General features: G+C 35.3%; 3 protein-coding genes across 9 annotated transcripts; 2 read left to right on the top strand and 1 right to left on the bottom strand.

Annotated features, from left to right (window-relative positions):
- Positions 1–3,917: 3,917 nt before the first annotated feature.
- On the bottom strand, positions 3,918–6,208 carry LOC140987643 (probable serine/threonine-protein kinase PBL21). The gene is made up of 4 exons (XM_073456236.1): positions 6,199–6,208; positions 5,962–6,098; positions 5,751–5,877; positions 3,918–4,153 (listed from the first exon to the last, which is right to left on the bottom strand). The coding sequence occupies exons 1-4, from the start codon at positions 6,206–6,208 to the stop codon at positions 3,918–3,920; spliced, it is 510 nt and encodes a 169-aa protein (XP_073312337.1).
- Positions 6,209–25,482: 19,274 nt separating this feature from the next.
- LOC140987440 (probable serine/threonine-protein kinase PBL11) lies at positions 25,483–29,225 on the top strand. 3 transcript variants are annotated; one of them, XM_073455941.1, is made up of 6 exons: positions 25,483–25,611; positions 26,024–26,231; positions 26,304–26,448; positions 26,724–26,860; positions 26,945–27,071; positions 28,678–29,225. In XM_073455941.1, the coding sequence occupies exons 2-6, from the start codon at positions 26,046–26,048 to the stop codon at positions 29,070–29,072; spliced, it is 990 nt and encodes a 329-aa protein (XP_073312042.1). In that variant the 5' UTR covers positions 25,483–25,611; positions 26,024–26,045; the 3' UTR covers positions 29,073–29,225. The 3 variants fall into 3 exon arrangements, with proteins under 3 accessions (XP_073312042.1, XP_073312043.1, XP_073312044.1); XM_073455942.1 differs by having other exon boundaries at positions 25,512–25,573; XM_073455943.1 differs by lacking the exon at positions 26,024–26,231 and having other exon boundaries at positions 25,519–25,611.
- Positions 29,226–42,948: 13,723 nt separating this feature from the next.
- Positions 42,949–49,061, top strand: LOC140988282 (probable serine/threonine-protein kinase PBL17). 5 transcript variants are annotated; one of them, XM_073457309.1, is made up of 6 exons: positions 42,949–43,093; positions 44,073–44,326; positions 44,402–44,546; positions 47,796–47,932; positions 48,008–48,134; positions 48,575–49,061. In XM_073457309.1, exons 2-6 carry the CDS (start codon positions 44,111–44,113, stop codon positions 48,931–48,933), a joined length of 984 nt encoding a protein of 327 aa, XP_073313410.1. In that variant the 5' UTR covers positions 42,949–43,093; positions 44,073–44,110; the 3' UTR covers positions 48,934–49,061. The 5 variants fall into 5 exon arrangements, with proteins under 5 accessions (XP_073313410.1, XP_073313411.1, XP_073313407.1 ...); XM_073457310.1 differs by having other exon boundaries at positions 42,958–43,093; positions 44,080–44,326; XM_073457306.1 differs by having other exon boundaries at positions 42,960–43,225.
- The last annotated feature ends 23,028 nt before the right edge of the window (positions 49,062–72,089 follow it).

The raw sequence follows: 72,089 nt of genomic DNA, 5'->3' as shown, positions 1-72,089 counted from the left end.
AAAGTTGAGACACGAATCTCAAGGAACGAATTCAAGCCGCAACATATACAATTATTGAGTCTCACTGTATAATCAGTTTCCCGCCAATAAATAGAAGATCAGTGAAGACGAACAAAAATAAGAGAGTGTGTGAAGATACAAAAAGGGCACGCCTATTGCTTATCAGCTTTCAAGAAGCAATCAGCCCAGAGGGAATACAAAAGATATATCAGCTTACTTTAGAAGCTCTTTTTCCCTCAGTGTGTGAGAACACCTTCTCGGTGTATTCATTGTTCAAGTTCTCACACACAAGCACACACACCACCACTCAATACAGTCTTACACAAAGACAATAAACTTGTGTATGTAGTCTTTGACACACAGACGTTAAAAAAGTGTTGGCTGAAAGGTACTACCTTCAGTCTAGGCTAGGAGTTCAGTCTATGCAGTAGTGTAAGTACTAAGCTAACTGGGTTTGTACAAGTAGTTGTATAAATTAAAGTCTTCTAGTGAATCCTACCCGAGGTGGAAGAAGGGGTGACGTAGGAGCAGTTGAAGTCTCCGAACATCCATAAACATATCTTGTGTATCTTACTGTTAAACTATCGTTTTCAAATTGATTTGATCAGTTAGAGCATCCGTCAGTTAAGTTTTCACCATAACTGAACTGATATATGCCAGAACTGATCCTCTGTTTTTCAGTTATTCAGTTTACACAAGTTAAAAGGCTTTCTAATATAGCAGCTTTCTTCACGAAGATTACTTCGAGTATTTTCCGCTTGGTACTTTAACCAAGATCGATTTAATTTATTGGTGTTAACATTCTTAGAACACGAGTTATTGTAGCTCATTGGAGAATATTGTTTTTGAAGTACCTCAAGGTATGAACACACGATCCTTCACTTGCCCTTATCACTAACAGCCACATGAGATACATATTCTTCAACAATCATGTTGCCCTTAACCAATCAATTAAATTCTGACTTCCTAGATTAATAGGATGATGGAAAGTATTCATGGGTGAATTTGGCACGAAAAACCTCCCAAGTGATTTCCTTACCTGCTTCCAGCAATACTTTGGTAGTAATATCCCACCAATGCTACGTATGATCACGTAACTAAAAAACTGTCAACTTCAATTGTCTATCAGATTCATAATTTACCATGTTAAAGAGATAGTCCATATGCCTCAACCATCCCTATCATCACTCACTTTATTCATTACCAAAAAAATTTCGATTGATTCATATCTTGAAATCTAGCCACTACTAACTCCATCTCATCAATTCAATGGGTTAATTGTTGTACCTCAACTTTGACATTTTGGGAAGCTCCTCCAGCAGGACGCCCATGTCTTCCTCTCATCACTCCTTCATTTCATGTCATATAGCTAAGATACTAACATTAAATCACACCACGCAAGTAGTTTCAAATAGAGAACACAAGCGCATAGTTTATGTTCGTAGACTCAAGTGTGATGACTCTAGTTTGAGCATATCTCAGTTTACGTTTTGATGCCAAATGTGAGGGCTCATTAATCTAATCATATTTTATTAACACGCAAAACATGATTAATTATTAAACAGTAGAAACAGGTTAAAAATTTACTTTTGAGCCTATAAAAATTTCTTCATAATCCCTCGTAAATAAGACGTGTCAGAAAATCAAATACTCAAATATATGCTCAAAAATCTCAAATATCATAAAAATATGTCGGTCAGACACAACAATAGTAAAAACTATCCAAAAATATCATAGAGCTAACAAGATTTTATAATACACAATAAAATCACAAAATAACACAGAACACAAAAAAATACACAATAAAACAAGTAGGGGAATCCCTCGGTAAATGTCTAACCCAAAAACACTATGGATAAATAAACATCAACGGGGTGTTTAAAAATTAATACCTCCAAACAAATCATGTTTGAAATTGGTTCCAACTATTCTGAATGTTAAACGAATATAACTCTTCTTTTAAAGGAATATTTCAGCCAACACTAGGGTTTGAGAGAAGAAGATTTCGAAAATCTTTTGCTGAATGTTATGTCCAATGATAGGCTCACATAGCCTATTTATAAATTTGTCACCAATCTCATGTTGGTCTCCAACTAATTAAGTTGAAATAGGACTTGCACACTTCAAGTACATCAAAATCTCCATATGTTTTAAAACCAACTTTTGATTCATTTCATAATCCTGGTCGACGATTCAGTATCACTGATGTGATGATTATAAATAACTCATTATTATGATATGTAGTTTTTTTTACCCACTGGATTCATTCAAAGCGACTGTCAATTTCGGAATACTTTCATACAAATTTTTAGGTTGTAATGTTTTTAGCAGTCTCTCTCTCTAATTTTAAAAAATGAATATGCATATAAACTCTTTTGTAAGCTAAACGATGAGTAAAAATTATTACTGTCATGCCCCGTGTCCGGGATGTTCGACACCAGCATTTTTTAATAATTTAACATTGAAAACAATAAGTCTTGTAATACATCAAATGATCATAACCAACCTATTTCATGGACGATAACTATCTTTACAATAATAAAAGAATTCAAATGCGGAACTCAGAAGTATGCAACTTTGATATGATCAAACTTCAACAAAATCTTAAGTGCAGGAAATAACGTAAATAAGTCTTCATAACCAGCCCCAAACATCTTCTGCTCGTCATCATGTGACAAGTCTTCGTAATCAGTCTATTTCAAGAAGTGGATCGTCCATCTACAACAAATAACAAATAAAAAAAATTAATGAATATTTTGAAAAGAACATAGCATGGCAAAAACCATAACTTATGATGAATATAACATAGACTAATGCATAAATATTTTATCTTATCATCTATGTTTTGGTGATCAATCCTCTATATTACTTTGCTAATGGGTGATGGCATATAACGATTATCATGAACTATCAAATCATGGCATATCACAGTTACTATAACCTATCGCGTAAGGGCTATATCTTTTAACAGTGGCGGAGCCAGAAATATGGCTCTGCCTGGGCTAGAATTCTAAACTCTAGAATCTTTTAATATTTTAAATTGATCGACCCGGGCTAGTATCATATTATTCCAAAATTATATAAAATTTTTTTAAAAAAAATTAGGCCACCTGGGCTTTAGCCCAGGTATTAAGCCATGTGGCTCCGTCCGTGCCTTTTAATATTTTAGAATACTGATATCATATGAAATTTGAATCATAACAGTGCATTTGAACATGAAACAATGAATCATAGCGAATCAAAAATAGAATAAAACGAACAAAAATCGTATAGAACAAAAACATATCATAATCCATCGATTTAAAACATATGAAATCCTTTTTTTTTAAAGCCCACTTGTTTTAATCGGTAGAACAACGCATCGGGCGTATCCAATAAAGAATACTTCTTCGGATTAATTTAGAAAAAATAGATTACATAATAGCTTTGTTACTTACTCTATAAAAATTTTAGTTGTGTTTTTTTATCTTATAAATTGACAAAAATGCATTTGAGATTTCTTTTTAAATATTCCAGATAAAGAGTATACTTTTTTTTACTTTCTATATATATATATAATCTCATCCAATGCTCTAGTTTTGCTCGTCAGTTTATAATTTATTAACCATTTTCCTTTCTTATTTTTTTGAACTTCCAACAAAATAAAACTTTCGAGGGTTGAAAATTCCGTCTGCAATTAAGTAAAGAAATAAAAGTCATTTTACGTGGTGGAGATTAATAAAAATATATTTTCATCAACGTGGTTTGTACTAATAAGATATGCTATATAAACTAGAATAGATGTTAAATAAAACAGGGGCATTTAAATTTATAACAATGGCTCCCAAGAAATGGTCCATCATATTTAACGAATGGATTTTTTTTTTTTTTTTTTTTTTTTTTTTTTTTTTTTTTTTNATTGTATCAGGTGTTTTTAGTCAAAGACGGTCATTAAATAGATGCAGAGGATTGCTTGTAAAACTTTCATGGACAAGTGAACGTTGGACGGTTTTCTTGTCACTATCTGATTCACTAGCCTTATATTCTCTATGTGCCCATTCATGATCAAAAGGTAATCGGGCTTGCCGATCTTCTTCCGTGTAAACTTTCTTGGTTATTAAACATAGCAGTATAATCCCATATGCAAAGACGTCTTGTTTATCCGAACAATTCCCTAAAAGCAAATCCAATACAAAACCTTCTAAATAATCTTGGTTATAAAATCCGCACTTGCTTCAGTAAAACCAAGATGATGTAAAATTAAATTGCAGAACAAAGTGGAGAGTGCAGCCATGTAGGCCAATCTGGAAGCTGAATACTTCATACTTCTACAATCTGGAAGCTGAATACTTCATACTTCTACAGTAAAGATAGTGTTCTAAATAGTGGTCGCCTAGGCGTAGGCGGCCCTCGACCGCCCCGCCTTTGTCTAAGGCGGTCTCTATAGGTGGTCTGAGGCTATCCGCCTTTGTCAAACCGCCTCCAGTCACCGCCTTAATCATCTTGTTAGTTTGAATTTATATATGTATCTGCACTTTGTCTAAATTGTATTATATTTTATGAAGTTTTTTTATGCATAAACATTATTTAATTACATATATTACATAAAAAGTGATGATTAGTTGTAATCACATTGCATGATTATATATTCTTATTTATTACCTATAAAAAATTGCTAAAAAAATTCAACCGCTTAGTCACTTCCTAGGCGGTAGACGGTCACTGACCCTCCTGCCACCGCCTCCCGCCAATTACAACATTGAGCATAGAATGATCATTAGTTTGCATTTCAAGAGTAAACGAAGTCTATACACCCAATTTCAGTTATGGTGTTTGCCCTTTAACCAGCTTAAAAGTCTGCTATTGAATCCATTACAATGCTGTAGACTCAAGAGGACTCTAGCTACAAAAATAACTCCTCACAGCTTGCTCATAATAATCACAATGGACAGAAATAAATGAAACAAATAGCAATATATCGAATATCGAAATTCATATTTCTTCGGAGTTCACAATTCTTTTTGCTAGTTCAAACTATTTAAGTTAATTTAATGACATTAATAGTTCTATTTTATATGCACTCGGCCTCCAATAAACTACATATCGAGACATCTGTTCATGGTTATACATAAATCATCGTACCAAAAAGCTGTAACTATCAGTTAAATATTTCTTAGCGCCGCACACACACCCCCAAAAAAAAAGGAAACGGAAATAACTCTAACTCTTCCTTACAAATAGTGACAACTTTGTTTTGTTCAAAGCAACCTTATCTCTATATCCTTTCATTCAACCGTGCATATCGTGTATCAATAGCTTTTATGTGTTCTACACACATGACACACCTTCTGGACCTTTTCCATTATTCTTTACGACACAAATACATCATTCTCCCAATTCCTAGTTCACCAATCTCTATGTATCAGCAATGTAAACAGATTACTATTATCCCTCCAGGCCACCACGACATCCATTAGCAAGGAAATATATTATTACATGTAGAAAATTAGCTAAATAGATTCAAAACAAATCATTGTAGCAACATAATCATCTAAACAAGCCAAACTATATGTTCCGTTCTGTTTTGTTCCTCAAAGAAAAAATATCAAGACATTTCAAGCTAAAAAACATTTAAACAAAACCATAAATCAATCAACAATTTCAAACTCAATTCTGTTTAGAGGTAATGAATAAAATGTGAGGGGCAGAGCTGCAAATTAGAATAAATTCTTAAGGCTTATTCATGAGGATACTATATGAAAATGAAATACCTTTCTTCCCAGAGTAAGGGTCCATGTGACCATAACATCCATGGACATTATCGTTTTTATCAAGTGTTCTATCAGGAAGAATTCCACCAGTTATCATGCTAAAATCACATAACCTTGGATAACCGTTCTGCATGACAAGTGAAATAATTATTACTTGTATGTTTCGTACTAGCATAAATATTTTGATGAGTGTAGGGCATCCAAAATGCACCTCATCAAGCAATATATGAGCAGCATCAAGATTGCGAACTACGAAAGGTGGGTACTGTGGATATCCAGTATGCAAAAATTTGAGGAGGCTAGCAATCCCAAGGGCAACCTTGATTCTTTGCAGCCACGTAAAAGAATCTATATATTAAAAAGAGTAAGGTTAACTATGGAGATGATATATTCGAGTTTACAACATGCAGAGCTTGACTAGTATAATGTCAGCAAACTGAACAACAACCACAGCTCATGCAAGAGACAGGAATTTGATAATAACAGAACAACAAATATGGGAATGTACTTGAAGAACAAGTTTGTTGATATTTCGTTCAGTTAAAACTAAAAGATAGCACGAGAAGGAGCTTTAGATGGTCGATAGCCAATTGTTCATAAAAACTAGTGCACTTGTATAATATTTTTTTATAATTCATTTGATTTATATTTAAATGATGATCAAAATATAATTATAAGAAATAGTGAGGGACTACACTGTAATTTTGATATATAAATTTAAAAATAAATTCAAAAATAAAAGAATAAAAAAATGAACTCATTAAGAATTGAACATATAACCTAAACCCCCAAAAAACAATGACTCTATTCGCTGAACTACATATAACTTGCATTAAAAATTTAACATTTTATTAATATATATAATTATTAAAACAGACCATGACACCAAAATTAGTTACTCTAAATGTCTCAAACTTATTAAAATAGTATAGATGTGAAAACCGTTTTTATTTTTTTATATTTATAATAAAGACACTTTTAAAGACTGGACTTGTTTAAGTTTTTTTTTTTAGTTCACAACTTCTGTATCCGAAGTTACACTCAATCTTTAATTAATTACTTATTGGGATATTTTATTAAAGTAGGTTTTTCATAAGACGATCTCACAGATCTTTATTCGTGAGATGGATCAATCATGTCCATATTTACAATAAAAATTAATATATTTGACATAAAAAATAATATTTTTTCGTGAGTGACCCATATAGAATATCTGTTTCACGAAATTGACCCGTGAGACCGTATTACAGAAGTTTTTGTGATTTTATTAAGAGTCATAAATTGCACTCATGTTTTTTTAAAACTAGTAAAAGATGCGTACACATTACATGCGTTATTATTATTTTTAATTTGATCAAATAATACTAAACAATTAACACAAAATTATTTTCAATTTAGAAGAATTGTTCAATTTAAAAGGAAAATTTTGTTTAGATTTTTTTATGTAAAATATGGAGTGACTTGATGTCATTTTTAGTAGGATAAGAAAGATAATTATGAAATTAAATATTTTAATATCCTCTAATTTAGTTACTATAATGGTCTCACACTTAATAATATATAATATAGATAGTAAACAAACTCTAATGCAATTATATTAAATTCTTAATTAAATGATATTTGAATAAATTTATCAATTATTGGAGAAATTCTTTTTTCGATAATAGACAACTTAAAATAAATCAAGTGAAATAAAATTTTTGACAGTTAGGAATAAAAAAAATAAAAAAATTTGTTTCTTCGAAGAGTAAATGACTCCCAGCGAAACAATTAAAACCTGCAAACAATAGCGAAACGGAATGTAAAAAAAAAACGCAAGTCTTCTAACTGCACCGATAGAGTCCAAGAACCAACTTTATTCTTCTACATCAACACAGGAAAAGAGAGAAAAATACACATTTGAAGAACTCACAAATTCCGTTTCAAGAAGACAACACATTACAATTACGTCCAAGAACCAACTTTATTTCTTCTACATCAACACAGCAAAAGAGAGAAAAATACACATTTGAAGAACTCACAAATTCTGTTTCAAGAAGACAACACAGTACAATTACGTCCAAGAACCAACTTTATTTCTTCTGCATCAAAACAGGAAAAGAGAGAAAAGTACACATTTGAAGAACTCACAAATTCTGTTTCAAGAAGAGAACACAGTACAATTACAGGGGTGTATCATCGCAGAGATTTACTGCTTTTTTAAAATAACAAACTGTGGAGTTCTAGATTTTTAATTACTTTTGCACTTTTGCAGAGAACACGGTACATTGTTTCTTCAGTCTTTCAATTTGAAGGCATCGGGGAGGAGTTCACATCGTCATTTAAGCGCCAGAGGGAGGAGTTTCGCGCACGTATCTGGTAAAAGTTGACCTGCATGAGATATTGTTTAGAAAAACACATGCAACATGATTGTGGAAAGGAAACGAGAGCTCACACAAACCAAAAAAACTATTTAAAGAAACATAGGCTGCCAAGATCTGAAGCAAGCTAAGTAGGCAAAGAGAAAAATAAAATAAAATCAAATCAAAAAAGAATCCAAGCGATCACATTAATCATAAATATACCCTCATATGCATTTGAATACTATCTCAACTTATTATTGTAAAAGAGAGTATAATGGTCTAACGTGAGAGAATGAATCTAGTGATTTAATGAGCAACAAATACAACCCTACCCCAATCTATTGATTAACATACATAAAAGCGATGACTTTAAAAATCCAATTATTAATTAATATTCTAGAGATGTGGCCTAAAAACCTATTAGCTAAGTGAGAGTCTCAGGTTTTAAGTACTAGAACAAATTTACAAATGACAACTATCTCTTAGCTAGAGAGAAAACTGATAAAGTTGTAACCAAAAAATACACAGATACAATAATCAAGTAAGCTCAAAAGGAGTTCTACAGCCCACCTGTTGAACAAAATACAAAACATTCCTCACTGGACGAGCATCCAGTAAATATTAATTGAACCGTGCTAAAAAATATCAAGCTGTTCATTGTTAATATCAATCAATCATACAATTACAATATAATAATTCGGATACAGTATTTTTCAAATAAAAAAATTTCCTCTTTTTCATTTCACATGACAATTCATGTAACCAAAATGCAACATGTTAAATATATATAAAACAAGAACCACCTTTGCATCAAAGCAGCAGACTACCTCCTTTTGTTAATTTCTGTTTGTTTAAAAATGCAGTCCCCCTTCACGTGTATTGACTGAAGAAATAGAGATTGAGCAAAAAACTCAAGTCGCAGTACTGTAAATTGAATAAATAATACAAAGAATTATATTTATATAGTTAGGGTAAACACAAAAAGAGTAAAATGACTAATCAACCCTTGATAACTAAAAATAATATATTCTAACATCCCCCTCAAACTCACGATGCTACAGCTAAAAGCATTGAGAGTTTGTCAGATAAAAAACGGAAGCACGAAGTGAAATGTGCCTTGGTAAACATATCAGCTATCTGCAGAGAAGAAGTAACGAAAGGTAACGTGATGGTGCCAAGTTGGAGATGATAACGAGTGACGTGACAATCGATCTCAATGTGCTTTGTCCTCTCATGAAAAACTGAATTGCGTGCAATCTGAATTGCACTTTGATTATCACAATATAACGGAGTTGGATGACGAAGAAAGATACCGAAATCCGCAAGCAACCAACGTAACCAAACAATCTCGCAAGTGGTTGAAGCCATGGCACGATACTCTGATTCGGTGGAAGATCTAGAGATAAAAACTTGTTTCTTACTTTTCCAAGAGATAAGAGAATCTCCAAGAAAAATACAGAAGCCAATGGTTTACTTACGATCTGTGGTATCGCCAGCCCAATCGGCATCAGAGTATGCACGCATCTCTAAGGAGGAAGTAAAAGGAAACAAAAGACTCTGAAACTGAGTGCCCCAAAGATACCTGAGAATGCAAAAAACAGCAGCCCAATGAACTGTAGTTGGTGCAGTGACAAACTGACTTATTACATGAACAACATGCGCAATATCTGGACGAGTCACAATGAGATAAACCAAGCTGCCAACAATAGTACGGTATAAGGTAGGATCTGGCAAAGAAGGTCCAATCGACAGAGAGTACCGAGCATTGGTCTCAAGAGGAGTATCAACTGTCCTGTTATCAAATAGACGTGCACGCTCAAACAAATCCGGTATGTACTTTGACTGAGATAAAAGATAACCCTTTGGAGAATAGGCAACCTCAATTCCTAGAAAGTAACGTAGCAAACATAAGTCATTCATAGCAAAGCAGCGAGCTAACTCAGACTTCAAAGCCTCAATACCATCAATATCATCACTAGTTATTATCATGTCATCAACATATAAAGACAGAAGTATACGACCTGCACGAGTACACTTGAAAAATAATGCTGAATCATGATGACTAGGAATAAACCCAAGCAAAGTAACCACAATAGAAAATTTCTCAAACCAAGCACGAGGAGCATGTTTCAGACCATAAAGAGCCTTACGAAGTCTACAAACTTCACCATGTTGGTGAGCAACACTAGGAGGAGGAGCCATAAAAACTTCTTCATGAAGATCACCATTCAAGAAGGCATTCTTGACATCCATCTGGCTACGTCTCCATCGACGAATAGAAGCAACAACAATTAGAGTACGAACTGTCGTGATTTTAGCAACGGGGACAAATGTTTGCTCATAATCCATGCCATGCTTCTGAGAGTAACCTTTAGCAACAAGACGAGCTTTGTATCGTTCAATTGATCCATCAGATTTGGTTTTGATCTTGTAGACCCAACGAGAGCCAATGGTGTGCTTTTCTGGTGGCAACAGAACGAAATCCCATGTATGAGTTTGATGAAGAGCCGTCAGTTCCTCAGCCATAGCCTTCTGCCAAAGTGGATTACCAACAGCTTCGCTATAGGATAATGGCTCAAAGAGACGATGAACAGAGGCAACAAATGAAGCAAAAGAGCTAGAATAACACGAGTAAGCAAAATCAGGTAGTTGAGTAGAATTACGAACACGAGTGGACCGACGGGGTGGAGGATTGTCCGCAATGCCAGGAGATGATTGGGTTGTCGTAAGGGGATTTGGAGGAGCCGGAGTCTCGGGTGTGGTCGTGGGCAAGGTCTCGTCGGAGGTGAAAGGGTCAATATGAATAAGATCTGCATGTGTCATATTATGCAAACTAACAGGTATAGAAAAGAATGGAACATGTTCAAAGAACACAACATGACAAGAGACATACAGTTTTTGACTAATTGGATCAAAAGAACGATATCTTTTTTGACCAATACCATAACCCAGGAAAACACACAGAGCAGAATTCTATTGATCACGTGAACAGCAGTAAGCCAAAAACACGTAATGAAGAAAAATCAGGAGCATGACCATACATTTTTTTAAAGGGTGACAAACCTGAACTGTGTGAAGTTGGAATTCTATTGATCACGTGAACAGCAGTAAGAATTGCTTCGCCCCAAAATGCAGTAGGAACATTAGAAGACAGTAAGAAAGAGCGAGCTGTTTCAACAATATGTTTATGTTTTCTTTCTACAACACCATTTTGTTCAGGGGTTTTCTACACGAGGTTTGAAGTATTGTACTATCAGAAGCAAGCAAACACGAGAAATCATTAGAAGTGTTTTCACCCCCCAAATTACAACGAAAGCACTTGATGAATAATCTACTCTTGAGAGCTAAAAATAATATATTCTAACACTGACAATATTAAAAGAAAAATAACCTACATGAACAAAATGCCAATTGTCACACTAGTTATTATTTAGATGAAAATCATAGTCCTGTGGTCCACATAATATACATAAAATGATATATAACTTAGTTGTGAATTGAGGCCATCAACTTCTCAATATGTCAAACCATTTCTTAAGGACGCATATAGTATTTTTTATTCACTAATCAAAGATTTGTTACACACATGTGAATGCCTATAAGCCTTAAATGTAAACCAAGAAATTCAGTGGCAAAGACAAAAAGTCCGAGTTGAGCTCAAATATAAATTATATTGAATATTATTCGACACAATTTGATTTATTTGTACCTTAGGCAATACTAAAACAATTTGGAAACTATAGTATATTCGAGTAAATATTTGAGTTCATTTCATTTAATCAATGAATATGTCTTCTACTCAATTTGATTTATTTGCACTCAGGCTATACTAAATCAATTTGAAAACTAGAGTATATTCAAGTAAATCTTTGAGTTCATTTCATTTAATCAATGAATATGTCTTTAATCAACAGTTGCATATTCTTGAACATATTTCATGTCGACGCATATACGACACTCATACAAATTTGTTAAGAAACCTACATCAATTGACCTCAAATATTGTTGAGAAAAACATGTGCAACATTCTTGTGGACAGGAAACGAAAGTTCACACACACCAAAAAGACTATGAAGTAAAGAAACGTAAGCTGCCAAAATCTGAAGTAAGTTAAGTAGGCAAGGACAGAAGTAAAATAAAATAAAAAGAGAATCCATCGATCACAAGAATATTATGCATTGGAATGCTAATCTACTTATTTTGATCAGCAACAAATACAATCCAACCCTACCATAAAAGCAATGACTTTTTCTAATACGTAGCAATGTAATAAAACTCTATTTTTCGATGATTTTTGGCGTACACAACTAAAACTTCCATTCATAATTATTCTACCCAAAATGAAACTTGAATATTAAAAAACTTTCCATTGTCATATCGTCATGCCTATGCTTGAAGAAAGTTCCAGTGGCTTAATTTAAGGACATTACATTTGAATTTCGTTACAGCGTTGAAATTATCACTCTAATATCCATTGATACCCCATGGATGGGCCCACTTGGGTTAGGCTCAAATCAAATTTGGGACCCTTGGCCCATCCCCAGCCAAGGTGGAAAGCCCATCACGTGCCCATGTATTCTCCTATAAATACCAGGTTTGTGCGTTCAATTCAGGCATTCACTATATATTATTTTCAGCAGCACCCTTAGTTGCTCTCCACTTATATCCTCAGTCTCTGACTTGAGCGTCGGAGGGGCTACGTCAGGACACCCTCTCGGCCCCCTTCTAACGGTCTTCTTCGTGATTTCAGGCACAAGACAAATTCGAAGCCTGCGTCTGGACTAGTGTCACTTGCTGGAATCGAACCCTAAATTTTCAGTGAGTATCACTTGACGTCGTCTGTGAGAAGTTCGAGCTGAGATGTAGAGATGGTAGGCCAGAGAGAAAGCTAAAGAACTAATTCAGTGTCGTCGCGTACTCAGTTGATATCCGAACAGCCTCTTCTTGAGGATATGGGATGTGAACAACCTCGTTCTGAGACGAGGGACGAACAACCTCGTCCCGATGAGAATGTGGGGAACTTGACCCTGGAACAATTGGTTCAATTCATTAATAAGACATTAGACGAGACCATGAAAAGTAACCGAGAGTCTATGATTGTCGAAGAATAGGCCACTCGCCAGGAACGAGAGGAGAATGCGGAGGGCCGTCAGAGAAGGGTTGAAGAGACGCGGCCTCTCCCAAGTGGGGAGAATCTGGAGATGGAGGAGATGTGGAGGGAGATAAGAATGTTGAGGCAGCAATTGGGAAACAGAGCTCCAACGCCCAAGAAAGAGAGTTTTTTCCCCCCGTCATTTTGGAGGAAAGGCTTCTCCCAATTTTTCGACAGTAAGGCGTGGGAGAGTATGATGGGCGTACTGACCCAGCAAAACACTTGTGAAGATTTGAGAATGCAGCTTTGTTACATCATTATTTAGATTGTGTTAGGTGCAGGGTGTTCCTGGACACGTTGGTGAGATCAGCCCTGTTGTGGTTTAATACGCTGCAGCCCGACTCCATACGGTCTTTCGAGGAGTTTTTCAATGCTTTCTTGAATCGATTTGCTAGCAGCAAGAGATATCAGAAAAAATACATAAGCCTGTTCGTGATGAAGCAGCAAAAAACTAGAACCTTGCGAGAATTTATCCAGTGTTTCAACAATGCAGCGCTGGAGATACCAGCGACTACCCCCGACATCATGATAAGTGACTTTACCCAAGGACTGAGAGGAGGTGAATTCTTCAAATCACTAGTCAAGAAAACTCTATTGAGCTATGATGATCTTTTAGCTCGGGCAGAAAAGTATGTGAATCTAGAAGATGCCCAATGACACAAGAGGATTGAGCAGCGACTAGGAGAAAGTAGGGTTGAGGGGGCAGAGAGAGGGGTAGGAAGAGACGTGTGGGTGAGAGAGAAGAGGATAAAGCTAGAGGTAGAAGACGATTCTCATCACATGTTCCTCTGAATAGGAATCAAGACAAGGTGATGGAGATGAGGGAATCAGGAGGGAAGTGGGAGAAATCGCAGAGGGTTGAGAGTGATGCTAGATTGCCTCCGCTTGATAGACAAGAGAAAAGAAGAGCAGAGAGAAAAGTTGGAGAATGCGCAGGGCAATGCTTTAATGAGTCCCTGAAATGCTTACCACCTTAGAAAATATTACTCTTGAGTTTATTGTTAATGTATTTTGTTTTTGAATTTGTCCTCTGTAATCGGTTGAAGTTTAATAAAGCCAAGTTCTTATATTAAGTTCGTGGATGTTGTTGTATTATGAGGGTAATATGAGTTAAATTTTACCTACTTAGGCTGTGCCTAGTAGAGAAGCAGATTTGGGGAGGAGAAAAATTAAATTTTACCTACTTAGTCTACGCCTAATAGAGAAGAAGAGTTAGGAGGAGGTGCAATTTATTATTTTCCTGCTAAGGCATCGCCTAGCAGAGAAGTTAGAGGATGAGGATGTGGAAATTTTTATTTTCCTGCTAAGACATCGCCTAGCAGAGGAGCCAGAGGGTGAGGAGGTGGAAGTTTTATTTTCCTGCTAAGATATCACCGAGCAGAGGAGTCAGGGGGTGAGGAAGTGGAAGTTCTACGTTCCGGCTGAGGCATCGCCTAGTAAGGAGTTAGATGATGAGGAGGTGGAAGTTTTATTTTTCTACGAGGCATTGCCTAGCACAGGAGTCAGGGGGTGAGGATGTGGAAGTTCTACGTTCTTGCTGAGACATCGCCTAACAGAATAGTCAGAGGGTGAGGAGGTGGAAATTTTATTTTCCTGCTGAGGCATCGCTTAGCAGAGGAGTTAGGGGGTGAGGATGTAGAAGTTCTACGTTCCAGCTGAGGCATCGCCTAGCAAAAGAGTTAAAGGGTGGGGGTGGATAATTTTTATTTTTCTGCTAAGACATCACCTTGCAGAGGAGTGAGAGGGTGAGGGGCGAGAATTTTTATTTTCTTACTGAGGTATTGCCTAGCAGAGGAGTCAGAGGGTGAGGATGTTGAAGTTCTACGTTCCTTCTGAGGCATCGCCTAGGAGAGGAGTTAGAGGGTGAGGGTGGAGAATTTTTATTTTCCTGCTAAGACATCGCCTAGCAGAGGAGTTAGATGGTGAGATGGGAGAATTTTTATTTTCCTGCTAAAGCATCGCCTAGCAGAGGAGTTAGAGGGTGAGGGTAGAGAATTAAAATTTTCCTGTTACGGTATCGCCTAGCAGAGGAGTGAGAGGGTGAGGATGGAGAATTTTTATTTTCCTGCTAAGGCATCGCCCAACAGAGGAGTCAGAGGGCTAGGGTGGAAAATTTTTATTTTCCTGCTAAGGCATCGCCTAGCAGAGGAGTCAGAGTGTGAGGGACGAGAAATTTTATTTTCCTGCTAAGACATCACCTAGCAGAGGAGTTAGAGGCTGAGGGCGGGGAATTTTTATTTTCCTGCTAAGGCATCGCCTAGAAAAGGAGTTAGAGGGTGAGGGTGGAGAACTTTTATTTTTCTGCTAAAGCATCGCCTAGAAGAGGAGTCATGAGGTAAAGAGGTGGAAATTTTATTATTTGGGCTGCGCCTAGTAAAGGAGAAGAGTTGAGTAGAAGAAAAAATTGAATTTTACCTATTTAGGCTGAGCCTAGTAGAGGAGCAGAGGTGATGAGATTGAGATTAAATTTTACCTACTTGGGCTGAGCCGAGTAGAGATGCAGAGGTGAGGAGATTGAGATTAAATTTTACCTACTTGAACTGAGCCTAGTAGAGGAGTAGAAATGAGGAGATTGAAATTAAATTTTACATACTTGGACTGAGCCCCGTAGAGGAGCAGAGGGGAGGAGATTGAGATTAAATTTTACCTACTTAGGCTACGCCTAGTAGAGGAGAATAGTTGATAAGACTTAAAATTAAATTTTGCCTACTTGGGCTGGGCCTAGTAGAGGAGTAGATGTAAGGAGATTGAAATTAATTTTTACCTACTTCGGTTGCGTTTAGTAGAGGTGAAGTCTAAGACTAGTAGGGGAGAAATTGAAATTTTCACCTACTGCACGAGGGAATACTGAAAATTGAATTTTCACCTACTGCACAAGGGTATAATGTGTTAGAACAATTTTCATAATTTTTTAGTTTGTCGATAACGAACAATGTTTACCGCTATGAAAATTACGGGCAACTCCCCCAAAAGCTCTTCAGAATCCTCACAATTATTCGCAACGGGCGTGTGGGCGAGCACTAGGGCGTGCTGGGCGAGCGTGGCGTGCTGGGCTAGTGCTTGAGGGGCGAGCGTGATGGCAGGGGGCCACAGGCGCGGGCAGGCGAGTTGATGGAGGGCGAGAGTGTGCAGCGAGAGCTAAGACACAAGGCGAAGGGAAGGGGTAGCGCGCGCTGTGAAGTCTAGGCGCACGACGCTGGAGAGGATGAAGGAGGTGAAGAGGAAGCGAGGGTTTGCGCGAGCGAGGCGCGCGGTGTAGGCGAGGCGGCTCATGCAAGATGGGTGAGGGGAGAAGAGGGCGTGCGGGTGAGAGGCGTGCTAGGGTAAGGCGTGTGGGCAAGAGGCGTGCGGGTGCGGGTGCGGGTGCGGGTGCGGGTGCGGGAGGAGGGCTAGAATAAGGCGTGTGGGCCAGACGGCGCAGGTGAGATGGGCGAGGGGAGAAGAAGGCGTGCGGGCGAGAGGCGTGTTGGGCAAAGGCAAGGTGGCGAGGGCTTGCTGTGCAGGAGAGCATTTGGCGAGCGGACCGGCGAGGGCGAGACGGCGTTGAGGGGTGTGTAGGCAATGGGTGGGGCTGTTGGTGAGGTGATTGGGCAAGGGGAGGTTGGTGAGGGCGAGGGCGAGGGCGAGGGCGAAGCTGCGTTAGGGCTAGCGCATGGGTGAGGCGTAGGAAGGGGAGAGCTAGTGAATGAAGTGCAAAGGAAATACTGTGTTGGGGAAATGAGAATAAACTGGGGAATGGATGACTATTTTTAGGGGAGCCCCGTACAGATCTGCCCCATCAGAGTGGGAAAGTGATTTAATTTGTTTACAAATTTTTGGAGACTAACGAGTAACAGGGGAAGAATACATAAATTACATGTTGTAAACTGAGGATAACGCACTTAATCGAACTTCAAACCTGCGATTCAGTTCGACTCGAGAGGGGGAGACTGGTGATACCCCATGGATGGGTCCACTAGGGTTAGGCCCAAACCAAATTTGGGACCACTGGCCCATCCCCAGCCAAGATGGAAGACTCATCACGTGCTCATGTATTCTCCTATAAATACCATATTTGAGCGTTCAATTCAGGCATTCACTATATATTATTTTTCTGCAGCACCCTTAGCTACTCTCCACTTATATCCCCAGTCTCTGATTTGAGCGTCGGAGGGGATACGCTGGGACATCCTCCCGGCCCTCTTCTAACGGTCTTCTTCGTGATTTCAGGCTCAGGGCAAATTCGAAGCCTGCGTCTGGACTAGTGTCTATTGCTGGAATCAGACCCTAAATTTTCAGTGAGTACCATCCATAATTCATAGCATGCATGTTACGGCATCTAAGCAAGTGATTGTACATGTCTTTGAAGACCTTTTAATATCGAGCTCAATTCATATTATGTTCTAATATGCTAGATGTGCTTTGTTTTATATAATTAGGAAGCAAACTTATCAATCATGGCTCTGAAATCAAAGAAGCCAGAAAAATTAAAATTGGGTTCAACTTCAAGCTCAGGATTTTCACCGAAATCATCGAAAAAAGAACACCGTGTTGATTTTCAATATTTTGATGTTGTTCATATTTGATTTCCAGCCCTTTTTATTACTTATTTTAATATTTTTTCAATACTCTAACTGCATTTTATTTTTCAATCAGAGAAAACAGCCTCAAGTTTTTAGATATAAGGAACTTGAGGAATTGACAGACCAATTTGCTACACTAGTTGGCGAGGGAAAATATGCCAAGGTTTATAAAAGCAAATTCAACTACAAAGATATTGTCGTAAAAGTGTATGATGAAGCTAAAAAAGCTTATTGGGAGGTAGGTACCTGTAAAGCCCATGGGCTGTTCCCGATACAACTGGCGGGAGTCGGTTATCCCATGGCAGCATTACTCACTGACTCCTCCAGCCCAGGCACTGGAGTTTGTGCCTCCCCAGACTCGAACCTAAGATCTCCTGGACATATAGATACTTAGCACAAGTTTGATACCAATTGAGCTATGTTACCAATAATCTCGAAGTTGTTCTTCAAGGTCGGAAACTTTGTATCATGTTTGTGTATTCAAATTATACATAATGTTTTGTGATCCATTTTTCTAACTATCGATGTTCAATGTGGTTAACAGGAATGAAACTTGCATGGCCTGACATGCACAAGATACTCCTGCATCTTGCCATGGCGATTCAAGAAATTTCGCATAAAGGTTTTGTTGTTGGTGACATCAAACTTGACAACATATTGTTGGATAAGGTATAAATCAATTAGGCAGTGTTTGGTAGGGGTGATAAAGTGGGTTTATAAATTTTTAACCCACCTTATCCCTTGTTTGGTACGAGTAATTATTTAACCAAGTCAATCCCTCCTCTGAGGCTATGTTTGGTTTGAATGATAGGATAACAGAATAATTAACACATAAATGATAAAAAGAATGATTGAAGTAGAAAATGATAAAATAATATTATGTTTGGTATGATTATTAAGAATGAAATAAATAATAATATTTTAATGAATTGACGAAATTGCCCCTCCACTTTTGTGACGGTGGTGGTCGGCCAGCGGTGTGATTGCCGGTCGGAGGTGGCGGCGGCGACAGCGGCGACGGCAGGAGGAGGGGGTGCTCAGACACGACGGCGTCGGGGATGGCCGGCGGCGGCGTTGGGGGACGGCCGACGGCGGCGGTGTCGACGGCGACCGACGGTCGGCCGGCAGGAGGAGGGGGTGGTCGGCAGCGGCGGCGTCGGGGGACGGCCGGCGGCAGCCGACGGGGGTCGGAGGGGGTGATCGGTGTCGAGATGTGGGGGTGTTCGGCGGCGTGTGGTGACGTCCGGTTAATATAACCTAATCATTCAGGCAGTGTTTGGTAGGAGTGATAAGGTGGGTTTATGAATTTTTAACCCACCTTATCCCTTGTTTGGTACGAGTGATTATTTAACCAAGTCAATCCCTTCTATGAATGATTAGGTTATATTAACTGGGATAAAATAATCACTTCTCACCCCATATGATTATTTATCCTACTCTTAATCCATCCTATTTTTCCAATTTTACTCTTCTCCTAAATCCAAACTCACTACCACTTCCCTCCACCGACCGCCGACCGACCACTCCCGCCGACCACCGCCGTCCGTCGCCGCCGACCATCACCAGACGCCACCGCACGCAGCCGACCCCCGCCGCCTCTCGACGTCGATCACCCTCTCCAACCCCTGTCGACCGCCGCCGAGCACCGCCGACCGTCCCCCGACGCCGCCCGTTTATTTTCGAAGTGATCTGTACACTCAATTCCTAATTTCAAAAGTGTAACTGCATTTTCCTCGCTGCATCCCGAATTTACAGTTGATCTGCCTACATCTCACTATCACTGAGATGTGATCTTTGTCTTCGTTTCTCTTTGAGCTACTTCTCCCCTTCTTTTTGCTCGATCTCTCGGCCCTTGCTACCAAACTTTTGGTGGGCACTGCACCAAACTCATTTATCTTCATGATCATTTGGAGAAGAATTACACCAAAACTATATGTGTCTGCTGCAGATGTTCCACTCCCTGTACGCATTAAAATTAATTATAAACACGACACGGTGAGGACATTTTAGAGAAATTTTCAGATTGAGTTATTTAGACCATTTGTATTGAAAACTATATTTTTAAACATAAGAATATCATGTTTGTTTTGTGTACATGTAAATTTTCTCGAGCCTAAAGTAATTTTATTATTATATAGTAAAAAAGAGACAAAATATAAGCAACAAACACAATCTCGTAGCTGTTGTGTAACTGATTAATATTTTGTAAATAGAGAACTGAAAGATCATTTATGTGTTGAAATCATGGAGCTAGTTATTATTTGCAAGTATCATTACCATGGATGATCAGTTCACTGGCCGTGTAATATCGATTCACTGTTGGAATATTTTTCCATCTTTTTCTTGTCGATCCAAAATCGCATAGATATACGTTATATTCCTGTAATTGTGTAACTTGGTAATATTAATCAAATTATAAGTTACTAAACATTTTTATGGTTTTTATTACATTAATTGATTTATACCTTATCCAACAATATGTTGTCAGGTTTGATGTCACCAACAACAAAACCTTTATGCAAAGTTTCTTGAATCGCCATGGCAAGATGCAGGAGCATCTTTTGCATGTCAGGCCATGTAAGTTTCATTCCTGTTAATCACATTGAACATCGACCATTAGAAAAATGGATCACAGAACGTTATGTATAATTTGAATACACAAACATGATACAAAGTTTCCCACCTTGAAGAACAACTTCGAGATTATTGGGAACGTAGTTCATGACTAAACTAAAGTTTTCTCCATTGTCATATTGTATCCCAATTATTGATACGATGTGGGGGCTGTCCAAGCTGATGAGGGCCTCTTTTTCATTCTTGCAATTTGAATAATTAAAAATCACAATTTTAATTATATAATTGATGTTAGTGCTTAATAAAAAATAATGGATGGGTACCTCCCAATAAGCTTTTTCAGCTTCATCATACACTTTTACGGCAATATCTTTGTAGTTGAATTTGCCTTTATAAACCTTGGCATATTTTCCCTCACCAACTAGTGTAGCAAATTGGTCTATCAGTTCCTCAAGTTCCTTATATCTAAAAACTTGAGGCTGTTTTCTCTGATTGAAAAAAAAATGCTGTTAGAGTATTGAAAAATGATTAAAATAAGTAATAAAAAGGGCTGAAATCAAATATGAATAACATCAAAATATTGAAAATCAACCCGGTGTTCCTTTTTCGATGATTTCGGTGAAACTCCTGAGCATGAAGTTGGACCCAATTTTAATTTTTCTGGCTTCTTTGATTTCGGGGCCATGATTGATAAGTTTGCTTCCTAATTATATAAAACAAAGCACATCTAGCATATTAGAACATAATATGAATTGAGCTCGATATTAAAAGGTCTTCAAAGACATGTACAATCACTTGCTTAGACGCCGTAACATGCATGCTATGAATTATGGATATTAGAGTGATAATTTCAAAGCTGAAGCGAAATTCAAATGCAATGTCCTGGAACTTTCTTCAAGCATAGGCATGACGATATTACAATGGAAAGTTTTTTAATATTCTAGTTTCACTTTGGGTAGAATAATTATGAATGGAAGTTTTAGTTGTGTATGCCAGAAATCATCGAAAAATAGAGTTTTATTACATTGCTACGTATTAGAAAAAGTCATTGCTTTTATGGTAGGGTTGGATTGTATTTGTTGCTGATTAAAATGAGTAGATTACCATTCCAATGCATGATATTCTTGTGATCGATTGGATTCTTTTTTTTCTTTTTTTTTTTTTTTAAATTTTACTTCTGTCCTTGCCTGCTTATAACTTACTTCATATTTTGGCAGCGTACGTTTCTTTACTTCATAGTCTTTTTGGGGGGTGTGAATTTTCGTTTCCTGTCAACAAGCATGTTGCACATGTTTTTCTCAACAATATTTGAGGTCAATTCGTGTAGGTTTCATATGTATGAGTGTCGTACTTGCAGCGACATGAACTATGTTCAAGAATATGCAACTGTTGATTTAAGACATATTCATTGATTAATGAAATGAACTCAAAGATTTACTGGAATATACTCTAGTTTTCAAATTGATTTAGTATAGCCTGGGTGCAAATAAATCAAATTGAGTAGAAGACATATTCATTGATTAAATGAAATGAACTCAAAGATTTACTCGAATATACTCTAGTTTTCAAATTGATTTAGTATAGCCTAGGGTACAAATAATCGAATTGAGTCGAATAATATTCAATATAATTTATATTTGAGCTCAAACTCGGACTTTTTGTCTTTGCCCCTGAATTTCTTGGTTTACATTTAGGGCATATAGGCATTCACATGCGTGTAACAAATCTTTGATTAGTGAATAAAAAATACTATATGCGTCCTTAAAGAAATTGTTTGACATATTGAGAAGTTGATGGCCTCAATTCACAACTAAGTGATATATCATTTTATGTATCACCCTTGATGGCAGTTAAATGCTATCGCCCCTCGGAAAAACAGCTGTTTTCTTTCCCCTTTCACCCCTCCTCAAATCAAGAGGATTTTTATCTTAACTTGTCTCCAGTACGGGGAGGTTCTGTTAGTGAGCAATAGCTAGGTGAAAGCGGTCTACTCGTGTACTAGCACTAGCGCGTACTTTGCTCTGTGTTAGGTCAGGAAAGATAATTGCATTATGGACCACAAGACTAGGATTTTCATCTAAAGAATAACTAGTGAGACAATTGGCATTTTGTTCATGTAGGTTATTTTTCTTTTAATATTGTCAGTACACGTGAAGGAGAACTGCATTTTTAAACAAACAGAAATTAACAAAAGGAGGTAGTCTGCTGCTTTGATGCTAAGGTGGTTCTTGTTTACCTGATATGTGCAAAACTCCTGAAACTCCTCCCCGATGCCTTCAAATTGAAAGACTGAAGAAACAATGTATTGTGTTCTCTGCGAAAGTGCAAAAGTAATTAGAAATCAATCAATTCAACAAAAAATTGTTATTTAAAAAAAATCTACACCCCTGTAACTCCTCCCCGATGCCTTCAAATTGAAAGACTGAAGAAACAATGTACTGTGTTCTCTGCGAAAGTGCAAAAGTAATTAAAAAAATCTATACCCCTGTAACTCCTCCCCGATGCCTTCAAATTGAAAGACTGAAGAAACAATGTATTGTGTTCTCTGCGAAAGTGCAAAAGTAATTAGAAATCAATCAATTCAACAAAAATTTGTTATTTAAAAAAAATCTACACCCCTGTAATTGTACTGTGTTCTCTTCTTGAAACAAAATTTGTGAGTTCTTCAAATGTGTATTTTTCGCTTTTTTCCTGTGTTGATGGAGAAGAATAAAGTTGGTTATTGGACTCTATCGGTGCAGTTAGCAGACTTGCGTTTCTGTTTTACGTTCCGTTTCGCTATAGTTTGCAGGTTTTAATTGTTTCGCTGGGAGTCTCGGAAGAAACAATTTTTTTATTCCTAACTGTCAAAAATTTATTTCACTAAATTTAATTTAAGTTGTCTATTATCGAAAAAAAGAATTTCTCCAATAATTGATAAAAATGTATTCAAATATCATTTAATTAAGAATTTAATATAACTGCATTAGAGTTTGTTTATAACCTATACTATGTATACTATATTATTAAGTGTGAGACCATTATAGTAACTGACTTAGAGGACATCAAAATATTTAATTTCATAATTATCCTTCTTATCCTACTAAAAATCTCATCAAGTCACTTCATGTTTTACATAAAAATAAACAAAACTTTCTTTTTAAATCGAACAACTCTTCTAAATTGAAAACAATTTCGTGTTAATTGTTTAGTATTATTTGATTAAATTAAAAATAATAATAACGCATGCAACGCGTGTGCATCTTTTTCTAGTTTTAAAAAACATGAGTGAAATTTATGAGTCTTAATAAAATATCCCAATAAGTAATTAATTAAAGATTGAGTAACTTCGGATACAGAAGTTGTGAACTAAAAAACACTTAAACAAGTTCAGTCTTTAAAAATGTCTTTATTATATATAAAAAAAATAGAAACGGTTTTTCATTTTAATGAATGTTAGAAAATTCTTTTGTTTTTCTTTTTAAATAGGAGTAAAAGCCCAATTTTTAAACTTGAATAAATGGTTTTTTAAAATAATTTTTGTAATCAAACAATAAACTTTTTAAAACTCTGAGTCTTATTTAACGACTAGTGAGGTAATGGAAATTTGGCCATAAGTTATATCCCGTAAACTTTAATATTATTGGTCTATAAATATATCGGCCTCTCCCTCTAACTCCGAGATGAAAATAATAAATGCGATTCCATAAAACTAATAAATAATGAATTTTAAAAAATAAAATAATGACTATGTTTTATATATATTATTACTAAAAAATCTTGTTGTGAATTTTTCACCGAAAGAAAAATCCTAAAATAATATGAGATCGTTTTTTTAGAGGTGTCAATACGAGTGAGTTTGGGTCGGGTTGAAACAAGGACACTAAAAAATATTTCTCAATTCGAATTCGAGCCCTAAAACTTTAAACCCAAACCCGAATCTTAACCAATCCGATCTAATTTTTTACTATGCAACATTATTATTTTATTTTTTAATAAAATAATTAAATAAAAATTCAAAATACATGATAATATTTTAATTTAAACACATAATAACAAAAGATCGTCTATAATATTTATGTTCAATGGATTTAAATATTTAAATTTAAGAGGCTAATTATATAAACTATTAGTTACTCCACATAAGTAACAATTGTTAAAAAAATTCAAATATCTCACAACATAAATATTACACTATTAAAATTTATAATATCAATATCCAATAAAAAAAGTCTTCAAGCATCAAAAAATAACTTTAAACTTTAAAGATCCAATATTTTCATCGTTTACCCCTTTTTGTACGAGACAAATGTTCGAATAGATCGAAGGCTGAAGAGAAATGAAGGTGAAACAGAAAAATAAAAGGCAAATACTCAGTTTAAAAATAGGATTGAATCTAACTTAAAATAATAATAAAAAAACTATATAAATGGGTCGGATGGGTTCGAGTTGATGGACAACTTGATTCTTAATTTAGGTAATCTGAACCCATATTTTCGCTTCATATTTCGAGTCCAATTCGATTTGATCCAAACCCCTAAATAGGGATGAGAAAAAATACCGAATTTTCGGTATATCGAGATTACTGTACCGAAAAATGCCGAATTTATCGAATTTTTGGTATACCGAAGATTTCGGTACGGTACGATAACAATACCGAATTTTTCGGTACGGTAACGGTATGCAATTTGAAAATTTCGGTATATACCGGAATACCGAAATACCGAAACATATACAAAAAATTTAAAATATATAATATTTTTAAAACAATAAATTTATAAAAATTTTAAAATGTAAGTTTTTTTTCGGTATTAAACGATATATACCGATATCGTACCGAAATCTCGGTATACCGTACAATTCGGTATAATCGAACGATATGATACGATACGGTATACCACCCCTACACTTAAAGTCTCAACCCAAAAAAAAGGCTGGGGCGATCACGTTAATTTTTGCCACCCCTAGTTTTTTTTAGCATAAAATTGTTATGCAATGAATTTTTTAAATAAAATCTTAAATTTTTAATATGAAAATCGGAAGATTGGATTTTTTTGGTGGATATATACAATGAATTTTTTAAATAAAATTTTAAATTTTTAATATGAAAATCGGAAGATTGGATTTTTTTGGTGGATATATATATCATCGTGCCTTATAAATAGGAAACGCATGGTTCTTCTACCCGGAACCCTGGTTTGAACGCGAAGGGAGGTGAGCAGTTTCCGAGAGAAATTCTTAAATTGAAGCAGGTAAAATCTTAAACCCATAGCCTCTTGATTCGCTCTTCATTATCTTTGGATTGGCTGTAAAAGTAATGTTATTAGTATTGCTAGATTTTTTGTTTAAATTAACGAATTCCCCTCGCGATATGCATTGGGATAAGCAGTAAAACCACAAAGATGCAATCTTCGAGGACTTTATATGGAACTTGATTAGTTTTGTTTAATATCTTCAAAGTTTTTTGTAGCCTTCAATATGAATTTGAATGAGTGAAAAGGGGTATCTTGTGGGGCTATTGTCTGCACGGATAATATTGCATGGATAATTGCTTCAAATTAAGTATATCAAACTATGTTCTGTTGCTTTTGTGCAATTATTTATTTTTGTAATGTTTCGATTTCTGTATGAATTGTCTCAAAGTTTTGTGTAATTGTGCTTTAGCAAACGAGAAATTGCCTAAAGAATGGATCCGCTCGTCACGCAGACATATGACAACTTGAGTCGATATACTAATTCCTTTAGTGAGAGCAAATGCATCGGTCATTTCCAGTTCGGCAAGCTTTACCGCACGAAATTTAGGCATCCTGACCGGGAACGGCATTTCGTGGTGAAAATATGGGAAAATGGATATAATTTGTTAAGATTAGCGGTATGTGTTTTGTGCAAAGACTGGATTTGAGATATTTATGTTGTGATGACATTTGTAGTTGTACTTTTGTAGGACGAAATAATTTTATTGCGCCATGAACTGATTCTTGGTCATCCAAGCATGGTGCCAATGTATGGGTTCTGTGCCGATGGTGAACATCTTTGTGCAATGTATGTGTTCCAGGCTTCTGACTCCGTATATAACCTCATTCCAAAAGGTATAAAACTTTTTGTTTCATTTTTATGAACAATTGGCTATCGACCATCTAAAGCTCCTTCTCGTGCTATCTTTTAGTTTTAACTGAACGAAATATCAACAAACTTGTTCTTCAAGTACATTCCCATATTTGTTGTTCTGTTATTATCAAATTCCTGTCTCTTGCATGAGCTGTGGTTGTTGTTCAGTTTGCTGACATTATACTAGTCAAGCTCTGCATGTTGTAAACTCGAATATATCATCTCCATAGTTAACCTTACCCTTTTTAATCTATAGATTCTTTTACGTGGCTGCAAAGAATCAAGGTTTCCCTTGGGATTGCTAGCCTCCTCAAATTTTTGCATACTGGATATCCACAGTACCCACCTTTCGTAGTTCGCAATCTTGATGCTGCTCATATATTGCTTGATGAGGTGCATTGTGGATGCCCTACACTCATCAAAATATTTATGCTAGTATGAAATATACAAGTAATAATTATTTCACTTGTCATGCAGAATGGTTATCCAAGGTTATGCGATTTTAGCATGATAACTGGTGGAATTCTTCCTGATAGAACACTTGATAAAAACGATAATGTCCATGGATGTTATGGTCACATGGACCCTTACTCTGGGAAGAAAGGTATTTCATTTTCATATAGTATCCTCATGAATAAGCCTTAAGAATTTATTCTAATTTGCAGCTCTGCCCCTCACATTTTATTCATTACCTCTAAACAGAATTGAGTTTGAAATTGTTGATTGATTTATGGTTTTGTTTAAATGTTTTTTAGCTTGAAATGTCTTGATATTTTTTCTTTGAGGAACAAAACAGAACGGAACATATAGTTTGGCTTGTTTAGATGATTATGTTGCTACAATGATTTGTTTTGAATCTATTTAGCTAATTTTCTACATGTAATAATATATTTCCTTGCTAATGGATGTCGTGGTGGCCTGGAGGGATAATAGTAATCTGTTTACATTGCTGATACATAGAGATTGGTGAACTAGGAATTGGGAGAATGATGTATTTGTGTCGTAAAGAATAATGAAAAGGTCCAGAAGGTGTGTCATGTGTGTAGAACACATGTAAAAGCTATTGATACACGATATGCACGGCTGAATGAAAGGATATAGAGATAAGGTTGCTTCGAACAAAACAAAGTTGTCACTGTTTGTAAGGAAGAGTTAGAGTTATTTCCGTTTCCTTTTGTGTGTGTGTGTGTGTGTGTGTGGGTGGGTGGGTTGGGGGGGGGGGGGGGGGGGGGGGCAGACGCTAAGAAATATTTAACTGATAGTTACAGCTTTTTGGTACGATGATTTATGTATAACTATGAACAGATGTCTCGATATGGTGTTTATCGGCGGCAGAGTGCATATAAAATAGAACATTAATGTCATTAAATTAACTTAAATAGTTTGAACTAGCAAAAAAAACTGTGAATTCTGAAGAAATATGAATTTCGATATTCAATATATTGTTATTTGTTTCATTTATTTCTGTCCATTGTGATTGTTCTGAGCAAGCTGTGAGGAGTTATTTTTGTAGCTAGAGTCCTCTTGAGTCTACAGCATTGTAATGGATTCAATGGCAGACTTTTAAGCTGGTTAAAGTGCAAACACCATAACTGAAATTGGGTGTATAGAAGTCGTTTACTCTTGAAATGCAAACTAATGAGCATTCTATACTCAATGTTGTAATTGGCGGGAGGCGGTGGCAGGACGGTTAGTGACCGTCTACCGTCTAGGAAGTGACTAAACGGTAGAATTTTTTTAGCAATTTTTTATAGGTAATAAATAAGCATATATAATCATGCAATGTGATTACATTTAATCATAACTTTTTATCTAATATATGTAATTAAATAATGTTTATGCATAAAAAACTTCATAAAATATAATACAATTTGGACAAAGTGCAGATAAATATATAAATGCAAACTAACAAGATGATTAAGGCGGTGGCTGGAGGCGGTTTGACAAAGGCGGATAGCCTTGGACCAGCTATAGAGACCGCCTTAGACAAAGGCGGGGCGGTCGAGGGCCGCCTACGCCTAGGCGACCGCCGTTTAGAACACTATCTTTACTGTAGAAGTATGAAATATTCAGCTTCCAGATTGGCCCACATGGCTGCACTCTCCACTTTGTTCTGCAATTTAATTTTACATCATCTTGGATTTACTGAAGCAAGTGCGGATTTTATAACCAAGATTATTTAGAATGTTTTGTATTGGATTTGCTTTTAGGGAATTGTTCAGATAAACAAGATGTCTTTGCATATGGGGTTATACTGCTAGGTTTAATAACCAAGAAAGTTTACACACACGAAAATCGGCAAGTCCGATTACCTTTTGATCATGAATGGGCACAGAGAGAATATAAGGCTAGTGAATCAGATAGTGACAAGAAAACCGTCCAACGTTCACTTGTCCATGAAAGTTTTACAAGCGATCCTGATTTTAATTCAGCGGATGGGGCCGAGATAACTGCAATGGCAATGGAATGTATAAATATATGTGACTCTGAACGCCCCACCATGAAGCAAGTGTTGAGGTCTCTGCTCACACTTCCAGTTGTTAAGCAGCATGCTCCTTTTCTAGGAGTGAACAAACTGCTCCAGCCCCATAAAATTGGTCACTGAAAGTTGGTCTATTTGTTATATATCTTTTACAAACAAGAATCTTGGTAGTTCTGCTTTTGGAAGCCGATTATGACTTTAGGATACTGTTGATGTAGTTCGAACTCTCTTCAGTCTCATTGTTCGTTTTCAGGGTTATGTTTGCATTTCCTTTTATCATTTTATTGAGCTAAGCTATGATTTTCTTCTATAGAATATTTAGAAAAAATTCATTTCCTCTGCATCTATTTAAAAAAATGACCGTCTTTGACTAAAAACACCTGATATAATGTTATTTTTTGCATAATGCTGTTCTAACGAATGGAATTTGTATAAGACGATGGACCCATTCTTCGGAGCCATTGTTATAAATTTAAATGCCCTTGTTTTATTAAACATCCATTCTAGTTTATGGCAAAAACTTGTGTGAGACGGTCTTACTAGTCGTATTTGTGACACAGATATCTTATTTGGGTCATCAATGAAAAAATATTATTTTTTATGTTAAAAGTATTATTTTTTATTGCAGACGGAATTTTCAACCCTAGAAAGTTTTATTTTGTTGGAAGTTCAAAAAAATAAGAAAGGAAAATGATTAATAAATTATAAATTGACGAGCAAAACTAGAGTATTGGAGATATTAGACCCACCTAATTTAATTTTTGCAAATTTTTTTAAAAAAATATTGAACAGCAAATGATATATATATATATACATATATTAGAAAGAAAAAAAAGTATACTCTTTATCTGGAATATTTAAAAAGAAATCTCAAATGCATTTTTGTCAATTTATAAGATAAAAAAAACAACGAAATTTTTTATAGAGTAAGTGACAAAGCTATTATGTAATCTATTTTTTCTAAATTAATCTGAAGAAGTATCCTTTATTGGAGACGCCGTTGTTCTCCCGACTAAAATAAGTGGGCTTTTAAAAAAGGATTTCATATGTTTTAAATCGATTGATTATGATATGTTTTTGTTCTATTCAATTTGTGTTCGTTCTATTCTATTTTTGCTTCGCTATGATTCATTGTTTCATGTTCAAATGCACTGTTATGATTCAAATTTGATATGATATCAGGATTCTAAAATATTAAAAGGTGTGGCCCTTACGCACTGGGTTATAGTAACCGTGATATACCTTGATTTGATATGTTATGATAATCGTTATATGACATCATCCATTAGCAAAGTAATATAGAGAGGATTGATCACTAAAACATAGATGATAAGATAAAATATTTATGCATTAGTCTATGTTATGTTCATCATAAGTTCTGGTTTTTGCCATGTTATGTTCTTTTCAAAATATTCATTAATTTTTTTATTTGTTATTTGTTGTAGATCGATCTCCACTTCCTGAAATAGACTGATTATGAAGACTTGTTACATAATGACGAGCAGAAGATGTTTGGGGCTGGTTATGAAGACTTATTTACGTTATTTCGTGCACTTAAGATTTTGTTGAAGTTAGATCATATCAAAGTTGCATGCTTCTGAGTTCCGCATTTGAATTCCTTTATTATTGTAAAGATAGTTATCGTCCATGAAATAGGTTGGTTAAGATCATTTGATGTATTACAAGACTTATTGTTTTCAATGTTAAATTATTAAAAAATGTCGGTGTCGAACATCCCGGTCACGGGGCATGACAATAATAATTTTTACTCATCTTTTAGCTTACAAAAGAGTTTATATGCAGATTTCATTTTTTAAAATTTGAGAGAGAGACTGCTAAAAACATTACAACCGCCAAATTTGTATGAAAGTATTCCGAAATTGACAGTCACTTTGAATGAGTTCAGTGGGTTAAAAAAAACTACATATCATAATAATGAGTTATTTATAATCATCACATCAGTGATATTGAATCGTCGATCAAGATTATGAAATGAATCAAAAGTTGGTTCTAAAACATATAGAGACTTTTGATGGACTTGAAGTGTACAAGTCCTATTTCAACTTATTTAGTTGGAGACCAACATGAGATTGGTGACAAATTTATAAATAGGCTATGTGAGCCTATCATTGGACATAACATTCAGCAAAAGATTTTCGAAATCTCCCTCTCACAAACCCTAGTGTTGGCTGAAATTGTGGGGACTCGGACGCTAACTCATTTTCTTCAATCATCATTGGGATTAAATGGATCAATTCAGTATGCTAGGTCGAATATTTTTTTTTTTAAATTGAGCACCTCATAAACAAGTGTCCAAAATACTACAAAAGTTATGCTGCATATTATTCAATTTACAAGATCAAGTGCACTATATACAACATGATCAAAGATACACAACTTGTTCAAAATAAAGTCATAATAAACTAGTGTTTATCAACCACATATCAAGTGTTGAACAAATAGTTCTACATCTAAGTCCAGATCACCACTCTAATCTCGATCTTTCATGCTCTTCTCGACCTTGATCATGTCCCATCTGTTGCCATGCACACATACAAACACAACAACAGCTGGACAACTCCGGTGAGAAATATATTTCCCAGTATAAACAACTTATACATGCATTTCATACAAGCATATACAAAAGCATAAAACATTTGTCAAACAACATGTATCATAGTCTAAGAAAACATAAATCGATACAACGTATTAACTCAAACTCTTTAACTCTTAATCTTTGACTCGCCTCTTATCTAGGGATCTCGGTTTGAATAAGAACGTAACAAGTCTTCCACCTACTCTCCCATTCGAGGTGGTGGTACGTCCCTATTCCCAGACTTCGACACACTATATCGAGTGTCTACAATAGGAGTCGATCTTTCTCCTAAACGCATCTATATAAACCAAACGTCCAGTGCTTTGGCACTTCTACCAAAGACTCATCCAAAATGTCTTTCTCATAATACATGCTTTTCTATAACTCAATATACTAAGCATATTCAACTCAAGAATTTCAAACACATCATAGCAATAACAATTTAGTATGTGATTTTTGGAACTCAAGTCATATCTTACTCGAGTTATCTATTCCGGTTTAACATTGATTTATACCTTTCTTTCATCGGTTTTTGGTTTGACGCAACCAATCTCAATCTTGCTTTGCTCGTTTTTCTACTGGTTTCGAAGTTGAATTCTCGAGTTCGAAGCCTTCAATACCAAATCATAGACACCATATCAACATACAACTCAAAGCAAGACATGGTATGATCAATCTCAATCTAATTACGTTTCGACGGCATAACGGCGCAATTTCGAGATACCCGGCAACTCAAACAACAATAGGCGAATACCAAAAACTCATAACCATCAACTAATACAAATCACAATTCCAAAATCTACACAACCCCATTCAAACATAGGCTGGAAAAATGATAACAATAGCATACATGGTCCGTTCTTCGATCCGGTTTCGATTATATGCTTAGCATACTCTCAAGAACATATAACATTAATCAAATTATGATTTCTCCAACGCCTAAATTTTGAACCATGCAGGAAAATAATAAAACTTACATCCTTTCAAAGCTCTTGACGAGAGAAGCACGGAACTATACTCGGATCGAAAATCGGATGGCCGGATCTTGCACAATCAAAATTCTAAGGTATGAAGAAGCTTGAGGATATTAGCCATGGAGTTCTTGATTCTTGCTGAACATTCTGAATGGAATGGAGGGTTGTTTACATGTTAATATGCATGGCAAGACATGTGTCACATTTTTCATTCATCACTTCTCCCGCATATGCGCGTCCAACGCTCGCGCATATGCGCGAGACTTTCTGTCTCGGCGCTTAGAAATATACCTGCTCGTGCATATGCGCGTCCTGTCTCGGCGTTTGGCTGCTCGCGCATATGCGCGCCTCGTCTCCGCGCATGTGCGCGAGATCTTCTGGTCTCCACACGTATCCCATGATTTCCCATGTCTTCCTCGGAGCTTGTCCTTCCATAATCACATCAATTCGTCAATTAAAAAAATCTCGGATTACAATGATATAATCTCGAGCCTTACACTTCTCCTCCTCTAAGACATGATTTCGTCCTCGAAATCACAGGCAATCAAATTACATAAGATAAGAAGATATAACAGAAGCTAAATAAGAAACTCACATCATTGAAACTACTCTGGAAATTTCTGTCTCATGTCTGATTCAGTCTCCCAGGTAGTTTCTTCAATGCTATGACGACTCCATTGAACTTTCACAAGCGGAATAATCTTCGTTCTGAGTTGCTTTTCTTTACGATCAAGAATCTGAAGTGGTTTTTCAAAATAACTCAGAGTTTCATCGAGTTCGGCCTCATCAGGCTGAAGAACATGAGAAGTATCAAGAAGATATTTTCGTAGCATAGACACATGAAAGACGTCATGTATTCCAGATATAGACGGAAGAAGAACGAGTCGATAGGCACGATTAGCTATCTTCTCAAGAATCTCATACGGACCGATATAACGTAGAGACAACTTCCCTCGCTTGCCAAATCTGACAACGCCTATGAAAGGAGAAATCTTCATAAATACTCTATCTCCTTGCTCAAATTCTAAAGGTCGACGTCGAATATTTGCATATTTGGCTTGTCTATCCTGAGCTGTCTTCATTCTTTGCTGAATCAGCTTTACTTTTTCAGTCATATCTCGAATCATGTCAGGCCCAAATTCAGGTACCTCCGAGATATCATCTCAGTAAAGAGGAGATCTGCACTTCTTGCCGTACAAAGCTTCAAACGGAGCCATCTCTATACTCGTCTGATAGCTGTTGTTGTATGAGAATTCACAAAGTGTTAGGGAATCTTGCCAACTAGTGCCAAAGTCTAGCACTACAGCTCTAAGCATATCCTCTAATGTCTGGATAGTCCTTTCTGATTGTTCGTCTGCCTGAGGATGATATCCAGTACTCAGGTGTAATTTCGTACCTAGAGCTTGTTGCAAACTGCGCCAAAAGTGCAAAGTAAACCGAGGGTCACGATCTGATACGATGGACTTTGGCACTCCATGCAATCTAACTACTTCTCTGACATAAGTTTCTGCCATCTGATCGTATATGTATGTCATTCGGTATGGAATGAAACACGCTGATTTGGTTAATCTGTCAATAACGACCCAAATCGCATCACAACCTCGGGAGGATCGTGGTAGCTTCGTCACAAAATCCATGGAAATGTGGTCTCATTTCCATTCGGGAATAGATAAACTATGCAGTAGACCTCCTAGTTTCTTTCTTTCTGCTTTCACCTGTTGGCGATTCAAACATCTGGACACAAAATCTGCGATATCTGATTTCATCTGTTTCCACCAATATTGTTTCTTCATATCATTGTACATCTTTTTACCACCAGGATGAATACTAAAACGACTACAATGTGTTTCTGTCAAAATCTGTTGTCTCAAGTCTGAAACATTTGGCACAACAAGACAATTATTCATATATAACATATTATCACAAAACTGATATTCTGATTGATGCCCTGATCTGACCATCGCAATCGAATTCTGAATATTCTGATCGACTTTCTGTGTTTCTTTGATTCTTAAAATCAGCTCTGGTTCAAATTGAATGATACAAAGTCTCAGAGGTTTACAATCTGTCTCAAATACTAATCCGGAAAGACAGCAATCTTCAATCAAATTCGAGGCACCAATCGTCGATAGAGATAAAGAACATACATTTCGACTCAGTGCATCAGCTGCTACATTTGATTTATCTGGGTAATATTTGATTTCACAATCAAAATCTTTCAGCAAATCAAGCCATCTCCGCTGCCTCATATTCAGTTCTGACTGTGAAAATAGATATTTCAAACTCTTGTGATCAGAATAAATTTCAAACTTCTCACCATATATATAGTGTCGCCAGATTTTTAATGCAAACACAATGGCAGCCAATTCAAGATCATGAATCGGGTAGCGAGTCTCGTGTGGTTTTAATTGTCTCGAGGCATAAGCAATAACATGTCCTCGCTGCATCAAAACACAACCTAGTCCCCTGTGAGAAGCATCACAATAAACAACAAAACCATCAGTACCTGACGGGATAGTCAACACCGGAGCACTGGTTAATCTTTTTTTCAACTCCAGAAAACTGGATTCACACGCCTCTGACCAAACAAAAAAGACATTCTTCTGGGTTAGCTGAGTAATCGGCTTAGCAATACTAGAGAAATCTTTGATGAATCGAGGATAATAGCCCGCTAAACCTATGAAACTGCGTATCTCTGGCACTGATGTCGGTCTAGGCCAATTGATCACAACCTCAACTTTGCTAGGATCAACAGAAATACCATTTCCAGATATAATGTGCCCCAGAAATACAACTTGTTTCAGCCAAAACTCACATCTTGATATCTTTGCATACAGTTTCTCAACTCTCAGCGTCTTCAATACAATTCTCAAATGCTCAGCATGATCAATCAGATTCTTTGAATAAATCAGAATATCGTCAATAAAGATAATCACAAAGTCATCAAGATATTTATGAAATATACGGTTCATCAAACCCATAAATACAGCTGGAGCATTCGTTAAACCAAACGGCATGACTATAAACTCATAGTGGCCATACCTTGTTCTAAAATTTGTCTTCGATATCAGAATCTATAACTCTCAACTGATGATATCCATATATCAGATTGATCTTGGAATAAACAGAAGAACCCTGCAACTGATCAAATAGGAAGACGTCAGCAAGCTCACATACCACTGGCAAATATGCCAATGAAGAGCTCGACTTCAGTACATCTACTGAATACACAAGGAATCCCTCTGCTCTCGTGTGTAATAGTCGAGTCATAGACAAAGCAGATACTAGAGGAATTCGAGCTCTGGAACCCTTACCGTAAAACTTCCATTCATCAGCCATCTCAGGTCTGAATCTTACAATTTTCTGGAAACAATCTACGGTAGCTCTGTACTTGGTCAGCATATCAATACCAATAATGCATTCAAAATCAGACAAATCGAGTACAAGACAATCTAACTCTATCTCATTACCGTCATACTTCAGCACACAATGTCTAACAGAAGTCAATGATATAAGACCGCTCCCCAAAGGTGAAGAGACAGATACTACAGCAGATAAAGACTCGACAGGCAAAGCATGCATCAATGCAAATCGCTCAGAGATAAAAGTATGGGATGCACCCATATCTATCAACACATAAGCAGGATAATCACAAAGAGAACAGTTACCTGCAATCACATCATCAGGTGCTTCCTAGGCCTGTTCCTCGGTCAAGGCAAACACTCTGGCCTGCTGTCTCGGAGGCTGGTTAATAGTCTGGCTTCCTCCTGACTTCGGCTGTGACTGGGTAGGTGGTGGGTGGAAAGAGTGAACAGAAGATGGTCGTCTATCAGCCTGAGCCACTGATCCAGATGATCCTGCTCCCTGAGATCGTTGAGAACTTCGCTGTGGACAGACTTTGGCAAAGTGTTCTGGCTGTCAACAGATGTTGCAACTACCGAACACTCCTTGGCATTGCTCTGTTAGATGCCTTCCTCCACATGTTCTGCAATAGACCCCGGTATAATTCTGGCCAGAACCAGTCTGTCGTGAGCCACTGGAACTAGATGAGCTGCTTCCAGATTTCTTAAACTGTTTCCTTTGGGCTTTCAGATTATCCTTCTTCCCACTGCTGCTACTGCCACTATCAAATCTGGAAGGTGGTTGGTGGAACTGGGCTGAAAGTTGTTGCTGTTTCTGTGTTTGAACAACATACGAAGTTCCTCGCTGCTTGATCAAGCCCGCTTCAGCTCCTTTCGCTCTGTTCAAGGCATCAGCAAAATTATTTGGTCGTCCCGTATTTACCAGTGTAAAAATATCAGGATTCAGCCCATTGATGAACTGACCAGCCACAGCTTCATCATTATCAGCAACATGAGGAGCAAAACGTAGCAAGGTAGAGAATTTGGCCATGTATTCTTCAATATTCAGATGACCCTGTTTCAGATTAGCAAACTCTGCACCCTTGTCCTTTCTGTACGATACGGGGAAAAATCGTTGATAAAATTCGGCTTTAAAGATCTTCCAAGTAATCACCGTACCTCGATGCTCCAAAGATCTCTTGGTCGTGAGCCACCAGCTTTTTGTAACCTCATGTAGCTGGTGCCCAATCAATCTGACTCTACGCTCATCTGTATAGTCAAGTGAATCAAACAACATCTCAATATCATCAAGCCAGCTCTCGCAGTCGATAGACGCCTCAGTGCCTTTCAAAGTCGGCGGTTTGAACGACTGAAATCTCCTTAACAGTGTTTTCATGGGTGTCGTTGTAACATCCATCGGATTATTTGAAGTACTACCCTGTTCTGCAGCTTTTCGAGGAGGCATATCTGATTATCAAAATGGTTAGTAATCACATCTAATAAATTTGTCTCAGTCTTCCTCTGATCATCATACTTCATATCAAGAATTGGTTCTGATTCATTCTCCAGTAATACACGTTTCCAATCAAGTCAGATAATCAGGTAAACATGTACTTTCTAAAGCAGTAAAACATGCTGTCATACTAGCATATAACATTTGTAAATCAACATTATAATAAACCACATGCTAGTACCACAGAAGCAAGAAGGAAAACTCAATGTACCCCGCTCACTCGCTTCTATTTCCGTCTAAGGAACATACGGCTCTGATACCACCTGTTGTGGGGACCCGGACGCTAACTCATTTTCTTCAATCATCATTGGGATTAAATGGATCAATTCAGTATGCTAGGTCGATTTTTTTTTAAAATTGAGCACCTCATAAACAAGTGTCCAAAATACTACAACAAGTTATGCTCCATATTATTCAATTTACAAGATCAAGTGCACTATATACAACATTATCAAAGATACACAACTTGTTCAAAATAAAGTCATAATAAACTAGTGTTTATCAACCACGTATCAAGTGTTGAACAACCAGTTCTACATCTAAGTCCGGATCACCACTCTAATCTCGATCTTTCATGCTCTTCTCGACCCTAATCCTGTCCCACCTGTTGCCATGCATACATACAAAATGGCAAACATACAAACACAACAACAGCCGGATAACTCCGGTGAGAAATATATTTCCCAGTATAAACAACGTATAAATGAATTTCATACAAGTATATACAAAAGCATAAAACATTTGTCAAACAACATGTATCATAGTCTAAGAAAACATAAATCGATACAACTTTTTAACTCAAACTCTTTAACTCTTAATCTTTGACTCGGCTCTTATCTAGGGATCTCGGTTTGAATAAGAACGTAACAAGTCTTCCACCTACTCTCCCATTCGAGGTGGTGGTACGTCCCTATTCCCGGACTTCGGCACACTATATCGAGTGTCTACAATAGGAGTCGATCTTTCTCCTAAGCGCATCGATATAAACCAAACGTCCAGTGATTTGGCACTTCTACCAAATACTCATCCAAAATGTCTATCTCATAATACATGCTTTTCTATAACTCAATATACTAAGCATATTCAACTCAAGAATTTCAAACACATTATAGCAATAACAATTTAGTATGTGATTTTAGGAACTCAAGTCATATCTTACTCGAGTTATATATCCCGGTTTAACATTGATTTATACCTTTCTTTCCTCGGTTTTTGGTTTGACGCAACCAATCTCAATCTTGCTTTGCTCGTTCTTCTACCGGTTTCGAAGTTGAATTCTCGAGTTCGAAGCCTTCAATACCAAATCTGGAATGACATTTTAAATAGACACCATATCGACATACAACTCAAAGCAAGACATGGTATGATCAATCTCAATCTAATTACTTTTCGACGGCATAACGGCGCAATTTCGAGATACCCGGCAACTCAAACAACAATAGGCGAATACCAAAAACTCATAACCATCAACTAATACAAACCACAATTCAAAAATCTACACAACCCCATTCAAACATAGGCTGAAAAATGATAACAATAGCATATATGGTCCGTTCTTCGATCCGGTTTCGATTATATGCTTATCATACTCTCAAGAACATATAACATCAATCAAATTATGATTTCTCCAACACCTAAATTTCAAACCATGTAGGAAAATAATAAAACTTACATCATTTCGAAGCTCTTGACAAGAGAAGCACGGAACTATACATGGATCGAAAATCGGATGGCCGGATCTTGCACAATCAAAATTCTAAGATATGAAGAAACTTGAGGATATTAGCCATGGAGTTCTCGATTCTTGCTGAATATTCTGAATGGAATGGAGGGTTGTTTACATGTTAATATGCATGGCAAGACATGTGTCACATTTTTCATTCATCACTTCTTGCGCATATGCGCATATGACGCTCGCGCATATGCGCGAGACTTCCTGTCTCGGCGCTCAGAAATATACCTGCTCGCGCATATGCGCGTCCTGTCTCGCGCATATGCACGACACTTTCTGTCTCGGCATTTGGCTGCTCGCGCATATGCGCGCCTCGTCTCCGCGCATGTGCGCGAGATCTTCTGGTCTCCATACGTATCCCATGCTTTCCCATGTCTTCCTCAGAGCTTGTCCTTCCATAATCACATCAATTAGTCAATTAAAAAAATCTCGGATTACAATGATATAATCTCGGGCCTTACAGAAATATTCATTTAAAAGAAGAGTTATATTCATTTAACATTCAGAATAATTGGAACCAATTCCAAACATGATTTGTTTGGAGGTATTAATTTTTAAACACCCCATTGATGTTAATTTATCCATACTGTGTTTGGGTTAGACATTTACCGAGGGATTCCCCTACTTGTTTTATTGTGTATTTTTTGTGCTCTGAGTTATTTTGTGATTTTATTATGTATTATAAAATCTTGTTGGCTCTATGATATTTTTGGATAGTTTTTACTATTGTTGTGTCTGATCGTCACGTTTTTATGATATTTGAGATTGTTGAGCATATATTTGAGTTATTTTGAGTATTTGATTTTCTGACATGTCTTATTAACGAGGGACTATGAAGAAATTTTTATAGGCTCAAAAGTAAATTTTTAACATGTGTCTACTGTTTAATACTTAATCATTTTTTGTGTGTTAATAAATATGATTAGATTAATGAGCCCTCACATTTGGCATCAAAACTTAGACTGAGATACGCTCAAATTAGAGTTATCACACTTGAGTCTAAGAAAATAAACCATGGGCTTGTGTTCTTTATTTGAAACTACTTGCGTGGTGTGATTTAATGTTAGTATCTTAGCTATATGACATATTAAATGAAGGAGTGATGAGAGGAAGACATGGGCATCCTCCTGGAGGAGCTTCCCAAAATGTCAAAGTCGATGTACAACAATTAACCCACTAAATTGATGAGATGGAGTTAGTTGTGGCTAGATTTCAAGATATGAATCAATCGAAATTTTTTCGGTAATGAATAAAGTGAGCGATGATAGGGATGGTTGAGGCATATGGACTATCTCTTTAACATGTTAAATTATGAATCTAATAGTCGATTGAAGTTGACCGTTTTTTAGTTACGTTATCATACGTAGCATTGGTGGGAGATTACTAACAGAGTATTGCTGGAAGCGGGTAAGGAAATCACTTGGGAGGTTTTTCGTGCCAAATTCACCCATGAATACTTTCCATCATCCTATTAATCTCGGAAGTCCGAATTTAATCGACTAGTTAAGGGCAACGTGATTGTTGAAGAATATGTATCTCATATGGCTGTTAGTGATAAGGGCAAGCTTTCAAAGTTTACGGAAGGATTAGACAATAAGGTTTACCCTTTTCCTTATTACTGGGTCGCCTATGATTTATGCAGAGGCTTTGGATAAGGTGATTGGGATTGATTCAGGACCGCAACGAGGCAGACCACCTCAGGCTCCTCAGATACCCAGTGGTGGTGCATATGTTCCAATGAGTACATCTTATCCACCTCATCAACCATAGCAACAACATAAGCCATAGAAATTCAAATCAAAGGGGAATCAATTTAAAAAGAAATACCAATTGAGTTCTTATGGTTCTAGGAGTGGTTTGGGGATGCCATACTCTGGGATTCCTATTGCTCAGTATGGAGGAATACCTTATAATTACTCTTGCTTGTTCTCATTTACTCTCGCAATATTTCCTTGCTCTCGTGATTTCTTTGTGCGTTTTTGTGCGTAATTCTTGTTTTCCTTCGTAACTCTCTCTCACATTTTACAGATGACTGAAGATACTGCTGATGTTGAGCCCAATGTTGTGAACACCGCTGACAACATTGACTCTTCTTATTATGGTGTGAGTCATTCTTTCTCCACCAAGTTCTACACTGAAGCTGCATTAGTCCTATGGCATCTCTATGTGAATAGAGAATTTATGGAAGAGAAGAACATTAATATGGAGGTGTACGACCAACAAAATAATGGTCCGAATTCCAAATCTAAGGATTTTGAAATCCCATTTACGAAATCCAAACCCAAATCCAAATCCATTTTCCTGCTACCAAACATCGGTGACAAAATGGAGAATTTCACTAACAAGAAGGCATAAAAAAGTAGGAGATCTGGGTAATGAAATAACAGTGTTATGATCCAAGTAGGATTCCTGATTTGATCATGAATCAAAACTTATAAATATTTCATTAAAGATTATATAAAATAATATAATTTTTGCACAAAACTCCCCCCTCTCCTCCTCACATAGAGTTTCGGCCAACTCAATTTTTGAAGGAAATGATTCGGCCACTTTCTTGCACCGTGCCGCCACATCGTCGCCTGATTTTTGAAATTCTAGCTATCCAATCTCAACGTAAATTTCATTTAGATCTCTAGTGCGATCTATATAAGGAGCAAAGTTTCTGATCGTAGACCTGATTAGGAGATTGAAGAAAGTTCTTAGAGATTTACAAGAAATACCAACTCCGCTAATCCCGGACTGATTTAGTGTCCATCATTCTTAAACCCAAAGTTTAAAAAAAAAAACTAAATACCTTTGAATGTTTATTTAAATCCTACGTCGTCCACTAACGTTTTTAACATTAAAACAAAAATTTTAAATTTTCGTTGCGTCTTGGGTGCGAGAAAACGGTACTCCAACAGAAAGTTGTCAAGGACTTTTAACTTTGAGATTTCGACTTCAAAAAGGTATTTATCCTCAACATTAAAGACAACTTAATCCGTGAAATCATGTCTTGCATTCTTGAGTTCTCGAGTAAATTTCATACACGCATTACATGGCAATGTCAACGGGACGAGTTTGCCCCGACCCGATACCCACCTCATTTGGGAAACTATGGACCTATTACCTTGCTTAAATCTGCTTTGGACCCGCCCCACCCCGAACCCAGAACAAGAAGTGTTGTACCTGCGAGCTTTGCAAATGTTTTTTTTTTGCTTATGAAAAACAGAAATTAGAAATGACATAAAACAGAAACCGAAATATATATTCATCATCCTAATGTGACTGATATGAAATAAGAAAGCCTAAAATACATAATATAAAACTAGTTTTTATCTTCAGTTACACTTAATAAAAACAAACAAAAATATCTTCACAATATAATGAAAAACCTAAAAACTTACCAGAAATATCTAATTAAGAGTAGAAAATTGCGTCCATTAGATTTACGTAAATCAAGAATAAGTGAGATTTCTCATGTGTTGTCAAATCAGTGTTTTAGCTGCCAAGCGACATCATTTTCCCAAAAGATTTATCTTTTCATGATCTATAATTTTAATGTTGATAATTTTTTCGAATTCCAACAGATCATTACCAGAATTTAAAAAATTAAATGATTATTATTTTTGCTTTGGCTATCCGGAAACAATACATTTGAGCTCTGATCATAGATATTATTTGATTATATTTTTATCATATTGATAAAAAAATAGGATATTTGAGTCGATAATTATTTTTCATAATATAATTTTTAAATCATCTAATAATTTATCAATTTATAAATAGTTTATTTACTAATAAAACCACTAAATTGATATTCCAATTTACCTATATATTTACAATTCGTGTACTCCTGTTTAAATTCAAACTCTTGTTTTAGGTTCTATGAAAAGCAAATCCACGCCTCTCTTCAAAGTATTTGTGAATCCTCCTTGAATTTCTTCAGACTTTCTCCAGCAACGTTAAATATCCTTAGGAATTAGGGCACTTGAATTTGGCGACAAGGGTATGCAGCCTCAATATTTTCTATTTAAGATATCAGGATTCTCCTATTTCTTTAAAATCTCAATTATATCTGGTTTTTCCCGATTACCTGTTAGTTATATCCCATGTCAAAAATCTGTCAGAGTCGATATTAGTAAGCGATTCTTCAGAATTTCTTTTTCGCCTTTGTTTGTTTGTTTTCATTGTTCTGTAAGATAATGTTAAGAATCACTTATTTTCTGAGATATGGAGTAAGGAAATTCCCATGCATGAGAAAGTGGTTAACTAACCCATGTTTTCCATCCTTTGATGCCTTCGTAATTTTTATTTCACAATCGAAGTATTCTGATTGCCTGTATTTTTTCTGTTCCTTTTGGGATTCTGCGGACGTTTTTTGCGAGGGGACTCGGTGTATTAGCATTATTATTGCATATATTTAATTTTAATTTTTGCTGATTTTTTCGGCTGAGGATATACACTGAATGGGTTGTGGAACTCTGTTATTTCCCCTAGTTTCAATTTCTTTATTTTAAAGGATTTGGAGTGTGTTTGCATCTTTTAGTTTTTGCATCTCATTTATTTGTCTTCTGTCCAGACCTTTAGTCGACATTCAATTGAACTATTTTTAATGTAATTTTTTTTTAAAAATTTTATCCAGGCTAGCTTAAATATTGCCTGCTTTTCTTGTTAGTTCAAGAGAATTTTCTTGTATTACTATCAATCTGTTAGTTCTGCAGAACGACTAACACAATCTCTTCTTAGTTGATGTTTTTGCAATGATTTTCTTATAATTGGATAAATTGATACTGATAATCTTGCTGATGCATTAGGCCATGTGGCCCAATGATAGATCATGACTATTTGTACAAGTTATTGAGTATTAGCTGTTTTTTTGTCCTCAAGGTTTTGTTGGATTAGATTACATGTGCTTATATTTTCCCAAAAGTTCTTTCAACAAATCTTGCCTCCTTGAGAGAATAATTTCCTATTTTGTAAACTAGTGTACAGAAGTGAAGACTTGGACTGGAAGATTGGCGACATGGATTACGATACACTTTCACAAGTCCCTTATGAGAGTTTGGTTTGTTATACCGATAACTTTAGTGTGGGAAACTTCCTCGGCCATTTCCAATTCGGAAAATTTTACCATGGAAAAATTGTACGAAATGGTGGGGTCCAACATGTTGTGGTGAAGATATGGGAAGTTCCTGTAATATACAGCTATCGACCTGGAGAAAACGAACTTAGATTATTGGTATGTTATCCTCTAGAGAATGCATGTTTAATGCTTCCGTTGAGAAGTCTGACAGATGACACCTTGCTTGTCTAGGATGAGCTGACTTTACTTCGCCGCCACACGCTAATCAGTCATCCTGGTCTGGTAACATTGTGCGAATACTGCTTTGATGGTGAACATCTTGGTGTTGTTTATGAGTTCAAGGCACTTGATTCTCTCTATTACCTCATTCCAAAAGGTACCTAACTTCTCTTTGCTGAAGTTTTCAAATTGTTAGCGCCACAATCAAGTTTCTCCTTGTTAACGCAAGGGTAGTTGTCCATCATGGTGGAGATATGATGCATGCTAACTTCCACTGAATCCAACACAAGCAGAATAACAATGTTTAATCACAAAATAAAGATGAAAACTCGATTATACAAATACTAATCTGAGTAAACAAACTCAACCAAGGGATATTCCTTTATACAAGAAGAAGACACTCCCATCTCCTTGCCCTAGCAACTGCTAGCAAAAAATTGTTTAATGAATGTAAATGTCCAACAACCAATTCTAGTGTTGTTTTTATTACCTTTTCCCGCATGCAACATCCCCCCCCTCTCTTCTCCAAGTAATTCTAGGCGCGACACATTTGAGCCCATGACGATACTATGTAAACTATTTGGGCCCAGTCTACTCAAGCCCCTATCAATACCGCCCTTTTGAAAATCAGTCTTGTCTTCAAGGCTGAAACTTGAAACTTGATCTACTATGAATGCCGCCTCGGTTGCTTCCTTCTTCCTTGTATACACGACCATCGTTGCTTTTGGGAAACTGATACTAGCTGACTGAACCTTTTGCCCATTGCTGGCATCGAATTTTACGGAGTCAACTGCCTTTCTTCGTACCATCCTGTTGCTAAAGAGAAAATAACAAGTCCAGATTCATCTCCTTGCGAACGAAGCAAATTTATTATTGCGCTCTCTTGAGGAGTAAGTCCAACTCGTGCACCTATAGCTGTTATGATCCATGTCTTAATAGCTAGCAGCCCCGTTAAGAGGGCAATTTAATTTGACGATATACAATGTGCCTTGTATTTTTGTGCTGTTAATTCGATTTCTCTTCCAGCCCATCTAACTCGAAATGGACATATTAAGCTCTTTTACGTCTCCGCTTAGCAATATACCCGTCTTTCTTAGGCCCCATGGCAAGGTTACACCAACAAATGCATATTCCAGTGCTATATTTTTCTTCATATTCGTCCCTTTCTAAATCTTTGTTGTTATCGTACGAACTCGGCTTTTCATTCTTATCCCATAACATATCCCACTTGGTGTAATCTGATGCTCTCCTAATTACAAATATATAAGTTATCATAAACTAGCAGCCCCAATTTCTTCACTTAATCACTTCAAATTTCCAAATAAAGTTGTGGCTTTCGCCACTGCTTACCAAAATATGAATTCCAGCAAGAGAACCTAATAAGTTCATAGGGTAAGTTGGAGATTTTACCTTCCACCGAGTACCCTGGACCCGCGCAGCCCTACTCTTTCAGTCCTAAATCCCTCTACAGCTTCTCGTTTTTGTTCAAGCCACTTTTCTCCATCATCTGTCAAAATTTGGAGGTGTCTGCCCACAATTATACTGCCCTTTTTTTGTGGTGTTATATGGCTTAGCCTTCCCAAAATAGCCTAATAATTGTAACTGGTCCATGATTTATTTCTTCTTTCCAATTGTAGACTATGGGCCTCATAAACTAGTAGCTCATTACGAAAACCCACTCCAGTTGTATCACAAACTCGATCACAGCATTAGAAAGCTCTACTGACTTCTCTTCCTGAATCAACGACGCGACACATCCATAAGGCTTCACCGCTTTCCGTCCACTGTATTGTTTGATCAATTCCACCGTTTTCTTTTCCATTTGCGGGAACCAGTAGATCTTCGGACCCGAACTTGTTCCATCAGCTGCACGCCCCTTTGAATCTTGCCTAACAATATGCTCCAACAACGATTTCTCATGAGTCCTTAGATCCATGGAGTTTTGTATCAATTTTTTATCCCCTTCAACATTTTGCAATTGTTCTTTTGAGATGCAACTAGTGGAATCAACTCTTCTTATTAAGGCTTGTCCCAATTCCTCACCAATCTTTTGGTCCTCCCCTCACAAAAGGAATTTGGTCTACTTTGTGGCTCTCGACCTACATGCTCGGAATGCATTTTTAGATTTGCAACCGCTTCTTTGGTTTCTGCTTTAGCACTATGTTATGTTTCATGTGAGTTGACAATTTGTTGTGAATCTCCCTTGAAACTCTCCAGTTGATGAATACTTTCGTCAGCGATTTTGTTTCCAGCAGCCCTTGTTGCCTGGATTCCATTTTGTTCTCCAATTTAATTCATCGATTTTCAGTCCTATATTTCTCCTCCTTTCCACCGAAAAATCTACTACTGATCAACCTCGCCCAATTTCTTCAATAGAATACAACCTGTCTTTTGTTTTTCGATCTCTCTCTTCCAACCCCATCACTAATGTGTCCAGCGCTCTAATATCGCATCCACTTGTGTAGCTTTCATATCCAGTTGGGATCTGACCAATTGATACATACGAACTTCCATTGAATCCAACACAAATAGATCAATTACAATGTTTAATAACAAAATAAAGATAGAAAACAACTCGATTAATAAACACTAATCTGAGTAAATAAACTCAGCCAAGGGATAATCCCTTTTACAAGTAAAAGACACTCCCCTCCACCTGCCCAAGCAAGTAGCAACTGCTAGCCAATAACGAACATGAATGTCCTCTAACCAATTCTAGTGTTGTTTTTATTGCTTTTTCGTTCTCCAAGTAATTCTAGGCACAACACATTTGAACACATAACAATACTATCCTACAAATTATTTGGTCCCCTAACAAGATCCATTGTGTACTTATTGGCTCAGAGAAATTATTGTGCAAAATTAAAATAGTTGCAAGTTCTACTTGAAATATCGTTTGATCTGATTCAATAAAACAAGAAAATATTGAGTTAGCTGATACATCCAGAATATCCACCTCAACCGCGAAAGATAGCTTCATACACTTGATCGGTATAGTCTGTACCCTACTAGGACCAGTGAAGCAGCAAGGAAACAATGGTGAGATGGTAGTCCAACAAGCAACACAGAAGATATAATACTCTTTAGCTTTGATTCAGTAGGAAACCAATTAATTGCAGAGAGAAAATCTTCTGTGACCTGGTCACATATTGTTTGTAGCAAATTAAGAAAAAGAAGAGCAAAATGTATCCATTTTACTCTATCACAATTTCACAAACTGAATTGAGGCTTGGTACTTTCGGAATTTGTATTTTGTCCGTACTTTGGTAAAGTTCTTTTGTGTCTGGTGTGAGCTGTCACCGGAGGTTTCATGTTGGTGGTCGATTAAGATGTGTATTTTTTGGGCATGTTCACTTATTATACAGATGTCATCTCAATTATTTACCTAAGCGTGTGTTATCTGTAGATGGTTTTACTTGGCTTCAAAGAATCAAAGTTGCCCTCAGATTTGCTATTCTTCTCAAATTTTTACATGCTGGAAATCCGAGATACAAGCCCTACATTGTTCGCAATCTGGATGCTGCTCATATACTTCTCGAGGAGGTCTTTTTCCCTTATTCGACTATGTATTATGGTATAAAGTTATCGTTTGTTGAAATTTACTCACTCATCACGCAGGACTATAACCCAAAATTATGTGATTTTGGTACGATCACTGGTGGGATATTTCCAGACAGAACAAAGATAACAGAAGTGGTGGTCCGCGGGTGCTATGGTTATATCGATGAACGTGCAGCCATTCTAGGTATGCCATCCCTTGTATTCTTAGCTCCAGTACTGAGGTAAGGATGAAAACTGTTATTTGTTGTGGGCCATTAAACAGTTATAGTGCTGGTTCTATAGATTTTATTTTTCTTAAAGAATTTATTTATTGTTTTTCTACCCATTTGTCAAGTTAATTTTTCATTAATAAAAAATTGTACTCGTGCGCCAAGCATAGCATGAAACCATTACCTACATTCAGGGCAATCATTAAGCTTAAAACTGAGCTACGTGTTTGTTGGTCACAAGAAGTTGTTTATAAAATCCATAGTTGATTTCCATAATCAAAGTAGATTACTTGGTTTGCCAATAAAGCACCAATATATGATCTTATTCTCAGCAGTAAATTTAGCTCCTACCAGAAGTTAATACTACAAAAGTGTGTTGATTTTCAATTAGATGAATTATTGGGTTTTCTGGCAGGTATATGGTCAGATGAGCAGGATGTGTTTGCCTTTGGGACTATACTTCTGAGTTTGATATCTAAAAGAGTTTATACTGAAGAAGATAGGGTATGTAAGATGCCAAACGTTAATGAATGGGCTTGGGACAAATATCATGATAACTCGGACAAGTACTCACTTGTCCATGAAAGTTTAACGGCTGAAAGTGATTTTGATCCTGTCGACGGGCGTAAAATTACTTGTCTGGGTATACAGTGCCTTCATGATTCTGATTATTACCGACCTACCATGAAGCAAGTTGTGAAGAGATTGCTGAAACTCAAAGTGGTGAAGCGTCATGCAGACTTTCTGGGAGTAAATACAATGCATTCCCCATGAGAAAATGGCTACCGAAGTCTGTAAATACACTATTGTTTAGGCTGGTTGTGTTTATTTATTATGGTACCATTGTTAGATGCTGGTGTGGCATCTTATTCTGGATTAATGTTTATCAAATATATTTAACAAACTTTTCGGTGTAGTTCATTTCACATTATATTTCGAATCGATGATTGGGAGACTAAATTGGAAAAATAGACGAAGTTGCAACTCCAGATCGTTTGTTTCTTTGAATTTTTCCTTCCAAGTTGATGTAGGTTAATTTAGTTAGTTATTCTTCTTGCATGGTCTATGTTATAATTTCTGGCCGTTGAAATTGGGGTGACATCGAGTTTTCATTGCAATAAAAGGCATATCCAAACATATGTCAAGGATATTCCACATTTTTTCAAAGTTAACACTTGCGTCGGCATGATGCATGAGACATGGGATTCGTTTCTTAGGTAATTAAATGAAGTTTGGATTTTAAATGACGTTAAATAAAAATGGTGATGAGGGCACAGTTGATCCCTCCCTCTCTTTCAATATGATACATGCGAACGTGAACGGTCGCCCTGCAAACAGACATCACAATCAAGATTTCTTCAATTCAGTGCATATCTACGTATGATAGTTAATTAATTTCTGTTATTGATGTGAAAATGTCCATGTACGTGGCTCATAACAAATCTTAAATAGAAATTACGACTTTTGTTTTGTATATATATTTCATTAATAATAGTCATGTATATTTGTTTTTCTATGATTTATGCATGCATGTTTCATTTGTTATTTTTCACAATTTTAATCATTTTTACAGACTTGGTGCTAACGTGACGTCAACATGACTCTAATATGACACGTATGATATATGTGTGTAATGTTATATAAATAATTCTAAGAAAAAATGATTAAAATTATCAAAAATTAAAAGATATATCAATCAAACAATCCAAAATCGTGCCACAAAATCATAAATATTTCTTCTAATATAATTGAGTAATGCTATGGTTGTCTTTTAATGAAACCAGAACACATATATATTTATAAAAAAAATTTATTATTATTATTATTACTGCTTTTTTTTTTCTATATAAAGATTTTTTGGGAACAAATTAAATATCTCTTAAAACAAGTTTCAATTTCCATAACGATTCAAGAAGAGGGTGGGATTTAATTTTTATTGTCTTCACTAATTTTATTCAAGTTTAAAATTGATAGTTAAACTAGGGGTGTCAATCGGGTCGGGTGGATCGGATTTCGGGTCAACCAGCGAATTTTTTTTTTTCAATCCGAACCCGAAGCAACCCGAAAACCCCCCACCCGAACACGAACCCGAATCAACCCGTCTAACCCGAAATTTATTTATTTTTTTAATTTTATTTAAAAAAATTAATGAAAAAAATTTAAAAAAAAAAAAAAAAATTCGGGTCAACCCGCGACCCAACCCGAAACCCATCTAACCCAGCACGAACCCGAACCCACCCATCCCGAACCCGAAAAACCCCAACCCGAACCTGATTTTTTTAGTATTGTGTCGTGTCGAGTTGACGGGTCGTATTGTATTTTGACATCCCTAAGTTAAACTCAGAATGTCACTTTATCTTCCCATCCCCATCAAAGTTTTAAAACCCAACCTTTCTACTCGAGAGGAACGCCACACGAATCATGCCACTTATGGAATTTATATATCATAAAAAAAAAATCCCCATTATCACAATTTACATGTACGGTTGTCCAATGGCGTCATGAAATCATAAGGGTACACGTCAGTTTATGTTATCACAAAGGTATCTATAATCGATTTGGATACGTGGGGTTCAAAATTTACTTAAAATTGAATAATTGGATATAGTAGGGTTTCATTGATCTTATACTAGCATCTCATCCACATTAACACACAATTACTTTTATATATTGGTGAGATAACAAGAAATTAAAAGCCTCCACTTCTTATAATCCACTGATATGACCATTTCAGAGATTATATGGCTCAAGAATGTAATGTTTTTTTTAGCTAAAATTTACATTTTTTTTGAATTGGAGTATAATTATTTTTCTCCAAACATCTGTAAAGTGAGGCAAAGATGTTCATTGTGGTCTTCCTCACTTGGTGAATACGCAAGAATGTCATCTATAAATACGATTATAAACTTGTCGAGGAATGTCTTGAACATTCTATTCATGAGGTCTATGAATGCTGCTGGAATATTGGTGGGACCAAAAAGCATTATCGTGAACTCTTAGTGTCCATACTTTTTTTGAAGGTTGTTTTAGAAATATCATCTGTCTTGGCTTCTATTGGTGGTAGTTTGACCTTAGATCGAGCTTTGAAAAGATCTTAGATGCTTTTAATTGATCAAAAATGTCATTTATTCTTGGAAGATGATATTTGTTCTTGATTATGATCTTATTGAGTTCTTTGTAGGTCGGTACACAATATTGTACTTTCACCATTTTTCTTTACAAATAAGACTGGAGATCCCCAAGGAGAGGTACTTGGTTTGATTTGTTTCTTGTCTAACTGATCTTGGAATTGTTCTTTTAGCTCCATGAGTTCAGCTGGAGCCACTCGGTAGGTGTTGAAAAGAAAAACAATACTACTGGCAAGGTTTTCATGAATGAATTCAAAAGTAGATTCGATTTTTGTGGACATGAAGAAATGGTTGATGAAGAGTGAAAATTGGTGATAGACTTTCTTGCTAGAAAGGAATTGGAGTACATTGATCTTCCATATGTTTCTTCTTCTTATTTTTGTAATAATGTGCCCTAATTTTTTAAATGGAATTGAATTTTCTAATATGTAGTTTTGTCGTTTGGCAAGATAAGTTTATGATTGATTGGACCAATATTTTTTCCTTTTCTGTTCGGTATACTAAACACTAAATATTGGAAATGAAATCGGTAGAATTCACCAAATGTATTTACAGAAATCACACAATAACATCCACAAATATTATAGAATTGTTAAATTGAAACAAATAATACACAAACTCACTCATAACGATGCAATTTCACAAAAAAAATATATAAAGCTTGAGGAAAGAAACGCATATTCAATTCGTCTTCACTGGTTTTTCTGTTCGATTTTTAAAGTTTAGCAATTCTACACTTCAAGGATCTTGTCGCCTTGCCGATTATTGGATTCAAGGTCGACGGATTTCTTCTGCACGATGTCTTCAATGTTTTAGGTTGAAGTCGATGATGTTCGAAGCATGATATTTCTTCTGCACGATGGATTCTTATTAGATTTTTATTGTTCCAAAAAATTAAAAAGGTAAAAGTGAGTTTCAATGAAATATAAGGTCAATTAGGTTATTTGATGTCCATCAAAGAGTTGGAATATAAAGACGAGTTTTGTCGAGGAATGAGAAGATATATCTTCTGAACTAAGGACTGAGGACAAAATTGAAAATGATGCAATTGTCCGAGGACTAATTTTGTTTGCAATTTTTAAAGTTCTGAGTTGGTGAGTTTGGTTCGGGTGATTAGATAGGATTGATAAAAAAAATCAAAATTTATCACATGTTTTTCTCGAGTATATGAATTTAGGATAGCCCGATGGGCCCATATGAGGCCCGCACTATGCATATGACTTATTTCGAATTTGAGGGACAATTATTACCTACTTTTTGGTGTGATAAGGTATGGTACTGGAGTTTCATTACCAATATATCACTTCATAAAATATTAATAAACAATGCTATTTAACTGTGTAATAATTAATATTGGATGATATATGGTTTCCTTTATAAAATTTGGTGAACTCATATATGGTGATAAAATCATAAAATGATGGAAAATATGTTTGTTTAATGAGAAAAAAGAGTAACAAAAAGATTTTTTTCACTTATTCCACAGAAAAAACAACAAATAAATTTTTTTATCGTAGAAAAAATAGAGATATTGAAAATTTTAAAATATTATTGTGTAATGTATAATCATGTTTTGAAATATTATTGACAAGTAATCACATTAAATAGGTGTGATGTATAATCATGTTTTGTACATTTTTCTTTCTAGTGTGTTACATTTACATATTTATCCCTCTTCAAATATTATAGATTATACGATGTTTGATATGATTTTAATAAGATGTATTAACTTTTTTGTGTTGTCCAAAATACCCGTGCAATAAATTTTTTTCTTTTTTCTCCTTTTTAAAATTGAATTTACAAAATATTTTATTTCCCAAAATAAAACCAATTTTTATTACTGATTTAAGAAATATTTTATCAATCGTTCTTTTCCTTTTCATTAATCATAAATACCGAATTGATTTTAACCATCTTTGTTTTTTGCTAAATAATATTATGATTAAAACTAAAAAAATTATGATATTTTAAAATTAAAAAAAAAATTTATGAAAAAAGAAAGGATACAATTTTTTTTTTCTTGAGGTTGAAGAGGGATAAATACGTAAATGTAATACACTAGAAAGAACATTGTACAAAACATGATTATGCATCACATCTATTTAATGTGATTATTTGTCAATAGTATTTCAAAACATGAATAATATTTCAAGATATATATATTTACGAAGAGGACTCTAACCTAGAACTAGGCGGAGGGAAGTGGAGTGGAGTGGAGTGGAGGTTAGGTTGAGACAAGTTCTACGTTCGAATCCCCTTCGTAAATACATATATCGTAGACTGAGGGATAGGTTTATCTCGAGATCTGCGTCTCTTTCATACTCCCTTCTCATCTGGTAAAGATAGCTTATTATTCTGCAAATGGTGTTGAACTTTTCGTTTTCCCATCTCTCCATGGCGTACGCTTCAAAGGTATGCAATCTGAACATTTCGCTTTTTCAGATGTGAGGATTCACCACTTTAATTAATCAGCATTTATCTCCTTTATTCCCGATTAATAATTGCCCATTTCTCGTTCTTGAGTTTGTACGATAGCTGATTGGCTTGTAATTTTTTTTTTCTGTTTTATAATTGTAATTACGACTTTTGTGTGCCTATTTATATCCTTGCATATCAGTACATTTTGCTGCAAAATTTAGCCACGACTTTTAAAATTGGTGAATGCAGTCTTGGAAACATATTACCCAGATCTCCTACTTTTTTTTTTTTTTTTGCTTGCTTGCTTGCTAGTGAAATTCTCCATTTTGTTACCTCTGTTTTGTAGCAATAAAATGGATTTGGATTTGGTAAATGGGATTTCAAAATCCTTAGATTTGGAATTCGGACCATTATTGACAGAGATTAAAATGTCTATTTGGAATTCCGATTGCTTTCCAAAAAGTAAAATATGTTGTTTGAAAATTACATTCTAAGCTTACTAAAAAAACAATTTGAAGTGAGAATAAAACTTAAACCGTGTCCTTATAGAGTTGCATACTGAGAAAACTGCTACTACTTAAATTATATCTCACCCAAGTATATGTTGTCTGCAAATAATATATTTCGTAAGTACGAGATCGATCCACAGAGAGGTTATTTTAAGTTTAAATTTATTAATTTATAAATTACAAAATACAAGAACGAAGTTTACAAATTATAAATTTGTCAAGGCTCAAAGATTTATTTTTGGTTTATGTAATATTGTTTAAGTAAAAGTAAATACACTAAAAATAATGGTTCTAAGAAAAAGAAAATTAAATATTTAAACACATACATAATATAATATAATTCTCACTATAAAAAATACCGAATTAACCGATATTTTATATATGGTATCTATAATTATATATATAACTGTGTAAATATAGAATTGAATAAAGTAAATGTTAAATTAAATCATTATATTTCATTTAGAATATAGAAATGAATAAATAAAATGTTAAATTAAATCATTATATTTCATTTAGAACAACCGAACAGAGTCACGCTATTACCTAAATGAAATATATCATTTAATAAGTTAGATGCGGTAAAGTAAAAGTTAGTTGCAGTATTATAAAAGTTAGATACGGTAATGTAAAAGTTAGTTATTAAGTTAATTAAACTATGTGTATTATTTAGAACAACCGATAGAGCCACACTATTGTCTAAATAAACATACAATTTAATTATACTTAATTTGTAATCAATATTGTAGACATTTAAATCAACTTTCTATGGATTCGAGACTAATCTCCTTCTCATTTTTTCGAGCAAAAATTATTCTTGTTTTACCGAACCTGTAGAAATAGCAAAAATATTAATATTATACAACACATATATTTAAAACTTATAAAATATAGATATTTAATAAAACTTAAACTATAAAATATTTTAGAAAATATTTAAAAAATATACATTTTTTATATTTATCAAAAACATATTTTACTTAAGTCCCCTTAGCTTCGATACAACATCGTTAATCGAAGGACGTTTGTTTTCGAAGTAATCTGTATACTCAATTCCTAATTTCACGAGTATAACTGCATTTTCCTCGCTACATGTCCCGAATTTACTGTTGATTTGTGAACATGTCCATTTTGCCTACATCTCGTTGTCACTGAGATGTGATCTTTGTCTTTGTTTCTCTTTGAGCTACTTCCCGCTTTCTTTTTGCTCGATCTCTCGGCTCTTGCTAGCAACCTTTTGGTGTGCAATGCACCAAACTCATTTATCTTCATGATCATTTGGAGAAGAATTGCACCAAAATTATATGTGTCTGCTGCAGATGATCCACTCCCTGTATTCATTAAATTTAAATTATAAACACGAAATGATGATGACATTTTAGAGAAATTGTCAGATTGAGTTAATTAGACCATATGTGTTGAAAACTATTTTTTTTAAACATAAGAATATCATGTTTGTTTTGTGTACATGTAAATTTTCTCGAGCCTAAAGTCATTTTCGTCGCATAGAGAGACGTTATATTCTCATAAATTACTTTAGGCTCGAGAAAATTTACATGTACACAAAACAAACATGATATTCTTATGTTTAAAAATATAGTTTTCAATACATATGGTCGAATTAAGTCAATCTGAAAATTTGTCTAAAATGTCCTCACCATGTCGTTTTTATAATTTAATTTTAATGCGTACAGGGAATGGAACATCTGCAGCAGACACATATAGTTTTGATGTAATTCGTCTCCAAATGATCATGAAGATAAATGAGTTTGGTGCAGTGCCCACCAAAAGGTTGGTAGCAAGAGCCGAGAGATCAAGCAAAAAGAAAGTAGGAAGTAGCTCAAAAAGAAACGAAGGCAAAGTTTACCTCTCAGTGACAACGAGATGTAGGCAAAGTGGACATGTTCACAAATCAACAGTAAATTCGGGATGCAGCGAGGAAAATTCAGTTAAACTCGTGAAATTAGGAATTGAGTGTACAAATAACTTTGAAAATAAACGTCCTTTGATTAATGATATTGTATCGAAGCTAAGGGGACTTAAGTAAAATAAGTTTTTGATAAATATAAAAAAATGTATATTTATTAAATGTTTTCTAAAATATTTAATAGTTTAAGTTCTATTAAATATCTATATTTTATAAGTTTAAATGTATGTGTTTAAAATAAGTTTTTGATAAATATAAAAAAATGTATATTTATTAAATGTTTTCTAAAATATTTAATAGTTTAAGTTCTATTAAATATCTATATTTTATAAGTTTAAATGTATGTGTTGTATAATTAATATTAATATTTTTGCTATTCTACATGTTTGGTAAAACAAGAATAACTTTTGCTTGAAAAATGAGAAGGAGATGATTCTTGAACCTATAGAAAGTTGATTTCAATGTCTACAATATTGATTACAACCATGAGCTGAAATTCTTCACATAATTGAATATTAATGGAGCAACAAGTAAAAGCGGTATAAATGGAATTATTGTTTTACCATGCTTGACTGTATTCACCATAACTCTCAAACTACTAGGTAAAATGTCACAAAATTTTACCACAAACTAGTCAACACAATTATCCACAACTTTTGTTTATGTGAAAGACTCAAATCGGTCGACAAAATTGTTAAAGAGTGGGTGCAAGATGCAATCAATGCTTGTGCTATTCATGAAGACCAATCGCACTAATTATATGTACAAATTAATATTTTATTTTTCTTGTCTTCCCATGTTTGCCTATAAATAGAGGCCTTGTATTAGCTTGAAGGAAGAAAGATTCCATTGTAAAAAAATAAACCTTGTGTGTGAAAATAAAAGTTCTAAATTAGAATATATTTTTTACCATTCATGGGTGTTATGTTAAATTCAAGAAAATTTATGGCAAACTAAATCCATTGATGTCAAGGTGAAAAGATTGCATTCTTAGTCAAATAAGGTTGTTTACAATTTTGTATATTCTTCTTTTATTTATTATGGTTTTGCTAATTAATCTTTGTTTGTAGGTATAATTTTGAATATTTATTATCAATTAACATCAAATGCTTGATACCATAAAAGTGGTTATCTTGATTTATTTTTTTTAATATGATACAGTGAATATTATATCATTATACTGCAATTATTAAATCCTCACTTTTATAAGTGAGGGATATTATATTTATGTCTATATATAATTAAATTGTATGTTTATTTAGACAATAGTGTTACTCTACCGGTTCTTCTAAATAATACAAATAGCTTAATTAACTTAATGAAATATAATGATTTAATTTAACATTTAATTTATGCAATTTTATATTTATATAATTATAGATACTATATATAAAATATCGTTTAATTATGTATTTTTTATAGTGAGAACTATATTATATTATGTATGTGTTTAAATATTTAATTTTATTTTTCTTGAAACCATTATTTGTAGTCATTTCTTTTATTTAATTTTAGTTAAAAAATATTACATAAACCAATAATATATCTTTGAGCCTTGACAAATTTATAATTTGTAAACTTCATTCTTGCATTTTGTAATTTATAAATTAATAAATATAAACTTAAAATAACATCTATGTGGATCGATCTTATACTCTTAATGAAATATATTACTAGCAGACAACCTACACTTGAGTGAATTATAATTTAAGCAGTAGCAAGTTTTTGGTGTCGTTGCCGGGGATGTATAAATTAAGTTAAGTTTGTTATATATAAGTATTATGTTGTTTTTAATTGTATGAGTGTTTGGAATCGTAAAAAAAGTGATAGACTTATTCGAGTATCTAAAAATAATTTAAACATGAATGATATTTCTAATAATCAAGATAATGATTATAATAATAATAATAATAATAATAATAATAATCATCAAGAACATGATCAATTAGAACACTTAGGCACCATATGACCCTATTAGCTTCATCATACACTTTTACGACAATATCTTTGTAGTTGAATTTGCCTTTATAAACCTTGGCATATTTTCCCTCGCCAACTACTATAGAAAATTGGTCTGTCAGTTACTCAAGTACCTTATATCTAAAAACTTGAGGCTGTTTTCTCTGATTGAAAAAAAACTGCAGTTATAATATTGAAAAAGGATTAAAATAATAAGTAATAAAAAGGGCTGAAATCAAATATGAATAACAGCAAAAAATTGAAAATCAACCCGGTGTTCCTTTTTCGATGATTTCGGTGAAACTCCTCAGCATGAAGTTGAACCTAATTTTAATTTATCTGGCTTCTTTGATTTCGGGGCCATGATTGATAAGTTTGCTTCCTAATTATATAAAACAAAGCACATCTAGCATATTAGAACATAATATGAATTGAGCTCGATATTAAAAGGTCTTCAAAGACATGTACAATCACTTGCTTAGATGCCATAACATGCATGCTATGAATTATGGATATTAGAGTGATAATTTCAAAGCTGTAGCGAAATTCAAATGCAATGTCCTTAAATTAAGCCACTGGAACTTTCTTCAAGCATAGGCATGACGATATTACAATGGAAAGTTTTTTAATATTCTAGTTTCACTTTGGGTAGAATAATTATGAATGGAAGTTTTAGTTGTGTATGCCAGAAATCGTCGAAAAATAGAGTTTTATTACATTGCTACGTATTAGAAAAAGTCATTGCTTTTATGTTAGGGTTGGATTGTATTTTTTGTTGATTAAAATAAGTAGATTAGCATTCTAGTGCATGATATTCTTTTCTTTTTTTTTTTAATATTCTTGTGATCGATGTCTTTAATCGACAGTTGTGTATTTAACATATTTCATGTTTCTGCAAATATGACAGTGATACATACGGGGAGGAGTTTCACATTGTCATTGAAGAGGCATCGAAAAGGAATTTCACACGTATCTGGTAAAAGTTGATTTAGATTCTTGAAAATCTCGTAATGACGGCAATTCCTCTGAAGAGCAAAGCGGACATAGATTACTCTTTAATTTGTCAAGAAAAACGATCTGTAGCAATTAATAATCTAACTCAATTCGAAAATTGAAGTATATTCAAGTAAAGTTCATTTCATCGATGTCTTCTATCAACATGTGTGTTTTCTTGAACATCTTTCACGTTTCTGCAAATCTGACCGTGATTCATACGGGGAGGAGTTTCACATTGTCATTGAAGCGGCATCGGGGAGGAGATTTACACGTATCTGGTAAAATTTGATTTAGATTCTTGAAAATCTTGAAATGACATAAATTCCTCTAAAGATCAAAGTGATCATGGATTACTCTTAAGTTTGTCAAGAAAAACGATCTGTAGTAATTAATAATCTAAATCAATTCGAAAACTGGAGTATATTCAAGTAAAGTTCATTCCATCAATGTCTTTAATTAACAGTTATGTATTCTTGAACATATTTCATGTTTCAGCAAATATGACAACGATACATACGGGGAGGAGTTTCACATTGTCATTGAAGCGGCACCGGAGAGGAGTTTCGCATGTATCTGGTAAAAGTTGATTTAGATTCTTGAAAATCTTGAAATGAGGGCAATTCCTCTAAATAGCAAAGCGGACATAGATTACTCTTAAGTTTGTCAAGAAAAACGATCTATAGTAATTAATAATCTAAATCAATTCGAAAACTGAAATATATTCAAGTAAAGTTCATTGCATCGATATCTTTAATTAACAGTTGTGTATTCTTGAACATATTTCATGTTTATGCAAATATGAAAGTGATACATACGGGGAGGAGTTTCACATTGTCATTGAAGCAGCACCGAGGACGAGTTTCGCACGTATCTGATAAAAGTTGATTTAGATTATTAATTACTACAGATCGTTTTTCTTGACAAACTTAAGAGTAATCCATGATCACTTTGCTCTTTAGAGGAATTTATGTCATTTCAAGATTTTCAAGAACCTAAATCAAATTTTACCAGATACGTGTAAAAATCCTCCCCGATGCCGCTTCAATGACAATGTGAAACTCCTCCCCGTATGAATCACTGTCATATTTGCAGAAACATGAAATATGTTCAAGAATACACACCTGTTGATAGAAGACATCGATGGAATGAACTTTACTTGAATATATTCCAGTTTTCAAATTGATTTAGATTATTAATTACTACAGATCGTTTTTCTTGACAAACTTGAGAGTAATCCATGATCGCTTTGCTCTTTAGAGGAATTTATGTCATTTCAAGATTTTCAACAATCTAAATCAAAGTTTACCAGATACGTGCGAAACTCCTCCCCGATGCCGCTTCAATGACAATGTGAAACTCCTCCCCGTATGAATCACTGTCATATTTGCAGAAACATGAAATATGTTCAAGAATACACACCTGTTGATAGAAGACATCGATGAAATGAACTTTACTTGAATATACTTCAGTTTTCGAATTGATTTAGATTATTAATTGCTACAGATCGTTTTTCTTGACAAATTTAAGAGTAATCTATGTCCGCTTTGCTCTTCAGAGGAATTGCCGTCATTACAAGATTTTCAAGAATCTAAATCAACTTTTACCAGATACGTGTGAAACTCCTTCCCGGTGTCGCTTCAATGATAATGTGAAACTCCTCCCTTCTGACGCTTCATTGACAGTGTGAACTCCTCCATGATTCCTTCAAATTGAAAGACTGAGGAAACAATGCCAAGGTCTTCTCCGGTGCTGTAAATTGATGCCTTTAAATCTAAAGATTGGGAGTGTATTAGTTCTAGACATTTAATAGCTTTATGGTGTCTAAAAGTCTAGAAATATTCAATCTAGACTTTTATATACTCTATAAAAGTTTAGTGATATTCAATGTAAACTTTTGTAGAATTTTAATAAGTCATGTGGTATTCAAACTTGATTTTTAGAACTATTGTAACGTCTGAAAAACAACCCTACGTGAACCACATGCATGAAAATTATTTAAATTGCTTAATAGATTTATTTAATTGATTTTAAATTCTTGCATGATATTTATTAAATGATTAAAGTATGATTGCATGATTAAATGATTATATGACATGATTTCATGAAATTGAAAGATTTTACCCGAATATTCGATAATAGGCAGGGGAAAGGAGACCGGGGACGACCAAAACAAGAATATTTATTTTTCTTTACATATTTTCAAGGCTTTTAAATATGAATAAAAATGATTTAATTTTTCTAAAAATTTTAGAGTTCAAATTATTTTACGAGTCGAGCTCGTTTTTTATCGAGAAACCGGTTTTCGGCAAACAATGAGTTTTTAAAATATCAAAAATAATATTTTTTGAAAACTAATTTTATAAACTTTTATGTTTTAATTAAATAAGAGTTATTGGGCCCAATTTAACCAAATTGATTAGGCTCAATTGCTCTTATACTTAGAGGCCCAAAACCAAAGCCCATTATAATGTTAATTAAATTTATAAAAGGACTCCTAGGCTTTCATTACACCATAATCCAGCCTTATAGCAGCCGAATAACTCACTTGCACACATTCAAAATTTGAGATTTGCCAAGGAAAGAAAGGCTAGAGTTCTTCATCGTCCGGCCGTCTATCTTCGCACCCTCGTCAACGATTGAATATTCGAGCGTTATAAACGCAAAGGCACGTTTTCTAAACTCTTTTAAACATCATACAAATCATAATATGCATGTTTGAATTTTTTATGCATGAAAAATACATTTGTACGATTGGTTCATCGTTTTGTCAAATATTTTCAAAGTTTCAACGATTTAATGTTTGGTTTTGAAGACGTTATGATTTCCAACGAATACGCTGCCAACGCAATATGAAATATGATTAGAACATGATTAAAATTCAAAGAAATTACAAGCTGGAACAGTAGGTGGCTAAGGGGTTATTTTACGTAGGGTTTCTTGTGGAACTATTGATTCGGCTTTGTGCATGGGGAGTCATGGCTTGGCCAGGGCTTTGGTTGGGGCCTGGGTTGGACGTGGGTTAGAGTTTGAAAGAGTCCTAGCATGGATAGGACTCCTTGGTCGCAGCCTAAGAGGAGTCCCCTACAGCAAGGACTCCTCGCACGGCTGTGAAGGGTAGCAGCGGCCATGGGAGCTTGCTGCTAGGGCTGGGCGGCTTGGGGAAGGTCCAGTAGGGTCAAGGGAGGTTTTTCAGGGTTCGGTTCATGGGGGCAAGGTGGCTCGACGTGGCTCGAGCAAAGCGTGAAGTGCATCTCGAGCAAGCTTGTTGTTGGTGCAGCAGGCTTGCAGCGCCTTTGTACGTGGTTCAGGAGCTTGGGCTGGGCTTGGTTGGGTCTGGGCGTGGTCCAGGGTCGGTAAGGTCTGAGGTGATCATGGGTTAAGTGGCTAGATGATTTTTAGTTCGATCAAGAGTCCTAAGTGAAGAAGCATCTTGTGCGCAACTTTGGGTCTAGGTGCAGAGTGTATTGCGTGAGTTAGGGTCAGGTTCTAAGGGTCAGGGTGGGTTGCCTAGATGTGCTGGTGTTGGAACTTTTCAAGTTCGCAATCTTTATTTTGATGCTAACAAAACTTATTATTTTGTTTCTAATAATCTACCTTAGTGCGCAGACAGCTAAAACTGAATCAAATCAGTTTACGAAACCACAACTGAAGCCATCGGAGATGCCAACTGATTGAACCAACTGATTGCCGAGACTAAATCAGTCCAACTGGTTCTTCAAACAAGTAGTTTAGTTGATTGTCTAAACTGATAGGTGATTCAGCAGGAAGATCTCAAAAGCCTGGCAAGCCTATGATATGTCCAATTGACGAAGAACCCAGCTAACCAGTTCAACTGATTAGTCAACTGATTTCACTAGCCCAACTGAAGATCAGTCCAGCTGACCAGTTCAAAGCATCAGTCAGAATCCTTCAGTTGCAGATCAAGACAAGCTTACAGTAAATGGATTCCAGCTGTACGTGAAGGTACAAAGCCATTGTCCAATCAAAGGACAATAATGGACATTGCATCAGAGCATTAAAAGACAAAACGCTCTAGAAGGGCAGTCGAAAAGTCGAAGCACAAAGTCCAAGGAGCCGATTCAAATGCAACGGATACAATAATTGAGTCTCACTGTACGATCAGCTTTTCCCGTCTATATAAAGAGAAGATCCGTGAAGACTCAAATAAGAAAAATATGCGAGAGTGAAAAACGTTGAGAATAAAAACAGAAAAAGACACGTTCAGTTGCATATCAGCTTTCAGAAGCACTTAAAGTCCTGAGGGAATTCTTCATCGTTGTATCAGCTTAGTTTAGAAGTCATTTTCCCTCAGTGTATGAGAACATTCTTGTTCAGTTCTCACACACACACTCACTCTCAAATCCACTCAAATACCATCTTGCACAAAGACGTTAAACTTGTGCATGTAGTCTTTGACACATAGACGTTAAAGAAGTGTTGGCTGGAAGATGTTGTCTTCAGTCATAGCTAGGAGTTCATTTTAGACAGTAGTATATGTCCTAGCTGAGTGTGTTTGTACAAAGAGTTGTATAAATCAAAGTCTTCTAGTGGAACCTACCCATGGTGGTAGAATGGGTGACGTAAGAGCAGTTGAAGTCTCCAAACATCCATAAACATATCTTGTGTATTTAACTGATTAACTGTTGTTTTCAAATTATTTCGATCAGTTAGAGCATTCGTCAGTTCAGTTGTCACCATAACTGAACTGAAGAATGCAAAAACTAATCTGTCTTCCTTCGGTTATTCAGTTTACATAAGTTAAAATGTTTTCTAATAACAGTATTCTTCACGAAGGATTACTTCGAGTTACTTCCGCTTGGTTTTAAACCAAAATCGATTTAATTCATCGGTGTTAATATTCTTAGAACACGAGCTATTGGAGCTCATTGGAGAATGTACTGTTCGAACACCTCAGATACAAGTTGATAAGAATAAGTTTGCTGATAACATTATTTCATTTTCTCTGCAACCGTCGATAGAAAAAGAATAAATCAAGTTTTACGCGTACGAATCTACTTCGAAAGTCAGAACGCGAATCAAAATATATATTCGGAATCCTTGCGTTGAGAGCGTTCTTTTGAGGTAACTTTCTTCTCGATTCAGAACCTTTATTTCTTGAATCGCTGAAATAACATGTATTTGAAGTTGATTTCACTATATACGATAGAATAATCGATAAGAAACTAATTTTCAAAGTCGGAATTGAATTATATTATGATTTCAATATCAAAAGAATTTTGAAAATTGAATTGTTGATTTTCATTGAATTCATTGAGTGAAATGAAGATGTTGATTATGTAGATAGCATTTCTATACTGAAATCTTCAAGCTACATTCACTAGAGATGAAGAAATTGAGGTATGTTGCGACCGAGTAACATACGACAGATATCTGTATCAAATGATATATGTTTGATAGGTTTGACTGAGATTATGTGTCTATATGTCTTATTTGTTAACTTGATGTAGCATACATGACATTGAGGATTGGATATCGATGTATAAAATAAAAATTTTGTTAACACACATCATTTTATGTATTCATCGATACATGACATGCACGTTGAGCTATGATCCTTGAATACCTTTATATCATTGGATTTGATTCTGGGGTTTGTGAGCACGATGCTATATTTGGCATTATGTGGCTCTTAAAACATAGTCATTCGTGGCCCCGATTGATTGATTGATGAAGATTTGGGATTTGATGGCGCTTTGCCGACGCTATCATATGATTATCCTTTATAATTGATTGAGGTCGGTGTGCGAGCTTGAGCATTGATTTGATAGTGATTCGATTGGTTCTGATAAATGCTCAGTGAATGGGCAATTGACCTGATATCCTTACGGCATACATGCATTGCATATCATATATCATTGTGTAGATACATGTTGTATATATTATGGTTGTTCCATACGGAGCTTTTGCTCACCCCCAAGGGGGGCTGTTGTTATCTTTGTGTATGGACAATTGCAGGTACTCCAGGTTTTCAGGAGACCGGAGAGGGTACTTCTGGAGTGAGTCACAGTTGATGTTTGAGGTTTTATTGTCTATCCCATTGTATATGTATCTATGTACCGGGGCATGTCCCGAGGATATGAGTTGTTGTATGTAGTTGACTTTGATTATGTGTGGGCATATTTGATGATATGGCATGTTAGACGAGACTTAATTATATACTATTTTGAGTATTATAATTAAAAATGACACGTGTTAGGCTCATTGTGAAGAAAATTTTTACCCGTTTTTCGCTGTAATTAATTAACTCTAATCAAATTATATTGTAATCACGATTAAGAGTTAAGTGCCCCATAGGTTATGATACCAAATGTCACGGTCCAGCCCACTTGTGATATTGTCTGCTTTGGCCCAAGGCCTCACAGCTTTAAAATGCGTCACAACGTGCAGTGTCCACACACTGGCTCTGATACCAAATGTCAAGGCCCAACCCACTTGTGATATTGTCCGTTTTGGCCCGATGCCTCACAACTTTAAAACGCGTCACAAAGGGTTGCTACATGCTCATTTAAATGCCCAGTATCTCTCCCGTGGTTTAGCGATGTGGGATTTCGCCTAAGGGCCTTAATGTCACGGCCCAGCCCACTTGTGATATTGTCCGCTTTGGCCCGAGGTCTCACGGCTTTAAAACGCGTCACAAGGGGTTGTTATACGCTCATTTAAATGCCCAGCATCTTTCTCATGATTTACCGATGTTGGATTTTACCTAAGGGCCTTCACCTCCCCTTTCGGGACTCAGCGTCCTCGCTGAGGTTTTTGAAAAACTGTCGCAAATTGCTCGTTACGGTGACTTTTCGGACGGTCTGAAAATCCGTCGCTCATGATTTTTTATTTTTGTAGTGTCATAAAATCAATATGCAAAAAATATTATATTGAGATAGAGAAATAGTTGAAATAAATAAAAAGTTATTCGCGTTCAATTGTTAGTTTAAATAAATTTCAAAAAATCACAATAATAAATTACAAAATTCATAGGGTTTTATAAAAACATTTACAAATATCAATAAAATTCATGCAAAATAAATTTATAATATTATGTGAAAATCTTTAAAAATCTGTTAGATTCTGCAAAATTAAGTAAAAATCTATCAACTCCACAAAAGTCTATTATTTAAAAAAAGTTAGCAAATCTCTGCAACGAATACACCCCTTTAATTGTACTGTGTTCTCTTTTTGAAACAGAATTTGTGAGTTCTTCAAATGTGTATTTTTCTCTCTCTTTTCCTGTGTTGATGTAGAAGAATAAGGTTGGTTCTTGGACTCTATCGATGCAGTTAGCAGACTTGCCTTTTCTTTTACGTTCCGTTTCGCTATTGTTGCAGGTTTTAATAGTTTCCTTGGGAGTCATTTACTCTTCGAAGAAACAATTTTTTTATTTTTTTTATTCCTAATGGTCAAAATTTTATTTCACTGATTTATTTTAAGTTGTCTATTATCGAAGAAAGAATTTCTCCAATAATTAATAAATTTATTCAAATATCAATTAATTAAGAATTTAATATAATTGCATTGCAGTTTGTTTAAAATCTATACTATACTATTAAGTGTGAGACCATTATAATAACTAAATTAGAGGACGTCAAAATATTTAATTCCATAATTACCATTTTTACCCTACTAAGAACCTCATCAATTCACTCCATATTTTACATAAAAAAATCTAAACAAAACTTCCCTTTTAAATCAAACAACTCTTCTAAATTTAAAATGATTTCGTGTTAATTGTTTGGTATTATTTGATCAAATTAAAAATAATAATAACACATACAACGCGTCGACAATATATCATTGCATGTTTTTTATCTAACAAATCCATTCTCAGATTGACGTCGAAATGCACCATAGTAAGTTGAATAAAATCGGCACTGAATATATTTATTGATACTTATTTTATTATATCTTAAAACTATCATGATTACTATCTCAAACTTTAAAATCAATACAGAATCTTGGAACATAGCTCCTTATCAGAATTTGAACAAGTTCTGGACAAAATCTTTGGGCAGGGTAAAGCTTTACAGTGTTGTCTAGGAGCTGCTTGAAAACAACTTGGATTAACTCGAGAAGGGTGGATTTTTCTTGAATACAAAGGGCCGAGATTTGGTGAGGTTGTGGGAGGATTTTGTGCAACATTTTTTCATCAAATTGTGGCCTATTTATAGATGACAAAGTTGTTCCTTTGCCCATTTCAGCCGACCACTTGGAGCCCAAGTATTGCCATGATTAAGGTCAAATTAGATCCATGATCAAATGTCAATTTTGGTTTATTCAAAGTCATTTCTTGCACAATAAATATGTCCAATCCCCTAGCTCTTCCCTTGGTTGTATTTTTGGTTCATTTAAGACATGAGAAGGGAGCTTCTTTGAGCTAAAGTTTCGAGTTCATGAGCTAGGGGTTTTCTTCTCCGAGGGGAAATACTTCGGTCCTTGCGGTTTTGCATCGCATCAATTTCTTTTGAGTAAACTCCTTGAGCTGTTTGAGATGAAATTTTAAGTCTAAAGCTGAGTTTTTTAATTAGTAATTTCGAGCTACAAATATCGAGTTTTATTGCTTATGAGATTTGCTTTGAAAATCCGAGTCCTCACAATGTGGTATAAGAGTTATCACAATCACCCCTCCTTCATAATGCAACGTACTCGTCATAGCCCGACCACACTATCCAGCAGCGGCAAGAATCTAGAGGTGACAATTACAAGTTCAAGTGATGGCTTCCGTCATGTAGCACTTTGCCCCGCATGTTCAAGAAATGACTCCCATGCACATAGCACTTTGCCCCACAAAATAATTATTTCCTAGTGTTCCTTGCATAGCACTTATTTTTTGGTGTTCCATGTTGGTGACCATCTATGATATCATTTTGTCATGTCGAGAGCTCAAACCCGCGCCTTCGTGACTACACAATTGGCCCTTCTGGCAACTACATCGTATTCGTCCTTATCTTACGAAAATGATTAACTCAAATTGCTATAGAATTACATTTTATCTCATTATAAACTTATTTTAAATATTTAATTTTTACCATGTGATACAAGGTAACACAATCACCCCTTCTTCAGAACGTGATGTCCTCGACGCAGCCATACTTCACGATCCACCAGGCCGATAATCTAGAGTTGGCTCCTACGGATTCAAGAGGTGGCTCCCGTCATGTATCATTTTACCCCGAGGTTCAAGAGGTTGATCCTACACACGTAGCACTTTTTTCCCACATAGCACTTATTTCCTAGTGTTCTTTGCTGGAGACTATCTCTGATACCATTTTGTCACGCTCCAAACCCAGACCCGCGCCTGTGTAACTTTACAATAGGTCCCTATATAAACTACTTCGTATTCATCTTCGTTTTAAGAAAATGATTAACCCAAGTTGCTATAGAAATCCATTGTAGCTCATTATAAACTCATTTAAAATATTTCATTTTTACTATGTGGGACAAGAAGTATCACAATCACCCTTTGCTCAGAACTTTATGTCCTCGTTGCGGCCTGACTCCTCGATCCATCAGCGTTAAAAATCTAGAAATGTCTCCTACAGGTTCAAGGGGTGGCTCCCATGCACATAGTATTTTGCCCACATAGCACTTATTTCTTGGTGTTCCTCGCTAGTGACCGTTCACATGGGCTCGAGCACGGGGAATGACATAAGGGTATCAGATACGGTCACTAGCAAGGAACACCGGTGAACAAGTGATATGCAAGGCAAAGTGTTGTGCATGGGAGCCACCTCTTGAACCTGCGGGGCAAAATGATACATGATGGGAGCCACCGTTTGAACCTATATGAGCCACCTCTAGATCCTTGGCGTTGGTGGATCGAGGGGTTAAGGTTGCGACGATGACATCACGTTCTAAAAGAGGGGTGATTGTAATACATCTTGTCTCACATGGTAAAAATTAAAGATTTAAAATAAGTTTATAATGGGCTACAATGGACTTCTATAGAAACTTGAGTTAATCATTTTCGTAAAGCGGGGACGAATACAAAATAGTTGCTCTAAGGGCTCATTGTATAATTATGCAGGCCCGTGCTCGATCGTGGGGTTTGACACAATATGTACCGTGAGGTATGCGTCTCAATGTAGGATCACGAAACTCATTAGAAAGCGTATATTACCTCGTACTTTTCAAGTGATTATCACTTATTGAATGGAATAGTCCACATTTATGATTATACACCGATAGTCTTTTGACCCGTGACAACGTGAAGGCTCAACGTACTAGCATGCACTTTGATCTGTTTGCCGACTCTATTGAGGGTCATCAGCTGGCAAGGTTGTGTGTAGTTTCGAAATACATAGGAGTCGATGCATTGCAATTGAAGATTCACTGCACACCCGCGAATGAAGATATCTTATGTAATTTAATGACTTAATAGTGCAAAGAATATCCGATCAGAGTACGACATGTGCATTTTGGAAAGGCGTTTTCTTGGTTACACATACCATGCTACTATTATTACTCAAATATACATCACCTTGTTGGCGAATTAATTTGCAACTTTCGATATACCAATGACTGCAGAATCGATCGTGATATATGAGTTGAATGGACCATATTGTACGTTAGCCATAATTTAAGGTTCTTGCACGAACTATTAGTGATACCTTTGGGATCATTGGGCGATACTATTAGACGCTCTTACCACGATCCGATTGGTGTAATCAGACTTGAGTTTTGAAGTTTTTGATCAAAGGATTGATGAAAAGAATGATCCTAATTAGGGTAAGCTCGAATATGAACAAATATTGTTATGAACCACATGAAGTTGTGAACTTGTGACTAGTTGTATCCATGAACCATTGAAGGTCACTTAAATATTGGATTTTGTATTCTCATTGAGATAGTCGAATTCAATGAGCTGAATTTGGCGATTTTAGTTTGATGAAGATCAAACATATTACTTATAAAAGATTTTATAAGTTGATTTCGTATATTAGAAGTTGTGAAATTTAGTTTAACTGTTAAATAAGTGAATAGACTTAACAAAAAATGACAGCTGTTAAAAATGGATAAGTGGAAAATTTCGACCTTCGAAATTTTTATTTTTCATTATATAAACAAGATTTGTATCATCGATCATGATTGTAATGAATTCACAACTATTTATTTAGTACATTTAGAATATACTAATTAAATAATAAATTAGTATTAGTGACTAATAAGTATAAGATTTTCATGAAATATTATAGAACTGTATAGAATTAATTAATTAATTGATTAAGTAATTAAATAATGATCATTTGATTATAGAAATAAATAATTTAACTAATAATAATTGATAATAATTTAATTAAATGTACTATTTCAAGAATAGAAATAATCATATGAGAATTTTAAATAATAAAAACTTAGAATCATGGTAAAGTTAGAATTTTGGTGGAATGAAAATATCATGGTTAATAAATATATGTTATGAAAAGGTGATAATGCACACAAGTTTTTGTATATGAATTTTCACCAAAAAATTGACAACAAGATTCTCTTCATTTTCTCTTAGTTTTTTAGTGCAATCTAGAAAAGCAACAAAGTTTCTGATCGTGAATCTGATTAGAAGATTGAATAAAACTCATATAGGTTTACAAGAAAGACCAACTCCGCTAATCTTGTACTGGTTGGTGTCCAGCGTTTTTACACGCTAAGGTAAAACAAATCTAAATGTCATACGAATGGTTTTTAATCATACGATGTCCAAAAACGTTTTAAACGTCAAAGTAAAAATTTTAAAATTTCGGCTACATATTAAGTGCGAGAAAACGATAAACCAACGTCTACTTCATCTGTATCTACATGCTAGGTTCATCTCTATCTACATGCTATAGATAAATCATGAGTAAAAGTCAATTATCCTGTGAAGAGTAATTGTGTTTTGTCATTTCATTACCGGATAAATCCTTTAAGAGCAAATCAAGTTAGAATTAACACGCTAACTCCCAGCTATAAGTCCCCGTTATGCTTCTACTTGTATGAAAAAAATACATATATAAATAAATAAATAATAATTACTCTCCTTGATTTAATTTTTAAACTATAGTTTACTTTGATCTTATCATTATTGAAAAATGCCACATTTTAGGATATATGCATGCCTATCCATAGAGAGTGAACGGGGCCGGCTTTATAATTCAACAATGTCAAGTATTTAAATAGTTTTCTCATTAAATTTTCTAATATATCTTCACCTAAAAAATAAAAGAAATATTAGTAATCCAAATTATGAGTTGTTATGTCACGCCCGGAGCATGGGCCCGTGGCTGCGTGGCTGCACAGTGAGCCCTTATAGCAACTACTTCGTATTTGTCATCATTTTACGAAAATGATTAACTCAAGTTGTTATAGAAGTCCATTGTAAGCCCATTATAAACTCATTTTAAATCTTTAATTTTTAAAACGTAGAACAAAAATATCACATGTTACATCCGAAATAAAATTATGGGAATTGTATCAAACTAAACTGTGCTCTGATTTTACATAAGATTATAATTTGTAAACCTTTGAGCCAACTAAAAAGCCTTGTGAATGACCAGAGCTTCTGGCCAAACTTATGTTCACTAAGTAACAATAATAATATGATATTGTATGTGACAGATTACAATGACACATCAACTAATAGCCACAAAAAAAGAAGAGAAAAGAAACCCATTAAATGACAAAAAGAAAAAATTGGTTTTGGAAATTTGGAAAAGTACTCGTCTGCTATCCATAGTTCTCTTGTTTGGCCAAAAATCATTAGCATGTTTTATATGGTCCATTTTTTTTAATATTTTAGTAAGATATTGTTAATTGTCTCATATCAATTAGATAAATTTTTTGAGAATTGTATATGTGGACTAGGATAATCATCTCTCTTTGAACTAGCTTTTGGGGTTGAGTTAGGACCAAGTCATAATCTTAACATGATATCAAAGCTCAGGTTCCACCATTCTTGATTTGTTATATTTCTCATAGTTGGGTCACCCGTTCTACCCATAGTTGGGTCAT

Source organism: Primulina huaijiensis, chromosome 11, assembly GCF_012295235.1.
Source record: "Primulina huaijiensis isolate GDHJ02 chromosome 11, ASM1229523v2, whole genome shotgun sequence".
Taxonomy (NCBI): Eukaryota; Viridiplantae; Streptophyta; class Magnoliopsida; order Lamiales; family Gesneriaceae; genus Primulina; species Primulina huaijiensis.
The sequence above is the reverse complement of the archived record's forward strand: the minus strand, read 5'-3'. Positions and strand labels throughout refer to the sequence as shown.

Coding starts and splice junctions, on each gene's coding strand:
- LOC140987643 (XM_073456236.1), bottom strand. Junction 5,878..5,961: donor CTCATATATTGCTTGATGAG/GTGCATTTTGGA, acceptor CTTGTCATGCAG/AACGGTTATCCAAGGTTATG. Junction 4,154..5,750: donor CCCTTACTCTGGGAAGAAAG/GTATTTCATTTT, acceptor ATTTGCTTTTAG/GGAATTGTTCGGATAAACAA.
- LOC140987440 (XM_073455941.1), top strand. CDS start 26,046: ATGGATCCGCTCGTCACGCAGACATATGACAACTTGAGTCGATATACT. Junction 26,449..26,723: donor ATATAACCTCATTCCAAAAG/GTATAAAACTTT, acceptor TTTAATCTATAG/ATTCTTTTACGTGGCTGCAA. Junction 26,861..26,944: donor CTCATATATTGCTTGATGAG/GTGCATTGTGGA, acceptor CTTGTCATGCAG/AATGGTTATCCAAGGTTATG.
- LOC140988282 (XM_073457306.1), top strand. CDS start 43,096: ATGCAGCCTCAATATTTTCTATTTAAGATATCAGGATTCTCCTATTTC. Junction 44,547..47,795: donor CTATTACCTCATTCCAAAAG/GTACCTAACTTC, acceptor TGTTATCTGTAG/ATGGTTTTACTTGGCTTCAA. Junction 47,933..48,007: donor CTCATATACTTCTCGAGGAG/GTCTTTTTCCCT, acceptor CTCATCACGCAG/GACTATAACCCAAAATTATG.